General features: G+C 34.9%; 4 protein-coding genes across 4 annotated transcripts in view; 2 read left to right on the top strand and 2 right to left on the bottom strand.

The window, feature by feature from the left end:
- Nucleotides 1-16,773: 16,773 nt before the first annotated feature.
- LOC141613768 (uncharacterized) lies at nt 16,774-17,895 on the bottom strand. The gene is made up of 3 exons (XM_074432509.1): nt 17,567-17,895; nt 17,365-17,388; nt 16,774-17,188 (listed from the first exon to the last, which is right to left on the bottom strand). The coding sequence occupies exons 1-3, from the start codon at nt 17,778-17,780 to the stop codon at nt 16,887-16,889; spliced, it is 540 nt and encodes a 179-aa protein (XP_074288610.1). The 5' UTR covers nt 17,781-17,895; the 3' UTR covers nt 16,774-16,886.
- Nucleotides 17,896-19,374: 1,479 nt separating this feature from the next.
- LOC141613140 (caffeic acid 3-O-methyltransferase-like) lies at nt 19,375-57,503 on the top strand. The gene is made up of 6 exons (XM_074431875.1): nt 19,375-19,383; nt 19,501-19,916; nt 20,438-20,754; nt 21,339-21,403; nt 23,343-23,579; nt 57,105-57,503. The coding sequence occupies exons 1-6, from the start codon at nt 19,375-19,377 to the stop codon at nt 57,501-57,503; spliced, it is 1,443 nt and encodes a 480-aa protein (XP_074287976.1).
- A 6,586-nt stretch (nt 57,504-64,089) lies between these two features.
- On the top strand, nt 64,090-68,346 carry LOC141611438 (large ribosomal subunit protein uL30y-like). The gene is made up of 6 exons (XM_074429970.1): nt 64,090-64,221; nt 64,324-64,516; nt 67,325-67,422; nt 67,515-67,652; nt 67,769-67,871; nt 67,988-68,346. The coding sequence occupies exons 2-6, from the start codon at nt 64,331-64,333 to the stop codon at nt 68,201-68,203; spliced, it is 741 nt and encodes a 246-aa protein (XP_074286071.1). The 5' UTR covers nt 64,090-64,221; nt 64,324-64,330; the 3' UTR covers nt 68,204-68,346.
- A 1,647-nt stretch (nt 68,347-69,993) lies between these two features.
- LOC141611437 (aquaporin NIP6-1-like) overlaps nt 69,994-72,089 on the bottom strand; it is a 3,739-nt gene continuing 1,643 nt past the window's right edge. The window contains exons 3-5 of the mRNA XM_074429969.1: nt 71,994-72,089; nt 71,093-71,154; nt 69,994-70,417 (exon numbers count right to left, since the gene is read on the bottom strand). The exon at nt 71,994-72,089 is cut by the window's right edge and continues 99 nt beyond it. Coding sequence (XP_074286070.1) covers nt 70,213-70,417; nt 71,093-71,154; nt 71,994-72,089 — 363 coding nt within the window. The 3' untranslated portion in view covers nt 69,994-70,212. The remainder of the gene's footprint in view (nt 70,418-71,092; nt 71,155-71,993) is intronic.

Raw genomic sequence — 72,089 nt, 5'->3', positions numbered from 1 at the left:
ATAAATAATCTTAAAAAGAAAAAAAATTAAGAAAACTTGACAACCGGAACCCACCAGATTATGGAAATTTGTTCAAAATTATAAACAGATTTAGAACATGGAATTGGTTCAGATTATATAAAGCATAACGGTCATCTCTTTCACATGTCACAATAACCAAAATTCAAAACATAATGGTCATCTCTTTTACATCATTTTCTTGAATTCCTCTGTTTTCTCTTCTTCTTTCTCTCCTTCTTCTTCATTCACATCAATATGGTGATAATTAAAGAATTAGATGAGGATGATTTTGAGATTTCGGAGATTTCGGAGGTACCACCGCCGTTGCTGTCTTTAGTTTCAATGGGATCAAACACAACTAATGCTATTATTATCATTCCACCAACAATCTCTTTGTGGGACTTTCTACTAAAGGTATTTCCTCCAAACAAAGATCTTGAAACTGATTTGATTGCTTGTGAAATCTTGCCGAAACTGGGGTTTGAGTATGTACATCTTTTCAAATCTGCGTCTAAATCTTGGTGTTTAAGCATGGATTCGGACCATTACAAAATGTTATACGGAGAATATACACGAAATTGTGAATATTCGATGGTTTTACTCGAAAAAACCGTATACACCCCTGATGAAAAGGGTAAAATCACCGTAGATTTGCTTTCTTGGAATCGGTCTGGGGAGTTAAATGTACTGCGTTCTAGGCCTTTAGCGGGTACTGGGATGTTTTATGTGGTGGGTGTTAAGTATTATGAAGAGTTTTAATCAATTTATTATAATGTTTAATTAAAAAAAATGAATTAAATAGGAAAAAGTGTTAATAAAAATGATAGGTGCATGTTAAGTAATATGAAAAGTTTTAATTTATTAACATGTTTTATTACCAAAAATTCAATTAAAATGTCAATTTTAATTGTAAATTATGACGTTTATTAACATGGTTTTATTACAAAAGTTCAATTAAAATGCCAATATTGATTATAAATTATGAAATTTTGATGTAAATTTGTAAGGGTTACATAAATTAAATTAATTTATAGAAAAATAAATTAAATCTATAAAATAAGACAATTACGTGGCAATGAGTTTTGATGCTCACATTTACGTGGCATTTTTGGATCCTTCGTGGCTTTGTCTACGTGGCGTTTATTAGTCATTTTAGGGCACTCTTTTAGTTATATCTTATAGATTATTTAAATTAATGTCATGTAATAATAAATTCATAATCCATGTCACATTAATTCGCCACGTCACATTAAAAATATGCAACATCACATTTAAATATGTCACGTCACATTAAATTTTAAGCTAGGTGACTTTTTGGATCCTACGTGGCTTTGTCTAGGTGGCGTTTATTTGTCATTTTAGGGTAGCCTTTTAATTATATTTTATAGATAAGATATTGAGCAAAATTCTTAGTAAGATGGAGTACATCACGTTTGAGAGCCTTGTGACGAAGGGTGTAACAAGTGTCGGTCGAACGATGTTGTTTTTCACCACCTCGTGTTGAAGCTTAAGTATGAGTTTGTTCGTTGACCTTCATAATAAGGTGAAACGTGAAGTGTTGGATGATATATATATATATATATATATATATATATATATATATATATATATATATATATATATATATATAGTATTAGGATCATATGAGTCCATAAATTCTCCTTAGAGCCCTTGGATGAGGGAAAAGGATGGCTGAGATTTACACAAGAAAAAAGGAGATTAAAGCTAATTAAACCACTCTCTCACTACCCATACTAATTAATTCTAATTAATCACTAATTCAATATATATACATTTTCCTCCCACCTACTTATCTCTCATCCACACAATTTCCCTCATATTTTATCTCAAAAACCTCTCACCTCTCAAAATCCAAAAAAATTCAAAAACAAAAAAATCAAAAAATTTCCCCCCCTTTTCTCTCTAACCCAACCCACCGGCTACCACCACCTCCCACCCCGCTGCCACTGTTTCCCTTCCCGCCGCCAATAACCCACCCACCGGCCACCACCTCCGCACAACCACGCACCCTCTGCTCATAACCACCCGACACCAACACGACCCACAAACCACCTCGCGTCACCCCTCAACCTCCCGCCAACAGCCTCCCCTAATACCGCCTCCACCAATAACAACAAACATCAAACACCACCGTCATTCACCCACGAGCTTCTCATGTCGCCGCCACCACCTCTCACCTCATCTGCTGCCGTCGACTACTCTTCTGCTCATTTCTTTTTTTTTGTTCGGTGGTTTCGTGGTGGTTGTTGCCGCCTTCTGTTCTCATTTGTTTTTTTTGTTGGATGTTGTCGTTGTGTTTGTTAGGCTGTCGTGGTGCTGTGGTGTGTCAGGTAGGCGTGTTGGTGGCGGTTGGTGGTTGCCGCCCCTCTCCCTTCACTTTTTTTTCGTTTTCAGATCTCTGTCGTGGGGGTGACAGTTGTTGTTAGTGGGGCAGTTGGTGTTGCTGGTGGGACGGTGACGGTGTTGCTGTGGGTGATGGGGGTGGTTGTTGGTGGGTCAGATCTAAGGTGTTGGCGGGATGCATGTCACGTTGAAATATGAGTTTTTAAAATGTTTTTTTTTATATTATATTTCCAGATCTCGTTTTTTTTTTGGAATTGTTTTTTTTGTTTTTCAGATTTTGTGTTATTAGTTAAATTATGGGCATTTTTCCACCTCTTCTCCCTTTCTTGTGTTATTTTATGTATATTAAAATTATACTTTTTTCTTTTAATGTTACATTTTTCAATATTATTAAAGTTATACCTTTATCTATTAAAATTACACTTTTTTCTATTAAAATTACACTTTTTTCTGTTAAAATTACACATTTTTCAGTTAAAATTACACTTTTCTCTATTAAAATTACACTTTTTTTCAGTTAAAATTACACTTTTTTTCAGTTAAAATTACACTTTTCTTTATTAAAATTACACTTTTTTCTATTAAAATTACACTTTTTTCTGTTAAAATTACACTTTTTTCTGTTAAAATTACACTTTTCTCCATTAAAATTACACCTTTTTCTGTTAAAATTACACTTTTCTCCATTAAAATTGAACTTTTTTCTGTTAAAATTACACTTTTTGTTGTTGTTAGAATTATACTTTTTTCTGTTAAAATTACACTTTTCTCCATTAAAGTTACAATTTTTTCTGTTAAAATTATACTTTTTTCTGCTAGAATAACTCTTTTTTCGGCTAAAATTACACTTTTTTTTGTTGTTAGAATTACACTTTCTTCTGTTAAAATTACACTTTTCTCCATTAAAATTACACCTTTTTCTGTTAAAATTACACTTTTCTCCATTAAAATTGAACTTTTTTTCTGTTAAAATTACATTTTTTGTTGTTGTTAGAATTACACTTTTTTCTGTTAAAATTACACTTTTCTCCATTAAAATTACCCTTTTTTCTGTTAAAATTATACTTTTTTCTGCTAGAATAACTCTTTTTTCGGCTAAAATTACACTTTTTCAGCTAGAATTACACTTACTTCTATTGGACTAATGTTACACTCTCAATGGACTTGGTCATATTCTCATATTCTCATTGGACTAATGTTACACTCTCAATGGACTAAAATTACATTCTCAGTGGACTAAAATTACACTTTCCTGGACTAAAATAATACTTTCCTGGACTAAAATAATACTCTCATTGGACTGAAATTACACTTTCCTTGACTAAAATAACACTTTTTGTCGTTAAAATAACATTCGTAAAATGCTAAAATTACAATAAGTTGTGATAAAATTACAAAAATTTAAAATATTATTCGTCAAAATCCGTAAAAAAAGACTGAAGTTAAACTCGTAAGACGCAAAATTCTCGTAAACATTCCTTAAAATTACAAATTTCAAAATAATATCCGTCAAAACCGCTTCGTAGATTAAAGTTACACTTTTTGCTGTTAGAATTACACTCGTAAAATCCTAAAATGTCGAAAACTTATCTAAAAAAAAACGAAAAAAAAAACTGAAACTGGAAAAGTGTTAACAAAATTTTCACAAACTTTGAAGTAAAAGATAAATGGTGGTGTTAATTGTGTATGATAATGAATTAGTAAATGTATTATTAAAACTAGAGAGAGAAGTGAATTAATTAGTGTTAAGTGTGTTTCTTACTTTCAATCCCAAGCATCCACCAAACATGATCTAAGGGATATGGGAGGGACTTATGGACTCAAAAGATATGAAGGACTTATAAGAACTTTACACTATATATATATATATATATATATATATATATATATATATATATATATATATATATATATATAGAGAGAGAGAGAGAGAGAGAGAGAGATTGAATCATGTGAGGCACCCTTCTTAGGGTGAGGCGGCTGGACACCTTCTAAACCATTGGATTAAACAACTACAAGTGCATCAGATGTTGACACGTGTCCCCTAATATAACCCCTAACAAACTCCAAATTTCCCTCACTTCATACATTTATTCCGTCACATTTACACCCTTCACTCTCTCTCTTCAAGCCGTCTAAGACAATGAGCTCCTTCATCGCCATTCACTCAGATTTCGACGCCATTACTACTAAGCTTCCGTTCCGCCATTAACACTGAGCTTTATGACCTCCGTTATCATCCATAAGTTAGGTAATTTCGATCACCTCATTTTAATTTTCAATTTGCGTAGATTTTCGACCTCCGTTATCATTCCTTATTTTTCACCCTAATTTTCAATCGACTTATTTAATTCGTTAATTTATCGTTGTTCTTATGCATGTTTTGATCGGTTTCTGAGCATAATCGAATACTGGCAAGACTGAATCAAGAGAACATATATTCTATGTTTTAGATGACTGTTTAATCAGAAATGTTATATGAGTTATTGTTCTTAGACTGAATCAAGAGAACACACATCTGTGATTCGAACTATATGGTTTATGTGTGTTAGTGATGTCTATTGGTGCAGTGGAAGCGAGATGTTGCTTTTGCTGGATTTGAAGTTTCTATACAGATGAATATTTCTGCTGAGAAAATGATATTTGGAGTAGAAGGTGTAGATCCTGCCAGAAGAGCGGAACTAATCAAGGTATGTATGTTACAGCAAGATCTTCTACTACTGATGCATACCAATTTGTTCTTACTAGCAGTAATCATGCCTGAGATTTTGCTGGAATTAGCAGTCAAATATGTTCCTTACAGTTTTGGTCCTGTAAAGACCACATGTATGCTCAAATCATCAATAAAATATGTTAAATATTTGATTTGGTCAATTTTGAATTTCTGTCACGGTGATTCCTATAACACAAATTTGACCTGAACTTACTCAAATTCCTATATCTCTCAATTCATGCCTTGTTCTTGCTTGATTCCAATTGTAAATGGTAGCCAACTCATTTAGCTTCAATTTGGCTACTCGCGGGTCTCCTAATTTCACCTAATCCGAAATTTATGACATTTGCAATATGCCCTTGGTTTCTTTGACCTTTATTAAACAAAGGTCATCAGTGACCTGCTATCTCTAAAATTCTCATATCTCCCAAACCAGGCAAGATTTTGGGGTGATTCTTGTTGGAGGTGAAAGCTAACTCATATAGCTTTCATTTGGTACCTGTGGGGCACCCCAACTCATTCGTAGTTAGGAGCTATCATGCCTGCAAGTCTGGTCTGATTTTGAAGCTGCTGTAAAATGGTCATGTTTTAAATGGCATGTTCATGGATACATAGCATATTGTCAATACTTTTCAGCTTAACTGTGGAATCTTAATAAATGGAGATAGAGGTGTCTTGGGATGTTAACATGGAATTTTAAGGCATTTACATATGTAATTTAACATTGGACTAACCCGAATGCAGTAGAGGTTTTCTACTATACCTGAAAAGGGCTACACATGCACTGACTCACTGAGCCTTGTTAGTGCTAGTTTGGGTTGAAAAATTCTTATCTACGAGTATAAGTTGTTATTTGTCTACTTTCATATCAGATTTGGCCATTGTCGTCTATTAGCTCAAAAGGTAGAGCAATGTGTTATTGCACATGGTGTGGGTTCGAGCCCCACATAGACGAACATATATAAAGCACTAGTTACACTTTGTAGTAACATTAGTTGTTCTATGTGGTAACAATAATTATCGAACAAAGTGATGCTAACTAAGAATAACACTAGTTATTTGATAATGTAACATTGTTTCGTATATATAATAACACTGTTTATTTGATCAAGTAACACTTATGTTACATATATTGATAATAGAAGCTCATGTAGGAATTGAACCTACATCCTTTGTGCAATTACACAAATGCTCTACCAATTGAGCTAATGAGCTAGTTTAGTAGAAACTGAATATTCCACCAACATACTATAGTTGATGTAATGGCCACAATATAAGTTTATAAGTCACCACTTCACCCGAGTATTCGAGTCATATGTTTCTCATGTTATTCCAAAGAGCATGTAGTGTTATTCCAGTAACTTGTCATGTTATCACATAGAGTAACCGTGTTATTCTATTAACTTGTTACGTTATTCCATAGAGCCAAATAACATTCTGTGACACAAAAGCCAGGTATTATAACACAATATCCTATTATGATAACATAGTTATAGTTACGGATTATAAAGCGCGAAAAACCAATTCTATTGATCTGAAGACAAACTAGTTCCGTCGATGACTGTATAAGGCACATTATATGCATTTAAAATCTGAATAAGGTATGAGATTCACAAAATAAGGTCTGAGATTCACCAAATAAGGAAAAAAGCAAGAAAGGTGATTTTAACCACTTATGATGATCAAGTTTCACAAAACAAGCCCTAAGATTCACTGAATAAGGTATGAGATTCACAAAATAAGGTCTGAGATTCACCAAATAAGGAAAAGAGCAAAAAAGGTGATTTTAACCACTTATGATGATCAAGTTTCACAAAACAAGTCCTAAGATTCACTGAATAAGGTACGAGATTCACAAAATAAGGTCTGAGATTCACCAAATAAGGAAAAGAGCAAAAAAGGTGATTTTATGACCAAGTTTCACAAAACAAGCTCTAAGATTCACTGAACAAGGTCTGAGATTCACAAAACAAAGTTTGAGATTCACCTAATAAAGAAAAGAGCAAAATAGGTGATTTTAACCACTTATGATGATCAAGTTTCACAAAACAAGCCTTAAGATTAACTGAATAAGGTATGAGATTCACAAAATAAGGTTTGAGATTCACTAAATAAGGAAAAGAGCAAGAAACGTGATTTTAACCACTTATGATGACCAAGTTTCACAAAACAAGCTCTAAGATTCATCGAACAAGGTCCGAGATTCACAAAACAAAGTCCGAGATTCACCTAATAAAGAAAAGAGCAAAATAGGTTATTTAAACCACTTATGATGATCAAGTTTCACAAAACAAGCCTTAAGATTCATTGAATAAGGTATGAGATTCACAAAATAAGGTTTGAGATTCACCAAATAAGGAAAAGAGCAAAAACGTGATTTTAACCACTTATGATGACCAAGTTTCACAAAACAAGTTCTAAGATTCTTGAACAAGGTCCGAGATTCACAAAACAAAGTCCGAGATTCACCTAATAAACAAGCCCTAAGATTCACTTTGAATAAGGTATGAGATTCACAAAATAAGGTCCGAGATTCACCAAATAAGGAAAAAGGCAAAAAAGGTGATTTTAACCACTTATTATGACCAAGTTTCACAAAACAAGCTATAAGATTCACTGAACAAGGTCTGAGATTCACAAAACAAAGTTTGAGATTCACCGAATAAAGAAAAGAGCAAAATAGGTTGATTTTAACCACTTATGATGATCAAGTTTCACATAACAAGCCCTAAGATTCACTGAATAAGGTATGAGATTCACAAAATAAGGTCTGAGATTCACCAAATAAGGAAAAGAGCAAAAAAGGTGATTTTAACCACTTATGATGACCAAGTTTCACAAACCAAGCTCTCAGATTCACTGAACAAGGTCTGAGATTCACAAAATAAGGTCTGAGATTCACCAAATAAGGAAAAAATATGCCCACAGGACACAATTGTGACTGAATTGAGACATTAATGCTCTCTAGATTGTAGACTAATTACATCACAAAATTTTCGCATCAAAATCAGGGCTTTCTCCCTACTAAAAGCCTCGTGTATTCTACCACAACACAAACGATTATCAACGACTCGACAACTATATAGAGCCCAAGCAGCAGGTTCACAGCAATCGGTTTGGTTGCTCGATATGCTCAATCAGAAACTTTCAACAATCATCCAGTCCATCATTAAACAGCTAAATTTGACTAATATAGACGTCCGTTCACTAGCTACATTTCAAAACGCTTGCCAAACACGTGATTATGACGACAAACATGTCGCCGTTTGTCAACAATACCTCATTCTTACATTAACTGCCTTATCATAGCTATCTGATCAATCCAAAACCTTCAACAATCGTCCAGTCTATCAATAAACAACTAAATTCGACAAAATTCAGTGTCGTTTCCCTCAATTATACAAATAAATATCATGATTAAACTAATAGTAACAATGAACATCAAACTAACAAGTACAGTAACAAATCTCAAACACGAATCACAAACAACGATGATCACATTTCAAATCATCGCTCTTTGAATCACGATTCTAAACTCGCGAATAAAACGATCATCAAACAAGCAAAAATCAACACAGTAACAAAAATCAATGCAAAATTAATCAACAAAATCAACAAAAACTTGGAGAATATTCGAATCAAACCTGTTGTTGAATCTTAGCTAATTCATCGGGAGACATACGACTCATCTGTTCTTGTGCAAGCTTAAATAATTCAGGATCCATCATACCGTTAAACATCTTCGCAAATAAAATCCCTAAATTTCAAAAATTTCGAGATTAAGAAGCTATAATTATAAGTGGTCATCTTCGCAAATAAAATCACGTTTTTTGCAATTTCATGAATGATATAGCTTGTCTATGAAGAATAGCTTATCCATGAAGAATAGTATAATTGATGCCAAATTTTCAGATTTATAAAATATTTGGGCCAAAATTTCAGCCCAATTTGGACTCCGCGCTAACAGTCCATTCTAAGTCTAATGAAGGAATTTGGTGAGTCCGGCCGCCTCGCCATAATGAGGTGCCTCACCGGATCCGTCCTCTATATATATATATATAGGGTCGAGATCCAGTGAGAACCACCCATATAATGAGAACCGTGAGAACCTCTTCCAATCCTTAAATCTAAAACAAATGACGGGCTGATACCATATTTTTTGACTAAACCCAACAGTTCAACAGTATCCTCTGTAATTTAACTAAATTACTTTCTCTCTCCAAGTTCTTTTAATTTCTCCCTTCAATCACCTAGCTTCTTCCTCGAATTGAAGACATGCTTCAATATTCTGCTTCGTTCATCAATGGAGACGCAAATCGAACTATCTTTCATCACCGCTGTAAATTGGATGGGGTTTGTTTAATTTCCCAGAAATTCAACTTTATTTATTGAGAATTTGTTAATTTGTTTAACAAATTATAATTGACGAATTTTGAATCGAGTTTATATACATATAATTGGGGCACATAATTAAAAATGTCGCCTAATGTTTGTGAAATTAGGGTTTATGTTCATAAAATTGGTAAAATTTACATCATAATGTTGGTAAATTAGGATTGGGGGAAATTGAGAAATTACCTCAATTAGTAGAAATCATGAAATTGGGAATGCAATTTCATGAATTAGGTGAATTCAATTTCATGAATTAGGTTGGCTTTATTGGAAATAGAATTCTTTGGTTGGTATATTGTGTTAGTCGTAAGAAAAGTTGACGGGTTGTGTTTCATCACATGAACCTCCCCGGATCGACAGTCCATCCTTGAACCTCCCCGGATTGAATTCTTTGGCATCATGTGATCCAATCTGGGCGACAATGCGGTTGGTTTTGATGAATATGAACAGCAGGCAATATAATCTGCACCCCCGCTGGCAAAACATTGTCGCCCAGTTTTATATCTTTGCAAACTTTCCGCATTGTTTCTTCTATTGGAGGATACAATCTCAAGACTTCGTATAGAATCATGTTTAACTGTCATCACATTCACAAAATAAATAACATCAATTAAGCACTAGACTATATACATATGAATAAACCGTGGAGTATTTACCGTTTTCAAGTTATTGAGTCGGGAAAAATCCGGGATGCTGTTCCCAAATGTTGCGAAAGCTTCTTGTCGAGCTAGTTCCTGCCAGTCTTGGTGCTTGCTGAGTAAGAGTACGGTCCAAACAAGCAGCGTGGAGGTGGTTCCTTGGCCTACTAAGTAGAACATCTTGCATTCGTCTACGACTTCCTCAAGACTTATGCTTATTTTTCCGTTCTGATTGTCGTTTCCAATGTTATACGACTCAAGTAGCAAGCCCAACAAATCATCTTTGAGCACCACTTCACCTGTCCTTACATACTCCTGCCTCTTAGCAATTATATCTTTTAATAAAGATCTTATTTCACTTTGGATCTTCATTAATAACCAGCTCTTCTTTGTTGGGACAAATCTTCACAAAAAGTAAACGGAAATTGTCAATAACTCTAATACAAGCTAGACGGTCTAAGTGTCTAACACACGCAGGATAACTACCTCGATCCAGGGAAATGCACAGAGCGAAAAATAGGAAGAGAAAGTTCAAGTTGTTTAGTCAAGAGTTCGAATATCCTACGTCCCTCCTAATAGCTACTTCCGAAAGCTGCTCGAGATATAGCATCAGCAGATAGCTCACGAAGATACGGCCAAAAGTTGACCTCGCATGAACCCTTCTTTTCACAAATCTGAACCCATTTATCAACCATTTCAATTGAGCTTGCAACAAACGCGGGAACCATTAACTGCAATCAACCATTAGCTTAATTAATACAATTGTGTTTTATCACAAGTCATTATCTAAGAAAAGTTGTCCTTTATTTTTAAGTCAATTAGCTCAAATGGGAGAGCATTGTGCAATGCACAAGATGTGGGTTCGACTCCCATATTGGCTATGAAATACCAAATCTTTCTTTTACTCTAAAGAATGAAAAATAGTGTAGTTGGTAATCCTATTTGCACAATGGCATGTATGGTAGTAATAGTTTTGGTATATATGCTAGTCTTTGAAATGCTTGTATTGCTTGCATCATTACACATTCCTATAATTGGATTTATGATTTAATAGGCTATATGGGACTCGAACCCATATCTTTGTGCAAAATTTGCACATTGCTCTACCATTGAGCTAATAGCCTTTAAAATACGCTAAACAAATACGAGTCTGAAATAAATGACCAAAGTACACTGAAATGTTTCTCATATATTAGTAAGATAAGTAATAGATACACTAAAATGCCTTGTAGTTACACAAAAAGGCCGGTCAATGCATTAAATCTCCTCCACAATCATTTCCCTTATTTAATGTGCATAGAATCGTATTTCATGCACATAGAAACTTATTTCATGCACATTTAAAATTGATGTCCTTAACCAAAAGTAATTAGTATTATAATATAACCAACTGATTCAACTGAAGAATTTTTTTAATGCACATAGAACCTTATTTCATGCACATAGAACCTTATTTCATGCACATATAATCTTATTTCATGCCCATATAAAATTTACGTCTTTAAACAATAGTAATTAGTATCATAATATAACCAACTAATGCAACCGAAGAATCTTATTTCATGCACATAGTACCTTATTTCATGCACATAGAACCTTATTTCATGCGCATATAATTTTATTTCATGCCCATTTAAAACTTATTTCATGAACATAGAACCTTATTTCGTGCACATAGAACCTTATTTCATGCACATATAGAATACATCCGGATACATTCCTCACTGAAGTTAACAACTTATAACATGAACGTTCCTTGTCATTCACCAGCCATTCAGATTATGAGTAATTGACCTGAAACTAAAATTCCACCAACAGTACTAAACGATTTGCAAGTTATTATAGTCCATATACCTCAAAATGTTTTCACTTTTCCTTATTGTGAAGTGTGTACCTAGCAGACTATAAGTATTAGTAACTTGATCAACTCTAACAATAGAAGAAGTTACATAATAGTTAATCGTGTAAAGTAGACACAATTGTGAGAATCCATGATACCAAAATATATGGGTCTAGCACTACACCCAACAAAGAGTAGTAGAAGAGTAAAAGAGACAAAAGCTGTAGAAAATTCATAGAAATGAATGCTCCTGTTTGCTATACTACATTGACATAATATCATAAAATGTTGATGCATAATGATCTAACAAACTCCAATCGTCAATGCCTCAGTTTCCGAGATTTAGTTCATTCTCCAAACACTTAAAACAACTTATGAACATGAAATTATCAGTAGCTCATTGTTAAAGAGTAAGCTCAAATTGCTTCATTTGAAAAATGTTTGAGCTAAGCACAAATGAGGGAGTAGGTCTTGTTTAGGTGGTCTTAGACAATAACTCGTTCATAAAATTTCATATCCATAAAATGTAACTTACTGAAATTCAAAATACTGCAACAAATGAAGGCGAAACAAGAACGATTTATCGGACTGCTACAAATCAAGGAGGTTGTTGTCAACGAGACAAAGACGATTGTTCGCTTCAATTAAATGAGAATTAGTCAAAAAGGATCATACATTGTGAATTAGGGTTATAGAAACGAACTGGTATAAACATTGAGATATATGATTGTGATTGAGATGAAGGTGAAGAAAGAGAGAAAGAATCTAATACCTCTGTTGCTAGCAACTGTTTCTCCTTTATATATCTCTCTTTCGTTTTCTAATGCGATCAACTGATAACATTAAACGAAACTAGAACATCAACCGGCATCCACAACCTGACCACACCAAAATTTTATCAATTGAAATGCATTTCCTCTTAAATAAACTACAAAATAGATCTAATTCAAGCTCTGGTAAGCAGCATAATTATGAAAATTCACACCAGCAAAACTTATAAACAAGAAAATAAAATAAAAGAACAATCATACTGAACCTACACTTTAATAGAACATTAGCAAATAAAATCTATCTGAAGAAAATTAAAGATAATTGAAAGAGAGATTATACGATGTTCCTTTATTGTAGATATCAATGGAAACTAGAAGACGTTCAGCGCCAGATTGATTTGAGATGCTTGAGAGTGAATGTTTTGTGTGCAACGATGAACGAAGTTTCGGAAGAGGCGTCATTCTTCAATAAAAAAGAAGAACAAAATCAGGAATGCAACCCTAATCAACTAATTTGCTCATAAAAATTGAGGAATAAGAAATAAATTGGGGAAATCGAATTACCTAAATTGTAATTTGCTCGAAATCGGAAATCAGCGAGAACGAAGAAGGAAGCAAAGTTGAAGTCTGATGTACAGAGTAAGCTTGAAGATGGCCCAGTAATGTGCTCAAAATCATAGCAATGGCGGTTGATCGTCGTAGGACAGCTTGATAATCGAAAGATGGCGAAGAATGAGTGAGAAAGGAAAGTTGTAGAAATGAATTGAGTTACAGGGGTTGGGGATTGGGAGAGCGTCCGTTTGATGGATTAGAATAGTTTATCAAATCCGTCCAATTCGTCTTAGATCTAAGGTTTATGAGTGGTTCTCACAGTTCTCATTATCTTAGTGGTTCTCATAGGATCCCGAATCTATATATATATATATATATATATATATATATATATATATATATATATATATATATATATATATATATATATATATATATATATATATATAGTGTAAAGATCATCTAAGTCCATGTCTTACAATTGAGTCCATAAGTCTTCCTTAGAGCCTTTGGATGAGGAAGGTGGAGGGTTGAGATTGAAAGCAAAAAGGAGGGGATTAAAGCTCCTTAAACCCACTCTCTCACTACCTATACTAATTAATCACTAACTCTTCCTAATTAACTACTAATTTAATATATATACTTTTCCAAACACCACTTCTCTCTCATATCTCATAATTTCACTCATTTTTTATCTCTCAAAAATCTCTCCTCTCTAAAAAAACCAAACAAATTCAAAAACAAAAAAATCAAAAAATTCCCCCCCTCCCCAACCCACCCGACCACCTTGCCACCACCCATCCTACCACCCACCAACCACACACCCCACGACCCACTTATGTCTCTTCTCACACCGCCACGACCAACCCCGACCAACCTCACCTCCCTTCTCCATCGACTACCAGCCACCCACCACCGGTCTCCACGCCTTCCCCCACTACAACACCACGACCCGCCAGCCTCCACGCCTTCCCCCACCTCCTCTTTTCCGACCACCATCAGCTCCTCCACACGTCACAACCAAACGCCTCACCGCCATTTTTCTTTGTTTTTTTCTCCACATCTGGAAGTGTTGCGGTTTTTTTTTTTTTTTTTTTTTTTTTTTTTTTTTTTTTTTATTTTTTGGTGGTGGTGATGTTAAATGATGGTGGTGTTTTGTTTTAATTTTTTTTATCATTTTTCTTTGTTTTTTTCTCCAGATCTGGAGGTGTTGTGTTTTTTTTTTTTTTTTTTTTTTTTTTTTAGTTTTGGTGGTGGTGATGTTAAATGATGTGGTGTTTTGTTTTGTTTTTCTTTTTTTCTTATGTTTTTTTTTTTTTTTTTCTGTTTTTCGGCTAAAATTGGTTTGTCTGTCGTTTTTTTTTTTTCTGATTTTTTTTTCTTTTGTTTTTACATGTTTTGTTTTTTTTTTATTATGAACTAGATATTTTAAATTTTTAGATCTCAAATATTTCCTTTATATTTTTTTTGATTATTTTTAGATCTCAAATAGATCTAAGATTATTTGTTGATTTTAATCTTAGATATATTTAAAATATAGTCTTATTTTTAAGGTATTACACTTTTTCAATTAAAATTACACTTTTTTTTATTAAAATTACACTTTCTTTTGCTAGAATAACACTTTTTTCGGCTAGAATAACACTTTTTTCGACTAAAATTACACTTTTTCTGCTAAAATTACATTTTTTGTTGTTGTTAGAATTACACCTTTTTCTGTTAAAATCACACTTTTCTCCATTAAAATTACACTTTTTTCTGTTAAAATTATACATTTTTTTGCTAGAATAACACTTTGTTTGGCTAAAATTACACTTTTTTGTTGTTAGAATTACACTTTTTTCTGTTAAAATTACACTTTTTTTTGCTAGAATAACACTTTTTTCGGCTAAAATTACACTTTTTGTTGTTAGAATTACACTTTTTGTTGTTAGAATACACTTTTTTGTTGTTAGAATTACACTTTTTTCTGTTAAAATTACACTTTTTTTTGCTAGAATAACACTTTTTCGGCTAAAATTACACCTTTTGTTGTTAGAATTACACTTTTTGTTGTTAGAATTACACTTTTTTCGGTTAGAATTACACTTACCTCTATTGGACTAATGTTACACTCTCCATGGACTTGGTCATATTCTCATATTCTCATTGGACTAATGTTACACTCTCAATGGACTAAAATTACATTCTCAAGGACTGAAATTATACTTTTATGGACTAAAATTACACTTTTCTGGACTAAAATTACATTCTCCTTGACTAAAAATAACAATCTCATTGGACTGAAATTACACTTACTTGGACTAAAATAACACTTTTTGTCATTAAAATAACACTCGTAAAATGCTAAATTACAATAACTTGTGATAAAATGACAAAAATTCAAAATATTATTCGTTAAAATCACTCGGAAAAGATTGAAGTTCAACTTATAAAACGCTAAATTTTCGAAAATATTTCTTAAAATTACACTTTTTGCCGTTAGAATTACACTCGTAAAATCCTAAAATGTCGAAAACTTGTCTTGAAAAAAAAAAAACGAAAAAAACGAAACAGTCGAAAACTTGTCTCGAAAAAAAAAAAAAAAAAACCGAAACAGGAAAAATGTTAACAAAATTTTCATAAACTTTGAAGTATAAGACAAAATATGGTGTTAATTGTGTATGATAATGAATTAGTGAGTGTATTATTAAAACTAGAGAGAGAAGTGAATTAATTAGTGTTAAGTGTGTTTTTTGCTTTCAATCTCAACCTTCCACCATACATGATCCAAGGGTTGTTGGAGGGACTTATGGACTCAAAAAAAAAAAAGGGACTTAGAAGAACTTTGCTCTATATATATATATATATATATATATATATATATATATATATATATATATATATATATATATATATATATATATATGGTTATATGGTTATTTTGATAAGTGTGGTTCATGGTTTACTGAATGTAGAGGTGAAAATATGGTTAGTAAGCTTAAACTTGGGTTAGATTTTTGTTTGAGTCGTATGGAGTATATATCTTATCGAGTTAATACTATTTATAATAGTATTGCATATGATGTATATTAATTTCCATTATGACCTAAGAATTAGGTTATTCTTTCAATCCTAAACTTTGATCATCTTCTTTACCTCATTCACTTTTCGCATTTTTTGCAAAGTAAACGGGAATTAAAATACGATTATATGATATGAAGGTAAGAGTTTCTGTAATTTTTATTCACACTATAATCTTTATGCTTGTTTATTCACTCAAACTTTTGAGATATAAATATTTTATAATAGCTTAAATTGATGTTTGTATGCGTGAGATATAAATATTTGATAATATCTTAAATTGATGTTTGTATAAGATATCCAAAATAATACGAAGTAGATTGGATATAGTATTTGAATTTAAAATTTTCTAAGATACATACCTCTAAACTCACTTTGAATTAATTATTCCTCTATTTTGGAACAATGTTTAAAGTTAATAGGAGTAATATGGCCCAAAATTGTCATTGTTTATACAAAATTTCAATAATCCAAAAGACTATATAATCTGACAAAATAAAATTGTAGACCAAATCCATGTGTTATATATAAGATCAAAAAGTAATGACTCGTATTTATTCCACCTCCCACCCTAACTTGAGTGCTCGTTCCTCCCATAAGAAGGATAGTTTAATTTCAGTTCGTAGCAAGGCCTCAGCACGCTCTCTAGACTCTTCACATGTTTCAGTTGCAACATTACATTTCTCTGCTTCACGTTGATATTGTGACGCTACCCTTCTTGCTTCTCTATATGTTGCATTCATATGCCGCAGTTGCTCCTCTGAAACCATTTCTTGCAATTTTAACTCCTCTAGTAGTAGTTCTGCATATTGTTTTTCCATCTCATTTTGGAGTTCTGGATCACTTTTCCCACAATCTGATAATGGGTTAACTCAGTTAGATAAAAAAGTCATGGGAATATGTGATTATGAATTTATAAGTCATATAGAGTGAACAACTCTGATACAAAGATCGGGTGCTTGACCAATAAATTTTATGAACATATCACATAGAATGCGAAACCAAAGTATTGACAAATAAATTCATCCTAACCTTCGGTTGAAAGGTTAGCCAAACCTGAAAAACCAAAAGCACTAATTAGTTTCCAAACACTATAGTAAAAGCTTTTACCAACAGCCAAAAGGGATAAACTCCATAATTATTAGTTCTGGCACACAAAATTTTTCAATCAACTCTAGATGACATAATAATAGTTCATAAGAGCAACAATTGAAAGAGAAAGATATAAAATTACCAGGACCAATATTAAGGATAGAAAGAGGAGGTGGACAATCACAAATACACGGGGAACAAGAAATAGCACTATCATGCCCTAACATGGTACCCTTATTCACCTTCCAATGTAAGGTTGGCCCTAAAATGTAAAGTATTAACCCAAATACAACCACCATTATACAACATCTCACGCACATCCCCGATGACTGTCGAGAACTAATGTTTCCGGACATTGATGTAATTTTCTTTAGCAATTACGTTTTGATAAATTGAGATTATTAAGTTTATTAAGTGATTATTATTTCTAGATCTTGTTTAGTAACTAGTAAAAAATTTGTTGATTTGGTGCATAATGCATTGGTTTCACTTAGACAAAGTCATCTAAAATTGAGGGATGAAGTATTATAAAGCGGAGACAGTTACATTTGCAATGTTTTATTTATGTCCTACACCATATGTTTACACTTCAGTTCTTAATTTTCATTATAAATTAATTTATATAATTATCATTTTAGTTTAAATTAAAATATGATAGAGTCATTATGAGAGCTAAACTATTATGTAATGCACACTTATGACTATGACAAAGAGAATATCAAATGGATTAGTTGATAGTAAAGTTTCTTTTTATTAAGTGGATTAGACTTATATTATAGCATCTCCAATGGTTCATGTTTAGGAACTTGCTTGCAATATTTGCAAAATTATAAGCATGTAGCTTATCATTGGAGTGAGAAAATTCAAGAGTAGCTTGCAAGCATGTAGCTTTGTCAAGCTACATGGCTTGGGTTCTTAAAAAAAGCTAATAAATTATTTTATTAGATGAAAATAAGAATGTGGACCCATGCAAGCTACAAGATGTTGTAGTCTGCCATTGGAGCGGTACGTAGCTGAAAAGCAGCGTAACTTGAAAAATTGATGTGGCAAATCAAGCTACATCATATTGTAGTTGTCCACTGGAGTTGCTCTAAATTAAGGTGATCTCGTTTTATACATTCATATTTGACCTTGTTCTTATAATATGCCTCACGTTTTGTGTGCGGTGGTCACATCCATTTATGTTACAAGGGCTCAATCCCGAACTCTATTTCTTTGAAGGTTGCCAAAATTTAAAATGATAATTTAATGTTTTGTGCATAAAAGATAGATACTAATATGTTATATTTATATTCGCCTATGAATCTACTGACATAAGTATTCAAGAATCTTAAATTTAGTTGATATTAAGAATAAATAAATCACTATCGGTGAACCAAAAAAATACTACTCGATATTAAATCTGGTTTGTTTCACTATCATATTCTATTTTATTGTATTTAGTTAATTACTTAGTGTGTATGACATCACTAAGAAATAATTTTATTATGAGAGACAATTAAATTATGCAACTCATAAAAAATAAAATAACATCATGTGTACCTTATAATAAAATTAAAACTGTTATTACCTCGTAACATTTTGGTGAGTGTATGTTACTTCCTCATAAATTCTTATTATTATTATTATTATAACTTGTTAAGATTTTTTCCGGTTTTTGTGTTAAGTTTAAACTAAAGTAATATTAAATAATTAATTAATGTCTTAGTTTCCTAGGAACGTTTTGTGATATGACATAGGTAAATTATATTTATACTTATTCTATTAGGCATGAATTGATTAAAGTATATACTAACGTGAAGTAAAAAGAAATTAATTATCGTGTTACTTATTTATTGAGCTTCTATTGCAAATCAACAAATATCGCATAGTAAGAGGGAGAGGTAAATGCTTACTTTAGTTGCAGTATAAGAGTAGTATGTATAGCTTTATTTTCTTAACTCTTACAAAATGTCAAAGGTAAGAAAAAAAAAACAATGACGTTCCTTTATATATTATTTCATTTGTTTAGCATAGCTTTATCCATTGATTAGTAATCATCTATTTAAATAAGTGAAATATATTTTTCCTATGCAGATCATCACTATGGATTATGGCATTTCTGAAAATGAGAAAGTAAGGGAAGAAGATCAGATGTTGGTATACGCTTTGCATATTGCCAACTCTTTTACGTTATCAATTACCCTTACTGTGGCACTACAGCTTCGCTTCTTTGACATAATCTCAAGGGCCGGTCACAGTGCCCAACTTTCGGCCTCTGAGGTTGTCTCACAAATCCCAACGAAAAATCCGAGGGCGAGTTTAGTTGTTGACCGGATGCTCAACCTTTTAGCCACCCACTCGTTATTGACGTGTGAGTTAAGGAACCTTGAGAGTGGACTTGTTGAAAGGGTTTATGGCATAGCACCTCCTGGCAAATTTTTCGTTACTGATAGTGAAGATGGTGTTGTTATGGGTCCCTATCAAAATAAAGGACCTTCTCAAGAAAAATGGTAAGTACTTTGTCACAATGATAAATTGGACATATGAGTGTGTTAATTGCGCTCGATCTAGATCTTGTATACCTAACTAGGAGTCTAGGATACAAATAAAATTTAATACCCGATATTTTTAAAGCTACTACATTCACAACTGGACCAACAATATAAGATTTAATAATAAAAAAATTTGGCATATCTGGTTTCAAGGAAAAGATTTAAATCCAATTTTTTTAATAATTATTGATTCAAACTCAACCGAATATTATCTAATCCATGATGACAACGTATTGTTATTCAAAACAATTATTCAGATATTTGAATCGTATTATTTAAAATTATTCTTTTCATTTCATTATGTTGTCTCAAATAAAAACTAAACACAAGTTTCATGTATTACGTTGTTATGGTTTGCAAGATATATATATAGGTTATTTGGAAAGTATGAGTAACCCAAACAAACTGAGAAAATATGTTATGTAACTCAAAATTTATTAATAACTTCTAACTGAAAATTATAATGTGTATAAATGTAGGGAATACATGAAGGATGCTGTTTTGGAGGGCATAATCCCATTTGAGAAAGCATGTGGAATGTCCCTATTTGAGTTCACGAGCAAAGAACCCGAATTAAACCATATATTCAACAAGATCATGGCAGAATCTACTAAGACAACAATCAATAATATCTTAGTGACATATCAGGGATTTGAAAATGTTAATATTTTAGTTGATGTTGGTGGTGGTGGTGGTCTTGGTATATGTCTTGGAACAATACTTTCAAAGTATCCTCATATTAAAGGAATTAACTTTGATTTGCCCCATATCATAGAAACAGCCCACAGTATTCCAGGTATATACTAAAGGACATCTAACATATTCAATAATCAACTTACTTCACTTATAACATTTGTACTAAAATATAAGAAACTTGATATTCGAGTTATCTATTTATCTTTCTAAAAATTTCCTTGAAAAGGAAAATATATATAGGTATATACAGAGTAGCCAAATAGGAGAGAAGGAATATATATATATATATATATATATATATATATATATATATATATATATATATATATATATATATATATATATATATATATATATATATATATATATATATATATATATATATATATATATATATCAATTCAGTTCATAGTAATTTATTGAAACCCTTGTCCTATATTATTAAGCTTCGTAAGACCCATTAGCTAGCAAATTTCGGAAATTAAATAAGCGAGCCTTGTACGAGGTGAGTATATTACATGCAATAAAATTATTAACTCATGCTATTACAAGATAAAGAGAACAATATTCGTAAATGAGTCGTATGTATAATAGCTACAAGTTTATGTATTTCTAAATGATGTTAATATTAAAATTATGTGAGTCTCTTACTATGTGAAAACTATTAAATAATCATTTTTGTAGGGGTTGAGCATATTGGTGGTGATATGTTCCAATATGTTCCAGCTGCAGATGTTATTTTAATGAAGGTTAGTACATGCATGCCTTTTTTTATGTTACGGTGCATTTATAAAAATATTGTTTAAGTATTTACTCTTTACCAAACCTTCTTTGTTTATTTTTGAACACTTGTGACCAAAAGTAAATCGGTAAGTAATGGATCTTGTATTCTTATTTTTTTTCTTTTGACGATCAATCCTTAAAATCATTTAATATGATTCATTTCTAGTCTATAATAGTTAATAGGATTGGTTTTCCATATTTCATTTTCATTAATTTGTGTGTGTATTGTATTACACCATATTGAATTGAACATCAATAAATGTCTATTGTGAAAATCATATTTAGCATGTTGTGTAATGACACTTTTAAAATGTTTATTCCTAAAGGATCAATTGTTGAACACTACCTTATAAATACACTGTTTTGCATACTACTACCTTTTATTCAATTTTTTGTGAAACACTCTCTTAAGAATATGATTTGATGTTAAGAACTACCAAAATGCAATTTCAAGCAAAAAAAAGTCAAAATCCGACATTGACCATCGAAGGACGTGATTAAAATTTTTGCCTTAAACCCAACTGATTTTTGTGTACTTTTTTTGTTGCCCTCTTCATGTTTCCTTCCAAATTTTTTATCCATTATAAATCTCTCACTCTTTATCTCCATTTAATTATCCCTCTTCGTTGTCTCTCTTATTTCTCAAATTACACTTTCCCAAATCTTGTACCAATAAAACATGGACAGTTAAAAAGGGAGCTTTTTGGTAGTGTTTAACATAAAAACATATCTTTAAGGAGTGTTACACAAAAATTTGAATAAAAGGTATTAGTATGCAAACTGCAAAGTAGTGTATTTATAAGGTAGTGTTCAACAATTGATCCATTTCTAAAATCTGTTTTTACTGTCGCCTTCTTTTTTTCTAAGAAAAAGATTAAGGTTTTTTTAACGTAGTACCCCTATGTTTGTAAAGAATTCTTTGTGATACCCCTCATCTTTTGAAAACATCGCCGGTACTCCTAAATTTAATGAAAGCTTCTAAAATACACAAAATGCTCTATGCCATCGTTGTAAAAATTTTAGTTTATGCAATTTCTATTGTTTTTTTAGCGATAATTTGTCAAACTATTATCATAAAATCCGTTTACTCATTGTTAAATATATTTTCTTTATTAAATTTAGAGTTTTTTTGTCAGAAGGCACCTAACATTTAGGCTACTTTGTACGCAAGTATCTAACATAATTTTTTTTGTCCAGAAGTACCTAAAGTTTATATTTCATTTGTTCAAAAGTATCAATTATCGTTTTCCGTCATAAAAAGTTAATTTTAGGGTTTGATTTGATAGAAAATGTGATTTATTTTACTCTCTTAATCACATAATTTAAATCTAGTGATAGAAGTTGATATATATGGTATTGTAGGTGAAGATGACAAAAACAGTTAAATTATGTGTATAATTAGTCTTACAGAAAGGGATTAAGGACAGAGAGAAATAAATTACATTTTTCCGTCAAGTCAAATCCTAAAGTCAACTTTTTTCTGATGGAAAACGTTAATTAGTGTGATTAACGTCAGGTCAAAGCCCAAAAATCAACAGTTAAATTACATATAAACTTTAGATACTTTTGGGCATAAAAAATATTGTTAGGTACCTGCGTGCAAAGTGACCTAAATGTTAGGTATCTTTTGAAAAAAAAGCCCTTAAATTTAACTGTTAGAAAACCCGACTTTTATTATTTTTGATATTTTATGAACAATTTATAAAGTTCGGGGGTACCGGTGATGTATTTAAAACCAAGAAGTACAACGTAGAAATCGAAAAAATACGAGTATACCATATAGAAAATCCCAAAGATTAAACTTACAAAATGTCAAAAAAAAAGTCAACATTTTCGGTGTCCCAAAACACTTCATGCTCAATGTGCATCCTTGATAGCTCATTACAGTTGTAATGTTTGTGACAGAGTATAATACATGACTTCGACGATGAAAGTTGTTTGACAATCCTACATAATTGCCACAAGGCATTGTCTGAGAGCGGTAAGGTGATCATCGTGACAACGATATTGCAGGAAGCCGGAGAAAATAGTGTAGAAGCCAAGTGTATAGCAGAACTAGACATTAATATATTGTCTCACCTGCCTGGAAGAGAACGGACAAAAAGGGAGTTCAGGGCCTTAGCCGAGGCATCTGGTTTTCGGGTTGGCTCAATTGTATATGGTGCCCACGCTAATTGGGTCATTGAATTTCTAAAATAAATTCAAAATTAAAATATAGCGGCTATATTTCATTGGATTAAGGAATAAGACACCAATTATAGTTTTGCACACATAAGTTACACAACAAAATAAGACATCATGGCGTGTGATTTTTGTTTTAGGATACTCTTGTAGTTTTTCATTTTTACAACTTATTTGTTAGTAGTTTAAAGATAAACTAGGTTCGTGACCCGTGAAATTCACGGATTTATCTGTTTTAGTTTTAATACTTTTATCGTATTGTTAATATTTGTTCAAGCAATTAGTTGTTGATCCATTTAAAAACATAGAGTCTTTTTTTTTTTTTTGACAACGGCAGGAGAATAACTTACAATGTCTTACAGGTAACAACGTAAGCTACTCGACTAAGTAGCACCAGACAGCCTACATGTAAGTCTGACACAACAAAGCCATACCTAAGACGATCATAATTAAAATTAAAAGCTGAAATTACAATATAAAGATAGTGAAACTCCTCGATGATAGAATGGATAGCGGTAGAGGATAGGCCACGAATATCCAAGGCAGCTTCATCCGCACACATGACAACCAGAAGACATCGAAGCCAACGAGCCGCAGAGAGGCAATAACAAGGTGTACTTCCGCTCTTGCGAAAAGAACGAAGAAAGAAAAGGAGATGAGCAAGACGACGAAGTCTGCCATCAGTGGAGATAAAACTCCTACACCTTAGAAATCGACTCCTTTGACCAAAGGACCAACACTTCATAGTGTCCACCATGCGAAGAACAACGGACATAGAACGATAGCATATCATAACCCCCATCCGAACAGAAATTACGACCCTACGATTCACCTCAGAGATTACGGGACAGGACACCCATAACCAAAGGGAATTTATTATACAGAAAAAAGAAAGCATCATCAATAAGAGACAGAAACCACCGCATCCGGACCAATCAACATCACTACCCAAAAAACCCGACTCCACCCTACCCATAACACCTCAGCCCAACCAAGAAAACCCAATCAGCCGTGACCACACTCCGACAACAAAGAACCGACAACACCAAACAACCGTACAGATACGACCAGCCCAACAGAAACCAGAACCAAAAGAGAAGCGAAGACGGCCGAAAACAACCGAACCCCCCCCAGGACCGTCGGCGTACATACGCCATCCCAGCCGAGAGGAAGACACTTACCAAACAAACAAACCCGACCGACCAAAAACGAAGCCCGATTCACCAGACAACTCCTCCCAGGACCACCGCCACAAAAGCAACGAGACCAAAACAGAACAAAATAGACAGACAAAGGTGGTAAAGACTTGGAAACGAAAGGTGGGGGGAATGGGGGGATCACCAAAACAGACCCAAGACTCGACCACAAACAACCGACAGATGAGCTAAACTCATCGACACAGACAGACAAACAAAGAAAAGCAAACCATCCCAGAAATGGGGGAAATGGGGGGATCACCTCTGGGATGGAAGCGGGAACGGCGGTGACAGGACAAGGAGACAAAGGGACGGGACAAACAGAGGGAGACCCAACCCAGCCAGCCGAGAACCGACTGACCCAAATCAAGACCGACCCAAACAGATCAAACCAGGGAAAGGAGCGGAGAGGATGCATGCACAACTTCAACGACAGGACAGGGGAACGGACGAGAGGCCATCATCAGAACACCGGGAAGGAAACCGTCACAGCCAGCGGTCGGACCTCCGAGACAAAAAAAACAAAAACCGTCGAAAAAGGAGAGATCACAGTGAACGGGTTAAAAGAGAGGATAGGCATGAGCATCGCCGGAGTTAGGCCATGGAAAGAGTCTAACTCCGGCGAAGGGTAGGGGGAGAAGAAGGGTAGAGCGTGATTAGGGGAGGCGGCGGCTCAAGATTAAATTAGGGTTTTGTGTTTTCTGGAAAGAGGGGAAAGTAGAGAGATAAACTAGAGAGATTTTTTAACGTATGTAAAAAAAAAAAAAAAAAAAAAAGAGTCTTGAAATACATAGAAATTAGTTAGTTAATAACTTATTTTTTTGACAACTTTGGTTTATTTTTGTAAATATAATCCCGCAAGTGACAATGTGGTAGCTACTAATTTTGAGAAACTTGACAACGAAGTAATGACAAAGACAACTCATTATATATACGTGTGTTTTAGCAATATAATAAAGTGAGTTTTTTTATATATTAAAAGTTGAAGTCATACGTATATAATAAATTCCGTATGGAAAAATCTTCAATGACTCCTTATAAGGTTGTAAACTCAATATCTGAATATAATCATCTCCAAATTATTTCCAGACCTCTCCATCAACCCTCCCATAGAAATATCTTTGAAATCTTATCACCACGTCCATGCTTCAAATATTATTTATATCCGAAAAATATTTATTATATCGATATAAAAATAGTAGATACGATTCAATGGTACGGTCGGTATCTACTCCATGTATTGCGAATTAAATTTTCATTTCAAAAGCTCAATAATCTAAAAAACTATATTCCCTAAAACCAAATTCCAAAAGGTTCATAAATTTTTTTAAGTTCCTTATTACTATTTCAAGAATTTGATCCATCTCTTGTTATACTTATGTCCACGATCCTACATAAAAATAAAAATAATATTAAAGACTATAAAATTATTTATTCCGGTTTTGAAAAAAAAAACACATAAACTTAAAAATATACGGATTACAATTTAGAAACCATACTATTTAATATTTATCAGAAGGTTAACTTTCGCTTCCTTTTAGTACGCTTCCTTTTATTATATGGCTTGATAATAGTTCATATAAAATGAAAAAGAAATATATATGTTAGAGGCGATTATACTCGTCAATACAAAAACGCAAATTCAAATAGGTTGATCGGGAAATTATAATTGTAAAATTACACCACAATATACGTTTAATAATAAATTAAAAGAAATATTATAAGACTTTTATTTTGAGGTCAACAATCATCAATTACTTATCAGTTTCTACCTTACGTTTTTTTACCTTTAATTTTACCTCAGTTTCGTGCCTTTTAAATTTCTTTCCTCTTCAGATTCCCCACGTGATGGTTTGCCTTATCTGCATTCACATACGTTTCGCGGTGCTTTAAAGTTATATAAAAAAACATTGATCAAAAGATAAAACATCAACCTGACAAAAACTTGACAAACGAATCAAACCAGTATCACATGTAAGTCACTTAAATTAAACCAACTGGAAAACATAAATTCAAATATAAAGCAAACGATTCATAAAACTAACAACATAACAAATTAATATATACTTGATTGGACAACAACAACAACAACAACAACAACAACAACAACAACAACAACAACAACAACAACAACAACAACAACAACAACAACAACAACAACAACAACAACAACAACAACAACAACAACAACAACAAAAAATAACAACAACAACAACAATACTCGACAATAATACTCTACAATAATACTCAATATAATCAATATAATCAAATAAATAAATAAATTAAACCATAAAATACAATCCACAATTTAGAAACTCATGACAAATAAGCATATTTTAAATAAATAAAGTGAACAGAAACTATTATAGGTTTTATAGTCATTACACAATCACAAACTCCATAATTTAAATTAATTTTTAATTTATTTTGTTGTATTATTAAATTAGATAATTGATTGCCGAGAACCTCAAGAGATGAATTAAATAGTGTGGACAGCGGGCCGCCCACGGGGGCGCTTGGTGAAGGTCGGAAAAAAACAAGCGTTTGCATTTTGTATGGAGTCGCCACCAATTTTTATGGGAAATTGGAACCGTTCGAATACCTCATGTCATGTCAAGACACAAAGTAGTGACATGAACACTAAGCAATCGTTACCCTTAGCATTCTATGTCTAGAATGACTCTCGTGGATGCCAATGAACACGGGTGCTCACGGAGATCTGGAGTAAGGGGTGAGGGTACGTATTACGAAGCTCTTTTGATCGAACACCTAATCCCGCCCGCCTCGATAGCGGCCTCTACTAATGATTAGGGAAGTTATTCGTACTCGATATATCGTCGGTTATATGCATGCAATGCAACATCCAAGTTTTAATCCTAGCATGTGAGAATTTAACTAAATCGGTTGACAATTAGTTAGGCATACAATTGGGTCGAAGTTGGATTTAATGTTGATTTACATATGAAAACATACAAGCAAAGAGAAGAAATACAATAAACTATAAATTACAATAATGGAAATTACATTAATTACAATGAGATAGGCGATTTATGTCGAAAATACCTTTAAAACGGATAATTTGAGAAAACGAATAAAAGAATGAAGGATAAAATTAATGAAATAAACGAACAGAAATTAGCGTGATATTACGGATATTAGTCAGTTAATACGTAGACTAAACAAACTAGGTCAAGGCAGAAACGGAGTTCAGGGACAGAACTCATCCTGGAACAGCGCAAGAGAGATCGCGCCCTCTGGAAGAGGCGCGGCGATTCTTTGCGTCTGTTCCAAGGGTGAGTTCTGGCTGTGAAGCCGGAACTGCAAATCGTTAATGTTAATTGTTAATTTTAAGGATTGATTAGATTATTTGACTCGGATGGAAGTGATTAACAGGTTATTTAACATATGAATGGGTCGTAAAAACAGTAAGACATGGATGAGACGGATGCAAACGAATTAATTACATGAAATTATGATGAAAATATTAATGAGTCCTCTATTGAAATCAATTAACTAGTCTAAACATGATGATATATGACGAATATGCGATGAACATGCGAGTAAACAGATGAAAGCTATATCAAAGACGAATTCCAGAAACCCAATATGAACAAATTGAATCTCTACAACCCGGAATTGAATTTAATGACGAAAACCCGCAAATATTGGATTATTTGGGATTTAAGTCGGGTTTGATGAATTAAACATGTGAATGAATGATTATATTATTATGACATCAAGACGAAGAATTAATCAAGCGAACAAATAACAAATAAAAAGAAACGAATTACAGAGGACGAGGAAGAAGAAAAGAAGCAGGAACTGCGGCAGCCTCACGAAGAGGCGCAGCAGAATCGCGCTCCTTCAAGAGGCGCAGCGATTCTTTGCGTCTTTTCGACGACGTCATCTCGGAAATCCGCAAAATCAGAGTTTTAAAGCACGGTTTTAGAAATCGGTTTTAATGGTGTTTTCGACATAAATCTTACAATGGTGATACAATAAATAAAAGTACGATAAATAAAAGAGGAATTATACACCCTCAGACTTACATGTTGACGAAACGAGAAGGAACTAAGATATCGACTAGTGAATGCTCGACGCGAATGCAAAGAGAGTGCCCTCGTAAGAGGAAAACGATTGAAACAAATTGATTAATTAGATTGGTTATTGTGTAGTTGGTCAAATTGGTCGGTCATGCAACGGAGAGGCTGGTACCCGGAAGGATCCGAGCTTACGTGGTCGGAAGTCCAAGCACGTAGGCGCCAATTAGTAAGAACGAAGTCTAGAATGCAAAGGGAGAAGAGAAGGGCGGACACTCGCGTGAGAAATATGAGGAGCGAAGGCTCCTATTTATACTAATCACACGACGGAATTATGGTAAGACTAGGATACGGAAGGAAAGATCCGGAAATAACCGACTTAGGTTAAAACACGGAAACTTTGACAAAAAGAAAGCCCTGGGAAAAGGCGCAGCAGGTGCTGCGTCCCTTGGAAGAGGCGCAGCATCTGCTGCGTCCTTTCCCGGGTAGGTTCCTCTGCGCGTAGAAAACGCGTTTGACAGCCTGTCGTATTTTAGGCATAACTTTCTCTACAAGACTCGGATTAAGGTGATTTCGGTGGCGTTGGAAAGCTAAAAGAAAGATCTAGAACTTTCTGTGAAATAGGCCTGACCCAAAAAAAGTAGTTATCACCTCGTAAAACGGGCCTAAAGTTCGGGTTGTCATTTTAACTAAATGAAATGCACATTTTGTAATGTAAACTTTTAGTTTAGCCTAATGAAGCGACATGAGACTCAAAATGAGATATAATCTCAACATTTTATGACATATTAACCTTAGGTAGACAAGCACATTGCTTTGACTCGGGATTTGACGGTTATAGGAAACGAAGACGGTTTTTGACCCGGACTCCAAATGTACTCTAATTACTGCCAAAACGACCGTATCGGCGCGTAGACGACAACTAAGAGGTAGACATTAATGTTTGAGCAATCACTTGACGATAATCTTACGAACTGTCACAAATCGTTCCGCGTACCGAACATGCGGCCCAATCATCACCGGGTGGTTTGCGGGAGGTGCAGAAACGAGGTATCTACAGAGCCTCCACTTTGACTGAGGCTTGGACAAGGCGAAAGTCAAAGTATAGCCATCAGGTCAATCGAAGATTACAACCTGACGACTATGGCGACGCGAGGCGGCTCAAGGGGTCTGAGCCAAGGACCTGTCGTCGGGAACATTTTAGAGTATGTCGACTATCGGGGAGGGTCGTTTAAAGTCCATTAGACTACGTAAGGAAGCTCGCCAGCCATAAGAAGAGACCATACCTGAGACTTATTTCTCGAGATGCTTCTGGAGGTGCATATGAGCTAAGGTTAAGCATAGAAGCTAAGGGTAAGACCTAAAAGTTAAGTAAGGATTGGTGCTAGGGTATGGGGCCCTAAAGGAAAGCATCGACGGGAAAGAGGCCAAATATAAGTTCAACCTAAAGGGGTAACCAAGTTTTGGGTGTAGGAACTCTAAGGAAAGGTGATCCTAAAGGAATATGATCCTAAAAAGGAAAAGGTGATCCTAAAGGAGCTAGGCGAGTGAACTTGGGTATATGAACCTAAAAGGACGGCTGGTATGGGAACTTAAAGGCTTGTGAACCTAAGAGGAATTGGGATCCTAAGGTTAAGTTTAGGAACTACTGGGTTACTAATTCTTGTTTTAAACGCGTGCGCTTAAGCTTTCTATGGTATGGGAACTCCAAAAGAATTTAATGGGTTTATGAACCTAAGGATGTTGGTGTGGGAGCTTAAAGGTTTATGAACCTAAAGGAAGTCATTATGGGATCTAAGAATCTAGGGGTAAGAATCCTAACTTTGGGTTTACGAACCTAAGGAAGGAGGCACTGGTTTGGGAACTTCTGGAGAACAACACCATTGCCGAACTCCGTGAGGAAACAATAATATTGAGGGCAGCAGGACGTCGGTAGAAACTGCTGGGGAATCTGCTTGCGTCGGTCTCAAGCGAACTCTGGCAAAAACTTGAGGTTGAATCTGCTTGCGTCGGTCTCAAGCGAACTCTTGTTGAGGAATATATTGACGATTAGGAACATCTTAATCGCCATGGAAGAAATCTTGAGTGAGCAATCTGCAAAAATCTTTGCTGCGGCTGGGACAAATATTTTGACGACTAGGAACATCTTGATCGTCATGGAAGAAATCTTGAGTGAGCAATCTTGCAAAATCTTTCTGCTACTGGGAGAATGAAGACTTGGGTGAAGCCCCCAGTCAGAGCGAGCACTGCTTCTGACACTTACCTACATGGATATTAGCCACACAAGAATGCAATCTAATATGCAAATAGAACATAAACACATATGCACGTAAGCAATCATCACATGGACCTCGAATGAGGAAACACATAGGTTTTGCAAAAGTTGTCTCTTTATAAAAGTCGTTTAAAACTTGTTCAAAGAAGTTTGTCGTTTGTAATGCGATATGCATATTCAATGGGCTTTAGACATAGGACTTGACATGACACAAACCTTATGCAGACGTGACGCGAAATGTAGACTTAGGTTTGACTGACGCGACACTAACTTAGATTTGACGCGACACAAGGATGACCTTGACAGACTTTGCTTAAGTATGCGCAACCCCTAGCCAAGTAGGGGTGACAATGCGTATCAGTTCCAAAGGTATAAGAATTGCAAGAATGGTGATGGCATATAAAAGCAAGGCATGAGCCATGGATCATCTGTCTACTAGGACTTCTTTCACCACCGTTTGCTGTAAAAGAGACCCCTCTTGAGGCACGATGACTTGGAGAATCGATCTAAGATTTTTGTCATTGTCCGGACCGAGCACTAGCTAGACTCAGAGGAATAAAGGAAGGGTGGCATCTTGGAAGAGAAGCCCCCAGGATGAGAAGATGACTCTGGACTTTGGTAAAAAAGAGGCTGGGCGACAATAAGGAGCCCCCAGTATAGAGGTAAATTTGGTTGTGGAAGGTATGTTAATTGAGGTGGGAAGGTTGGAAATTGAGGTTGAAAGTTGATGGTTGAGGTGGTTGATAATTGAGATTGAAAGTTGGGATGGTTGTGTCCTTGAGGACTGCCTACGTATTCACGTGAAGTGAAATCAAACCAGATCGTAGTTCTGAGGTTTGGTTAATTTTGTTTGGGTGTTGTGGTTGTACCCTTCTTGTGTAAGAAAAGACTGCCTACGTATTCACCTGAAGATGTGAAATCAAACCAGATCGTAGTTCAAGTGTGTGACTAAGCTATGTTGTTAGGACCTTAAAGTGCATGGGTCAGGAGAGTATTTTCCTTTGGTGACTCGAAGAATCGATTTGAGATAACTCCCTCTGATCATAGACCAAAGAGGTATGATTAAGTTTGTAAAAATCTCCTTGTTATGTGAGCACACTTAGTGGACCCTAAGGATGAATTGGGTATGTCCCATTCTACGTAGCAAAGTATTGAAAACTCCGTGTCTGGGTCAAGGTGAAACTGGATTGGATGTTTGGAATGTGGAGCTCGGTTATAAGAGGTTTTGATGAAACAAATCTCTGGAGCTTTGATTTTGTGGTGTTAAGGCTTGATGGGGTTATGGCTTGTAATGTGGCTTGGAAATGGAGTCTCTTGGCTTAATGTAGCCTGAGCACATAAAGGTAGGTTAAAATGACGTGGGTTCAAGTTTCCATGTCTTGGCCCTAAAGGATGGATATACTTGACGAGCTTGAGAGGATTCTCAAAATTCCTAACTATCTCCCCATAACGGTCTCGAGAAGGACTTAGGGTGTGATGTATGAAAGGCTAAGTGAGGGTGCTAGCTGACCATCTTCATTGATGTCTTGATTCTATATAGACTTCAGCAGTATTCTGTATAGCATTTGATTTCAGGATTGTTCTTGATTCAGACTCAGATTCTTGGTCTAGAATATATCTCGGCTTTTGCTCAGATTTGATTCGGGTTTTTGAAGGATAACGTTGAGTTTAGATATTGACATTGGCTTGCTTGATTGAACCTTGTTCTTTTGACTCTTTTGTCTTGGATATTGATCTTTGGGTCATTCTCTTGATTGAGCCTTTGTCTTTGATCATGACTCGTATCGTCTTGGATGGACTTACATAACATGGATTTGGGTCAGACTAGCACCTTTGGTGTGAAATGGGTTGGTTTTTCGTAACACGGGTTGTTTATTGTGGGGAATGAGCTTGCCTTCCGTCATGGATTGTTAACAAGGGAGACGGTCTGGGTTCGTCCTAGAATCTCTTGAGATAGGCTCGTCTTAGACTAGGGTTATATTGTGGTTTCTATTGCCAGACATGGAATAGGTAAAGAAAAGAACACGGAGTTTCAGGTCCCCTACATCATCTAAGTGCACTCACATCGACTTGGAATGTGTTGTTGTTGTCATTTTAAAAAAATGTCTCAAACCAATTCTTGTTGTCACGGGAAAAGGGTAGAGGGAGAGATAGGATAGAATATGTGGATTGAAAAGTGTGCTTTTATTGAAATGAATAATAAATGTATTTAACATAGACTCGATAAGACATGTGACTCGTGGGACAGCCCCCAGGTTGTCATTAGAAATGGAAATGGACACAAAGAAAGATAATAGAACAAATATGGGATAGAAAGCCTAGGACTCGGACTCGGACTCGGACTTTGACTCGATCTCAGGTCTAGACTCGTAATCATCGGCCCACGCTTGAACATTTTCTCTTCCAGCAGCTGGCTTTGGCATCCGACTTTGAGCATTCACCCATTTGAGCACCTCGTCCTCATCATTGGGAACGTTGGAAGGATAACAGTCAAGAAGAGTTTCTTGATAAGTGGTATATCCATGAGGATTACCGAGGTTACCTTGTGGGCTAAAGGTTGAGAGGGACAACCTCCCACTTTCAAACATATCCTGAATGACATGTTTTAATTTGTAACATTTCTCTGTATCATGCCCTTTGCCTCTATGGTATTTGCAGTAGGCATTCTCATCCCAGAACTTGGACTTCCTTTCGGGTTCGGGAGTAGGTCCTATAGGCTTTAACATTCGTCGCTCCATGAGTCTCTGAAGGGCATCGGTGTATGTAATACCAATGTTGGTAAATTTCCTAGGAGGTGTGCCCTTGTTTTCGGAAGCCTTTGTAAATGACCTTGGAGAGTTGTTAGGAATAGATCGTTCACTAGTTACTTTCTCCTTAAGACTGTCAAATTGAGGGTTTGTCTGGACACTTTTCATCTTGAGAGGTTGGGCATCAAGCTTCTTACCCATTTCAGCAAACTGGTTCTCTATGTTGGAAAGCCGAGAGTTTAGACTATCAATAGCTCCCTCTATTTTGGAAAATTTATTGTCAAAGGCCCTGGAAAGCATGAGCATTCCATCTTGGATATCTTCGTCTTCGAGGACATTGATTTCTTTATCATCATGATGATTGAGGAGATGAGAACAATCTAGAGATGATTCTTCGTCGTGTTTAATGATATTGGACCCAAGAGGGTCGATTTTCCTGGATTTCTTGACAGAAGGTGGCTCTGGAAGCATCCCCCCTTCGATCATATCTTGGATGGTGTGTTTCAAGAGAAAACACTCTTCAATGTCATGGCCTCTACCTTGGTGATATAAGCAGTATTTGTTGCCCTTCCAGAGGTTCACCTGTTTCTCTAATGGTGGATCCGGAGTCGGTCCTATTGGATGTAGCTTACCTTGGGCAGAAAGTCTCTTCAAAGCATCGGCATAACACATGCCTAAATCGGTAAGCACCCTTTGATGCCTCCCAGGTTTCGTTTCAGCTGTTTTTGGCTTTCTAGGACGATGATTATTGCAAGAGGCAAGCTTTGGACGACCTAGACTAGAGGTTTCCCTAGGTGGTATGTTCTTTTCCACCATTCCATTTTCAAGGGTGAGGACGCGAATGCTCAAATTTTCCACTGTAGCTTGAACTCGTAGGACCATGGCGTAAACGTCCCGGAGAGACATGGTGATTGTGGCTTGAACCGCTTCGTGACCTTGCTGATTGACGGAACTTGTTGGATTCCTACTTGACAGAAATGACGCGCATTACAACTCGATTCGACATGGGATCACGCATACCAAGGCAACAAACAAAGGAAGGGACAAGATGACACGTCTAGACTTGACTTGTGAATTCGTGAAATGTCGTGAGCGACTTCTCGTGTTTGAATTCACGGTGTTTGACCTTGACCTTTAGACTCGAGTGTTGACTTTGACAGAGTGATGTTTATGTGGTTGACTTTATTGACGGGATTGATGACACATGTTGATTCTAGTTTGTGTGTTTAAGACAGACTTGACTCGAGGTTTGCTTATAGGTGTTTAAGAAGACTGATGTAGTTTAGACTCAAATATGAGGCCCATTGAGACTCGTGTGTTGAGCCTCGGAACGTGTGACTCGAGTGTTTAGATCCTGACTGAATTGGGGTAGGGGTCCAAAATGACGGCGTGACGCCTCAGGACTTGACTTGAATGTGAAAAGACCCAAAATGTAATGGAAGACGGGTTCATGACTCGACGGAGTTCGGACTAGGACACAGTCCGTTTGAACTTTGACTCTAACTTAGCCCAATTGAATTTACATATTTACATTTACATGTTTTGAAAATATTTTTTTTTATTTTTCGGACTTTTTATTTTTCGTTTTTTTGTTGGACTTTTTTTCGCTTTCGTTTTTTTGTTTTTGTATTTAGTTTTGAAATGGGTTTGAGGCCCGAAGTTTGACTCGATATATGGACAGAGTTTTGACTCATTTTGCGCTATTTTGAAAATGTTTACATTTTGAAAAGGATTTTATTTTACAAAAAGGTTTTGTTTAGAAAATGGTGATCACGTAAGGTACAAACATTCATACAAGCATTATAACGGGATGCTGAGTGCATTTAAAAGGGTTTTGGTTTAAAGGGTGGGTTGCCATACCGAACCATCAAACCCGAAGTCTGTGGAGAGGCTCGTACCAAACAAGAGTAAGGCCGATTCCTAGTCCATTTCCTCAAGTAGTGAAGGCCCTTGATACAAACAAGAGTAAGCATCATGGTATGGATGACGTCAATCGCTATCCATCCTTAGGCCCAAATAAGAATTAGGACCGTTTAGACGGGACGATTGGTCGAATGGGTTGGGTTGGGCCTAGGAAGGCCGAATAAAACGGTCTAGGAAGACCGAGTTATGAAAACCGACAATTGTCTTGTACAAACTATTCCCTAACCTTGTTCAAGTTTCACCCTTTTGGCTACACGTAAGTGTATTATCCCCAGCACAGTCGCCAAACTGTGGACAGCGGGCCGCCCACGGGGGCGCTTGGTGAAGGTCGGAAAAAAACAAGCGTTTGCATTTTGTATGGAGTCGCCACCAATTTTTATGGGAAATTGGAACCGTTCGAATACCTCATGTCATGTCAAGACACAAAGTAGTGACATGAACACTAAGCAATCGTTACCCTTAGCATTCTATGTCTAGAATGACTCTCGTGGATGCCAATGAACACGGGTGCTCACGGAGATCTGGAGTAAGGGGTGAGGGTACGTATTACGAAGCTCTTTTGATCGAACACCTAATCCCGCCCGCCTCGATAGCGGCCTCTACTAATGATTAGGGAAGTTATTCGTACTCGATATATCGTCGGTTATATGCATGCAATGCAACATCCAAGTTTTAATCCTAGCATGTGAGAATTTAACTAAATCGGTTGACAATTAGTTAGGCATACAATTGGGTCGAAGTTGGATTTAATGTTGATTTACATATGAAAACATACAAGCAGTAGAAGAAATACAATAAACTATAAATTACAATAATGGAAATTACATTAATTACAATGAGATAGGCGATTTATGTCGAAAATACCTTTAAAACGGATAATTTGAGAAAACGAATAAAAGAATGAAGGATAAAATTAATGAAATAAACGAACAGAAATTAGCGTGATATTACGGATATTAGTCAGTTAATACGTAGACTAAACAAACTAGGTCAAGGCAGAAACGGAGTTCAAGGACAGAACTCATCCTGGAACAGCAGAAGAGAGATGCGCCCTCGGAAGAGGCGCAGCGATTCTTGCGTCTGTTTCAAGGGTGAGTTCCAGGCCTGTGAAGCCGAATCGCAAATCGTTAATGTTAATTGTTAATTTTAAGGATTGATTAGATTATTTGACTCGGATGGAAGTGATTAACAGGTTATTTAACATATGAATGGGTCGTAAAAACAGTAAGACATGGATGAGACGGATGCAAACGAATTAATTACATGAAATTATGATGAAAATATTAATGAGTCCTCTATTGAAATCAATTAACTAGTCTAAACATGATGATATATGACGAATATGCGATGAACATGCGAGTAAACAGATGAAAGCTATATCAAAGACGAATTCCAGAAACCCAATATGAACAAATTGAATCTCTACAACCCGGAATTGAATTTAATGACGAAAACCCGCAAATATTGGATTATTTGGGATTTAAGTCGGGTTTGATGAATTAAACATGTGAATGAATGATTATATTATTATGACATCAAGACGAAGAATTAATCAAGCGAACAAATAACAAATAAAAAGAAACGAATTACAGAGGACGGGGAAGAAGAAAAGAAGCAGGAACTGCGGCAGCCTCACGAAGAGGCGCAGCAGGAACTGCGCTCCTTCGAAGAGCGCGCAGCGATTCTTTGCGTCTTTTCTCGACGTCTGTCTACTGGAAATCCGCAAAAGCAGAGTTTTAAAGCACGGTTTTAGAAATCGGTTTTAATGGTGTTTTCGACATAAATCTTACAATGGTGATACAATAAATAAAAGTACGATAAATAAAAGAGGAATTATACACCCTCAGACTTACATGTTGACGAAACGAGAAGGAACTAAGATATCGACTAGTGAATGCTCGACGCGAATGCAAAGAGAGTGCCCTCGTAAGAGGAAAACGATTGAAACAAATTGATTAATTAGATTGGTTATTGTGTAGTTGGTCAAATTGGTCGGTCATGCAACGGAGAGACTGGTACCCGGAAGGATCCGAGCTTACGTGGTCGGAAGTCCAAGCACGTAGGCGCCAATTAGTAAAAACGAAGTCTAGAATGCAAAGGGAAAAGAGAAGGGCGGACACTCGCGTGAGAAATATGAGGAGCGAAGGCTCCTATTTATACTAATCACACGACGGAATTATGGTAAGACTAGGATACGGAAGGAAAGATCCGGAAATAACCGACTTAGGTTAAAACACGGAAACTTGGACAAAAAGAAAGCCCTGGGAAAAGGCGCAGCAGGTGCTGCGTCCCTTGAAGGGCGCAAAGATCATCGCTGCGTCCTTTCCCGGTAGGTTCCTCTGCGCGTAGAAAACGCGTTTGACAGCCTGTCGTATTTTAGGCATAACTTTCTCTACAAGACTCGGATTAAGGTGATTTCGGTGGTGTTGGAAAGCTAAAAGAAAGAGATCTAGAACTTTCTGTGAAATAGGCCTGACCCAAAAAAAGTAGTTATCACCTCGTAAAACGGGCCTAAAGTTCGGGTTGTCATTTTAACTAAATGAAATGCACATTTTGTAATGTAAACTTTTAGTTTAGCCTAATGAAGCGACATGAGACTCAAAATGAGATATAATCTCAACATTTTATGACATATTAACCTTAGGTAGACAAGCACATTGCTTTGACTCGGGATTTGACGGTTATAGGAAACGAAGACGGTTTTTGACTCGGACTCCAAATGTACTCTAATTACTGCCAAAACGACCGTATCGGCGCGTAGACGACAACTAAGAGGTAGACATTAATGTTTGAGAAATCACTTGACGATAATCTTACGAACTGTCACAAATCGTTCCGCGTACCAAACATGCGGCCCAATCATCACCGGGTGGTTTGCGGGAGGTGCAGAAACGAGGTATCTACAAATAGAACAAAATGTTAATGAAAATTATGGGTGCTGGGTAATATAAGGAGTTTTAATAAAAATATTAACATATTATATTACAAAAATTAATTAAATATGAAAAACTTTTAATTAACTTGGTGTGTGTTAAGTATTATAAAGAGTTTTAATCAATTTATTACCATGTTTAATTAAAACAAAACTTAAATAGGAAAATGTTAATAATGGTGGGTGTTCAGTAATATGAAAAGGTTTAATTAATTTATTAACAGGTTTTATTAGAAAAAAATTTAAAACAATGAATTAAATAGAAAAATGTTAATAATGGTGAGTGTTTAGTAATATGAAGAGGTTTAATTAATTACATAACATGTTTTACTACAAAAATTTCAATTAAATTTCAATTTTAATTATAAATTATGAAATTTATTAACATGTTTTATTACAAAAATTTCAATTAAAATGTCAATACTAATTATAAATTATGAAATTTGATGTAAATTTGTAATAAATTTGGTGTGTGTTAAGTATTATGAAGAGTTTTAATCAATTTATTACCATGTTTAATTAAAAAAAATTAATAGGAAAATGTTAATAATGGTGGGTGTTCAGTAATAAGAAGAGGTTTAATTAATTTATTAACATGTTTTATGAAAAAAAAATAAAAACAATGAATTAAATATGAAAATGTTAGTAATGGTGAGTCTTTAGTAATATGAAGAAGTTTAATTAATCCTTTAACATGTTTTAATACAAAAATTTCAATTTCAATTTTAATTATAAATTATGAAATTTATTAACATGTTTTATTACAAAAATTTCAATTAAAATGTCAATATTAATTATAAATTATGAAATTTGCTGTAGATTTGTAAGGGTTATATAAATTTTGGAAAACAATATATTTAATATACAAAATTAATTTAAGAATAATGATAAAATCCTTAATATTATAGATATAAGTGAATTAAATTAATTTATAGATAAATGATTTAAATTAATGTCATGTAATAATAAATTGATAATCATGTTACATTAAAAATATGCAAAATCACATTTAAATATGTCACGTCACACTAAATTTTAATCTAGGTGGCTTTTTGGATCCTACGTGGCTTTGTCTAGGTGGCGTTTATTTGTCATTTTAGGGTAGCCTTTTAATTATATTTATAGATATACATGTAAAATAGAGAATTTCGCCGATGATGACTGTTGATGCTTTGTAAGCCAACTAAAAGAGTAAAAAATGTTTTCGTTTTTCACATTTAGATCCAAACATGTAATTTCCACTTTTTAATAGCCTCCTCACAATCAATAATCTGCAAATTGAGATAGTTAAAATTAAAATTAAAATTAAAATTAAATAAGCATCATCTTAATTACAAAACTAACTATACAACTTATTAAACGTTTACAATTTTAAAATCATAAAAGATAGAAATATGGAGTACTTTTAAGAAGATTATGAACGTTTGAATCACATGCACATATACACCTTATTTTTCACTTTTTCGCAAGTGTGCTAATTACAATATTTAATATGGTTTTGAAATAAATCAAAAGTAATAATATGAGAAATTGTGAAGCTTTATAATCCAAGTTATTGGTTTTTTCATTTACCACATATAAGACCTTTTAGCTACTATCTTTATTACTAATGAAGAATTATATGGATAAATTTTACGAATTAAAATTTTAAATAATGAGAGTAAATTCTTAATTTTTTTTATTTAGTACATGATCTTATGGTTTCTACTAAAAAATATTATTAGTAGCTTTATAATCCAAATTATTAGACTTTTTATTTACTACATATAAGACCTTTTAACTACTATCTCTATGGTTAATGAAGAGTTAGATGGACAAATTGTACGATTTAAATGATGAGAGTAGATTGTTAATTAATTTTTATAATTTAAATCATGATCGGTATTATGATTTCCATCAAAAAATATTAGTAAATCTTATGAAGAATTTTAATAAATAAGTCTGATTTAGCCTTAATATTAACCAATATAAAAATGACATGTGAATTAAAATTAGATGTTTTAAGTAGCCTTTTAACTATATTGTATTTTTTTTTTTTTTACAAAAACAGTTATAAAAAAACAATTTACTAAGATCCTCTAAATTCGAATTAAAAACTAAAAATGTTTTTTTTTATATCAAGTGAGACAATTACGTACCAAATAAGTTTTAATATCATTAGAACATGGTTCAAGGACGGATATCAAGTTTTTGTTCAACTAAATCCTTCTGTTGCCTACACATTTCCCATGTAGTTTTTTTAACACACTATGTTAATATTATGAGAAGACAAAGGAAGCATCACCTACAAAATAGAATAAGAAACAAACATACATTTAACGATAATTCAATTAATCTTGTAAGAGGGTTTACATAAAGATAGTATAAAATAAATCTACCACAAAGCGATATTAGTGGATAAATTACAAAAAAACTGTGCATTTTACAATAAGCTTATATAAATTACACAAACAAAACTCGTAGAACATACCTTATGTATAACGTAATTAACTGCACAATCCAACTTTGCAATAATAAGAAAATTGTACCATTCCATCTGCAAAAATAAATCAAGGTGAGAAATACAAATTGACATCAATAAAAGTTATTTAAACAATACCAAATAAAACACAAATCTTATGTATGATATAACTTTATTTTTTTCACAAATGCAAATGATTAATAAAAATTATATGCAATGGAAAGTTTCAATAACATATGAATATGCCAAAAGGTTAGAAAAAGAGGGTAAAAAATAAAAGTGCTTATTTTAAAGACTTTACTTATATTAACTTAGCATCAAATAAGGAGTTAAATTTTAGGGGGAGAAAGGAATCATCAAAAAGGAAAAGGAAGAGCTAAAGAGAAAATGAAGAGTTAGAGATGAATAAGGGGTCATAAACGTGATAATAAGTATTCTATCTTAATTCTATGAATGTATATTATTAATTAGTCACATATTATCAAATGAAAGTTTCTTAGTGATTCTACGCTGTCGCATGTCTTATACATATGCTCAAGGTAGCCTTTTTTATATTATTGTATAGATATAACATGTAGATTATGATAGATAATTTAGCATGCCTTTAAGTTAGATATATAGATTTTGTATTTAGATTATAGAGTTATTGATTTTACATACATAAATATGGAGCAAGGAGAAATGTAACGTAAAAGGTTTGCATGAGAGTGGTTTATAAATTATCTTATGAAATTAAAATAAGACATAGAGAAAATTGTTGATTACAGCCTTTTAAAAATCACTTTTTGAAAATTACAGCCTTATAATTTTTTTTTTTGAAAATTACATCCAAAATATTACTTTTCTTCTAAAATTGCACCAACTTGAGGTTTTTGGTGAATTTTGATGATGTTTTTATGATGTACCCTTTATTATTTGAGAGCCTACTTACGCAGATTTCTTACCTCTCCTTAACACAAACTAATTAATCTCCCCAAACATCATAAAAACATCATAAAAATTCACCGGAAACCTCAAGTTGGTGCAATTTTAGAAGAAAAGTAATATTTTGGATGTAATTTTCAAAAAAAAATTTATAAGGCTGTAATTTTCAAAAAGTGATTTTTAAAAGGCTGTAATCAACAATTTTCTCTAAGACATATAGTTGATGGTTGATAGTTTGACTTACTTTTTAATTATATTTATAGATTATTATTATTATTAAATCCACTTTGCATGAGAGTAATTTAAAAATTATCCTATGAAATTAAAATTATCTAAATTTAGTTTTTTACCATTAATTATGAGAGTAACTTTTAAATGTGGAATTGATAATTTTTTTTTCATGTGTACTACTATGCTAGTATTTTCACGTGGACTATATTTTTCCACGTCACAATTAATTGTTGCCATGTCACATTTGTCTATGTGGCGTTTAATGTCTAGCCTTTTAATAATATTTATAGATTTAGCACGCCTTTAAGTTAGATATATAGATTTTGTATTTAGATTATAGAGTTATTGATTTTACATACATAAATATGGAGCAAGGAGAAATGTAATGTAAAAGGTTTGCATGAAAGTGGTTTATAAATTATCTTATGAAATTAAAATAAGACATATAGTTGATGGTTGATAGTTTGGCTTACTTTTTAATTATATTTATAGATTATTATTATTATTATTAAATCCACTTTGCATGAGAGTGATTTAAAAATTATCCTATGAAATTAAAATTATCTAAATTTAGTTTTTGCCCATTAATTATGAGAGTAACTTTTAAATGTGGAATTGATAATTTTTTTTCATGTGTACTACTATGCAAGTATTTCCTCGTGAACTATATTTTGCCACGTCACAATTAATTGTTGTCATGTCACATTTGTCTACGTGGTGTTTAATGTCTAGCCTTTTAATAATATTTATAGATTTGTTAATATCAACCACATCATTCATGTACTCCGACAATATTTATGTAACACTATGTCACTATGTGTTAAATAATAATAAATTAAAGGGTTATTTGATGAGGAATAATCCAAACTATGACTGTCATGTTCAAAATAATTTCAACTATTTATTAGCCCAGATAATCTAAACTATTCAATCATTTAACTTATATTGCTATCTACCTCTTATTAATTTACTTGTTGTCGCTGATAAGTTTAATTTTCTCTAGGTTACATTCCTTTGTCTTTATAATCTCCTTCCTCTTCCTTTGGTTTACTGATCTTACTCTATTTCAATTCCAATAATCTCCACAATTCTCCCTCTATTTCATTTCCTCCAGATCAATTCTTTCTTTTCTTACTTTGAATTCCCTTTTATGTTAATTTTCATCTAATTTCTCCCTTAATTACCCGTTATACCCATTAAAGCAAGGAAGCATAATCTCAAGTGTTTGTTCAAGCACTCGTGTTCTGCTTGATTTAAATGTTTCCACTAGCAGTGCTCTAAATGGTAATGGCGTGTCAATGCTCATCTGAAAAGTTATAGACCTCATATGAAAACCTGTAATACCTCGTAATTTGATAAGTAATTATAAGAATAATTTATGTAATTCGAATAATTAATTAATGACATTTACATTTATAAAAATAAGTGCAACTAAGACGGTAGATAAATAATAAAACAATTAAGTGATTCGGGACTGAATAGTAGTCGTGGCTTGGGCCGTGTGCCATGAGAGTATTGGGCCGGCTATGCATACTCGATTTGAGTAATGATCGGGAATTAATGATCGGGAATTAATGACGGGATTGGATGTAATACTCCATATTTAGTAATTATATAATAATAATATTTTATTGTATTTAATGAGTTGAGTTTGAGAAGGAATAATAATAATAATAGTAATAATAATGATGATAATAATAATAATACGATATATGTATAAACATACATACACTCGCCCCATACATATACTCACCCTATACTCCCTTATCCCTTATCCATTCATAAACACAATCCAATACAAAATCTAAAGAGAGGAAAGAGAGAGGAGAGGGAGATAAGAAGAAGGATATTTTGTCTCTCCGCCTGAGTTCGTAAGGTAAGACCGTCTTATACTAACCTTTATGTTATTATTTTTATACCATTGACCCGTCCCGACCTTGACCCACCTCTGACCCGTCTTTGACCACTATAGGGGATGCCGTTAACCACCATAATGGGGTTTGACCAAGAGGTTTGTTGGGTTTTATAGGTTTTGGTGACTCGGATTAGGGTTGCGGTTTAAGGGTGTTACGGGTAGGTTTGGATCCGGTTCTGGGTAGGTCTCGGTTGAGGGAAGAGAGAGAAGTTGAGTGGTGGTCTTGGGTGGTGGAATGGGTGGCCGTGATGGTCGGGATCTGGGGTAGAAAAAAGGGTGTACGAGCGCGGGTTAGGAGTTGTGGTGGGGTGTTGTGGTCGTTGCTGGTGGTTGTTGTCGTCGTCATTGCTGCTGTTGGACTCGCCGTGGTCGGGGGACACGGTAGGGGGTGGTCGACGTCGGCCGGCGTGGCCTGTGGTAGCCATGGTAGGGTTGGTTATGGTCATGGGTGGTGTAGTTTTTGATGTTGTCGTGTTGTTGTCATTGTTGTTGGTTGGGGTTACTGCCGGTCGTGGTCAACCGTGGTTGGTGGTGGTGGCCACGTTGGCGGCAATAGATGGCATGTGGCGGAGGTTTGACCGTGTGTCGAAATGGGTTTTGGGTAGTTTATTAAGAAGGGTGTTAAATAGTTTAAGACGAGTATTATTTAATTAAGTAATTCATATTTAATTAGTTGGATTAGTTAGTAATTAATTATATTTAAGTGACGGTTTTTGTGTAAGATTATTTTATTCGGATTGCTTATGGAGATTTGTTAAAAGGTAGGTTTATCCTACTGAGTTTCATTGTTGCATTTATTTATAAAATGAGTCTTTTACCATTTGTTTACGTTGAGTGAGTCGTATTGCTTGTTATTAGTTTTGACGGCTCGACGAGTCGGAAAATTTGAGGAACTGGTATCCATGGCATGTTTGGCATGTCATGGTGTATATTGTCTGTCATGCATTTCATGTTGTGATTGTATATGTTTGAGGATTTGTTGTTGTTATTTTGGAGACGTAAGACGGTTGGGAGACCGTCTTACGCTTGAGTCGCCTATTGGAGCTTCCCACTCCAAGAGGGATGTGCACATTAATAGCTTGAGTTACGGAGGACTTGTGTGGTTGAAACACGACGTCTGGCAGAGGATCCGGTTGGCTTCCGGACCCAGTACGTCTGGGCGTGTCCCGATACCTGTTTGTGGTTGTCGGTTTGTCTGGGCATGTCCCGGTACCGTGGTTGTGGTTGTTTGATAGCATGTCATCCATGTTATAGTCTTGTTGCATACTCACACACTTTGAGTTGTGTCATACTTTATTTATTGAAACTGACGTTTGTGTGTCTGTGTAATTGTCACCTATTTCCGGGGTGGCCTATGTCGATCCATATGATATTTCCAATCATATGGGGAGCAGGTTAAGTACTTATATTCATTTGTTTACGTTTTATGTAATTCATTAAACATTGCATTAATAAAATATTCTTTGACCGAAGTTTTGAAACACTACCTCGGGAAACCGAGATGGTAATGCTTCAATTATCTTGGCCAGATAATTGGGGTGTTACATTGGATTATAGTAAACTTACCTTAAAGACGGATTTTCCTAATCCAAATCAGAGTGACGATTTTGGAACCTAAAACCAATGAACCAATAATGAACTTAGGAGAGTCTAAGTAAAATGAACCCGACGTGAGTAGAATAGGAGATTAGTTTTGGATGAGTAGGCGCCCTCATGCCAAAGCTAGTGTCTATCGTCTGAGTTGGTCACTACGTGGGTGGCTAGGAGTATGGGAAACGTTATGTGAATCGTGATATGAATGCATATGTGTTATGGTTTTAATGTGTGTTTGAATATGGCATATGATATGATCATTAGTGAAAGTGGTATGAATGCATGTGTTTTGTGACTCTTAATAGGTTTATAGTATGATAGAATCGTTCATGTGAAATATGATAGCATGTGATGAATGGATAAATGGACTCATGTGAGTAGTATATCATAGATATGATTAGTGTGTGTTGATATGACGGACGGTAGTCCCGAATCTTGACACGTAGGTATCATTTGCGTGTTTGAGCTTGCTAGTGTCGTTGTTAAGGCATGATTGATGATGGTTAGTGGTCGAATAGTTACGATTCTAGGAGTAACGTACCAAAGATAGTTAGTGTGAGACCAAACCCAATCGAGTAGAGTAGTACTTGAGCGAGTTGACTAGTCACTCGACCGAGTGGATGAGTCACTCGACCGAGTGAACAGATCACTCAACCAAGTGGACCTGTCACTCGACCGAGTGGGCAAATTCAAGAAACTGGAAAACTTCTGAAAGGTTTCCACTCGATCGAGTAACCTGTTACTAGACCGAGTGGAGTTGCACTCGATCGAGTGCCCTAAGTACTCGGCCAAGTGGGCCTGGTGAGCTGAGAAATTCGTGTAAAATTTGTTTTTTTACCTTATCTTTCATTTCTACCTCGTAACTTCGACATCGATTTATCTTAAAATAATTCAAAGTTTTTTTTATAGTTTGATTTGTTGTTTGAATTACACTTTGCTACTCCACTTTTCTTTATCCGTCTTCTCGAATTTCGACCATGTAGTTGAGTTCATCTTCTTCATTTTGCAATTTGAAATGGTTTTATATACTTATACACATGTTTATTCAAGTTTTATCAAACTATTGCATGACTTGTTCAATTCCATAGTAATGGTTGATTTTCTATATCATTAGAGTGGTCAGAAAATCATTTTTTTCATGGTGAATTTTCTTTCCACCATGGATGAGCTTAGAAACTTGTGCTTTTGAGTCGATAATCGGATTTTCATGTTTGTTGGGTCAAATTGAACAAGAAAGGCTGAACGCTTGTTGTTAATGTCGTATTTTACCTTGTATGCTAAAATTTCAGCTTAAAAGTTTAACTTACTTCTGATTTCCAAATTGAAACTTGTTTAGTCGTCTTATAAAGACTACCGTAATCCCTAATGGTGTGGTACATTGTCTTAAAAATGAAGATTTCATTGCAAATTTTAGCCAAAAATTTTGAACCAAGTGAGGAATATGAGCATTTTTTATTTTACGCAAATATGGTTTAATAGTATTGTAAAACTATAATACTATTTTTGGAATTTTGTAATAAAAATGTGTGAATCAAAAATTTCCGTCTAAAAGGTTGACAAATTTCCCCGAAAATGTTGTGAAAGTATAAATAAGCTTTGATTTTACGCTCGTGGCGTACTTCATTAATTCCTTATTATTCTAATCTTTGATTACTACGTTTTGTGGAGGTCGTGCATAAGAGGTTTTTCCTTCTTAAAATATTATTTTCGAAAAAGAATGGTATACCTACCCGGATTTTTGACTTTTCTAAGTTATGTTTGGTATCAATCGAATAGTAATACTTTGAACTTGGCCTATAATGACATGTACCAGCCTATGACGGATTACATTGTATTAAAGTTTTCGAGAAATTTGAGACAAATGACTTTTATGTTAAAGTTTTAATATAGCATTTTGCATTTGAGTCAAGTTTGAGTAAAATTACATGAGTTTGAAGTTGCATCATTTTCCAAAATTCATCATATTTCAATTGTGCTATTAGGGCAATCTTAAGGTGTCGATCATTGACTTCCTATCCATTCCATGTTATTTAATTTGCTACCTTTTCATATCCGTTCTGGATTGTTTTGATTTTCATCACCCTATTCATGAGTTAACCCGAGATTTCCGGGTATAGAGTTGTGTGTGAGCCCAAAATAGTGTTTTCTCACCCTAGCCTTAAGCATATGTCTCCGACAAGATGTGTGGAATTGGACGTAGTTATCAGGTTTTATAATTTGGGAACAATAGGACGGTAGTAGGCCCATGTAATGTTTTGAGTATGGCGAATTGATCATGAGAGAAAACTTATAAATAATGTGTGGAGTGCAATCAAAATTGGATACTTAGCGGTTGTGTGGACTCATAAATAGTGAACGCAGTTTGAGAACATGTGAGAGTAATATTTTGAGCACGACTCAAGTATTTTGGCTAGCATATGGTTGAGTTGGATTCGTAGAATGATGAAGGAATAATTAAGGAACTCAGGGTAAGAGAGAGCGATGACATGAGCTGATAAAAGTTGTGGAGAACGTGAGACGTGACTTGACAAATGGTGTAAATTTGGATAAATAGTGGTAAGATTTTGTAAACCGGAACACGGGAGAGAGAGCACTAGAGCGAGAGATGAGTTGGAGATTTTGCAAGTGGTAGACCGTCATTTAGTGGGGAATTTGTTGTAAGTTTCAAGTGAACCCGTGTGAGGAGGTATAATGGTGGATGAGTTGAGTTCTAGTAATTGGGATCTATGCAATTGTGGATTTAGTACTACCAAGTTTGGTTTTGTGGACGTGAGAGTAGAAGTGTAGCATGGGATGCTTGAGGGTTCAATCTTATAATGAGGCATTTGATCATTTATGATACATAATGTAACCGTTAACCTAGATACATAAGCATGATGTGCGAAAGTGGTTGTGTCGGACTCCGACCCTGAGAGTGATAGTATAGATTTGGTTTGTAAAATTGCCTCCCAAGCGTTGTTGTGAAACGCCCACGGTGTGCATCGTGATTTTGCTGTAGTGCTTAAGTGAGTGATGATATTGTTACTATTCCTTGAGAGTGATGAGTGATTAGGACGTGTCCATAATATAGTATAATGCGTTGTGTTTACCGATGTGACTAGAGTGTCGCACCACGGTGCAGCTGTTGATGATGAAATAGTATGTTTGTGTTGGTAGTATGCCTTGGATGCTTTATCTAAGTTGTGTTGTAGTGATGGCCGTAAGGCCAAGAGTTTGTTTTAGACATGGTCATCTGATGGTGCACCAGTCACCCTTGAAATTGATTTACATTTGTATGTTAGAAAGAGTGACCTTGGAAGTGATTTTGGACCGAACCTCAATTCTGTTGTGTGACACTCGACCGAGTGCCCCATTCACTCGACCGATGCCATCTACTCGGCCGAGTGACCCATTTCACTCGACCGAGTGGTTTTTTTGGACCTCTGTTTTGTCTATACTCGACCGAGTATCGAGTGGTTGACTTATATCTAGATGAGCGTGTTGACCCTACATGGGTGATATTTTGTGAATTGCTTACGTTGACCATGTTGTGTGGCATTTTGGTAATTTGATAAAAGTCGTTAATGCGATATGAGTATATTGATGACAAAATGATGTAATAATCTTGTGTGATGCATGTTAATTGATGTGGTTACAATGTGTAAGTGACATAGTGGTTGTTTGCATGTTTGCGTATATGGTCTTCCGTATGAGCGGAAGTGTTGGTGATAGATGAGAATGGATGTTGAAAATACATGTGTGATCATGTGATAGATTTGACGCGGTATATGCGTGGTATAGTATCCGGAAAATGGGAATGTCGAGCATAGTTGAGTCATATGACGAGTGACGTTGCATCATTCGGTTGTTTCATAAAGTCCGCATGTTCGTGATTGATTTGCATACATGTGCATGTATGAGATTAGACGTGATATATATATATATATATATATATATATATATATATATATATATATATATATATATATATATATATATATATATATATATATATATATATAGAGAGAGAGAGAGAGAGAGAGAGAGAGAAAGAGAGAGATTGGATTTGGTGATTTTGGTTCTTATGGTGAGTTGTGAGTTGGGGGAATCTCAACCATTAGATTATATTAGAGATGAGTGGCCAAGATTAAATCTTACATGTCATATAAAACCATTGTCATTTACTTATTTTCTCTTTTTTCTAATGTTACTTTTTTTTTACTTTAATTTTTTTTTCTCTTTTTTTTACCTCGTGTTATTATGCTTTTTTTTTTACCACTTTGATTTTTGTTTTCTCTTATGTTTTTCTTTAATTTACTCATTATGTTACCTTTTTTTTTTTTTCTTTTTGTACCGAATTTTTTTTTTACTTGAAATTTTTTTTACTCTTATTTTTTTTACCTCGTGTTATTATGCTATTATTGTGCTTTTTTTTACCTGGATTTTTTTTACGACTTTGATTTTTTTTTCTCTTTTTTTTTTTACCACATGTTATTGTGCTGTTATTGTTATTCCGCTGTTATTGTGATGTTATTCTGCTGTTACTTTGATTTTTTTACGACTTTGATTTTTTTTCTCTCTTTTTTTTTTTACCACGTGTTATTGTGCTGTTATTGTTATTCCGCTGTTATTGTGATGTTATTTTGCTGTTACTTTGATTTTTTTTACGACTTTGATTTTTTTTCTTTTTTTTTACCACGTATTATTGTGCTGTTATTCTACTGTTATTCTGCTATTATTGTGATGTTATTCCGGTGTCACTTTGATTTTTTTTACTACTTTGATTTTTTTACTCTTTTTTTTACCGCATGTTATTGTGTTGTTATTCTGCTATTATTGTGATGTTACTCCGGTGCCACTTTGATTTTTTTTACGACTTTGATTTTTTTTCTTTTTTTTACCGCGTGTTATTGTGCTGTTATTCTACTGTTATTCTGCTGTTATTGTGATGTTTTTCCGGTCACTTTGATTTTTTTTTACTACTTTGATTTTTTACTCTTCTTTAACACGTGTTATTGTGCTGTTATTGTGATGTTATTTCGGTTTTATTTTAATCTTGTGTTATTGTGGTGTTATAATAAGGGTGTTATTGTAGTGTTATTGTGGTGTTACTGAGGTTTTGATTGTATATACGGTTTTGATTTTGCATGGCTTATATCTTATAATGTCACAATTTCCTAACAGTCTATCACAACAATAAAGTCAAATAGACACAATTAAACGAGCCCATTGCGATTTAATGTACAACTTTATTTCTATTCAATCCACAAGTTACAGTCAAGTCATTTCTCAACAAATGAGCAAATTGATCCATAAGACCATAACTATACCATTTGACCAACACTTAGGCCCTGTTCTTTCTGGCTTTTTAGAGCCGAATCAATCGAATCGAATCGAATGGATGAATCGAATCGAATCGAATGAATCGAATCGAATGGAGTGAATCGAATCGAATCAATCAATGGAGTGAGCTGATCAATCGAATCAATAGAGTGAAATGAATCGAATCAATAAAGTGAATTGAAATTTGAATCGAACTAAAATAATCATATTAATATTATTAATAATAATAATAATATTTAATATTATTGTTATTATCAACTATAATAATAATAATATTCATAGTATAATACTATTTATACTAAAATTATTATTTTTAAGAAAAAAATTATAATATTATACTCCCTCTGTCCCGGTAATTTGTTGTCCTATTCCATTTTGGAGTGTCTCATTCAATTATTGTCCTTTCTATTTTAAGAATGAACTTGATGAACAATTTGATCATTCACACTCAATTTGGTCCGCTTGTCATTTTATAATTGGCCACTCCTCTTTCCTTGGTCTTTGTGCCAAAATCAAAAGACAACAATTGACCGGGATAGAGGGAGGAGTATATGAATAATCATAAATTATAATAATGAAAAAATAGTAATTTTTTACTAATAATATTCTTAATAACAATAATAAATAATAATGTCAATATTAATAATGATATTAGTAAAAATAATTGTTTCGAATAAAAACACTCAAGTAAGCGTTGCTCGAATCCGGGTCGGGTCAACGCGCTCTTCTCAGACGATGACACCTCGAACCTATGCTTGCTCTCTCCGGATGGATCTTTCACGCGTAACAAATAGGGCCTCAGAGGGTTCGCAATAGGTCCTTCTCTGATGCCTTACGGTAATGTTGGATAGTTGGGACCTTGCTTGAAGCTAAGGTTTTCGTGCCCTCTCATAGTAGCTCGAGTAGTCTTACTTTTAGAGAGAGGAAGTTGTTGGTGAGAAGTATTTTACCATTGATGGGTGAATAATAAGGTATTTATAGATTTCTATGTGTACCTTAAATGATGGCTGGCAAGCATAGTTACCATATTCGCTATGAATACGCCTTATCGATTCGCGATTCGCTTATAGAAAATGTGTTATATGTATTTTCAGTAATCAGTTGATAGAATTCGCTTTTAACAATTCGTGATTCGTAGAGTATCAAGCGAATCCGTAACCATGTTGGCAAGCGTGTTGACTTGTATGACCCCGTATTGGTTACTGGGTCAAGTCGGTTGGGCGTGCCCCATCAATAATATTAATAATAAATGTTATTAATTTTAATAATAATAATACCAATAATTATAACAACAACAACAACAATACTACTACTACTAATAATAATAACAATAATAATAATAAATAATATTATTATTAACATTAATAACATTATTATTCATTTTAACAACAACAACAACAATATTATTCATTTTAATAATAATATTCATAATAATAATAATAATAATAAATTATTAATAACATTATTATTAACACTATTATTAAATATAATAATAATAATAATAATAATAATAATAATAATAATAATAATAAAGAATAATATTAAAAAAAAATAGTATTATTGATAACAAAATTAATAATAACTATTAAATTTAAGATGAGTAAATTTGAAATGTTGAACTTAATGGAGTGAATCGAATCGAATCGAATGAATGGAGCGAGAAATGAATCGAATCGAATGGAGTGAATCGAATCGAATCGAATCGAATGGAGCGAGAAATTGAATCGAATCGAATGAATCGAATCGAATCGAATGAATCGAATCAAGTAGGTGAAAATAAGCCAGAAAGAACAGGGCCTTAATCTGAATAACACTGCCAAATGAGAATTGGAGCTGTGATAAACTAGGAGTATTAGAGGAACAAAAACAGGGGCATACAAAAAATCATATCGTTATATGTTCTACAACATTTTTTTGGAATATCATGTAATGATTTCCACCTATCATTTCAAATTTTTGTTTCATTGATTCACCAATTCCAGTTGGAGCCACCTCAACTGATGCTCTTCTAGATGATTAGGCTAAGCCTTGTTCTTCTTCTTTTTGATTTGCAGAAATTGAATGATTGATTAAGCATGGCATTGACACTCCTATCATTTCAAATTTCCCATCTTCCATTTTCTAAGCTTGGATTAACAAAAGCTTCAAATTGGAAAGGGCTATTTTTCCCTTGAAGTAGCAACATCTTTACCAGAATCAACCATATAGCACAGAAATCTGGGCTTTTCGAACCATGTTTTTTCTCACTAATCCCCGATCCCATTGCTCTAGCCGATGTCAAGGCAATGTTCATACCTTCATTCCCAGTTTCACTGGGTTTGTGTGTTTTTGCACCGTCCACTGAAGGATGACTATGAAATTTATCAACCTTTTGTTCCTTGTATGACTACCTGGAGGACACCAAGCAGACTATCACCTCCTATGACCCCGATCAACAGTCCATGGCCCACGAATCGCCCCGAATAATAACAAAGCGTTCCCGGATCTTGGTCTGCGCCACATTTATCTCCACTACACACCGATATCGACATTCTGAAACCATTGTTCCACTACGCACCACCGTCGCTCTCCTTCGTCCACCTACACCACGCATGCGATGAAATTAACCATTGATCTTCAACTTTATTAGCTAATCTCTCCTTCTTCTTCTTAATTGTAACAACTGCAATTATTGAATAAATGAATGAATGAATTGATTAATTCATTGCCCTAACTACACAATCATTCGAAACTCTAACTACACGATCAAATCACAAATCAAAACCTCAAGCACAAATCAAAATACACAAATTCATATGAGAAAGATTGAGATGTTAAATTACGCCAAAGGTGTCATTCGCCATACAAAGGAAGACAAGACCATCAACTTTAAAAATATATCGATCTTGCGAAAAACAAAGCCGTGAATCGCCATCACTAGAAAGCTTCTCGAGAATTTGATGCGAGACAGCGCCCATATTGTCGATTACGGCGCAAAATACGGAGAGAATAATAGTTCCTCGAGCTACTAAGGCGTATAGAATCGCCATTAAAACAATGAGTTGATTGATTGCGGTGTGATTGTTTACGGCGACGATTATCTCTCTCCTCGCCGCTTTGTGGTGGTGAGAGAGCCGTGTGATTGTTTGGGAAATTTGGTGATTGTTTGTTTAATGTCAACTGCAATTTCAATTGATAATAAATTGCACGCCATTGTTGAAGAGAAAAATGACCGTTGAAGAAACTGAGATGATATGCACAAGTATCCGTGTTTGTTTTTGGAGGAACATACTCTTTTTATTTATTTTTTAGTTTTGATCCCAGCCGTAGGTTTACCTTAATCTAATGGTCTAGATTTTCCAAACTCACAACTCACCGTAAGAACCAAACTCACGAGATCCCGCCTCTCTCTCTCTCTCTCTCTCTCTCTCTCTCTCTCTCTATATATATATATATATATATATATATATATATATATATATATAGGGTCGAGGTCCGATGAGAACCACTAGTATAATGAGAACTGTGAGAACCACTCACAGCCCTTGGATCTAATAATATTATGGAAGGCTGAAATTAAGTATTAATTCAACCAAACTCCATCTAAATCATTCGACGCACACCCAAACACTCAGAAGTCAAAACTCATTCATTTTAATTTCCAATTTTCCTTTATCTCTCATCTTTCTTTCTCTATCTTCGACTATAATAGCCTTCGACATCACGAACTCACCTTATACGTCCAAAGTCGAGATTAACACAGCCGTACTTGACGATCAATGGATCTTCGACGAGGTAAAATTTCAATATTGATGAATATTTTTTGTGAAATTAGGGTTTATGTCTGTTTAATTTTTTGATTCATCGATTAAATTAGTTGAATTTAGGGTTCAATTATTTGTTTAATGTCTTAAAAATTAATTATGTTTGTTAAATTAGGATTTCGTGATTTAGATTGTGTAAACTGGAAAATTAGGGATGAGGAAATTGATACATTACCTAAATTGGTTGAAATCATGAAATTAGCGACTCAATTTCGTGAATTACATAGTCTTTGTTATCGTCAAGCATTATTTATGTGCATCTAATTTTTGTTTAGGTGTATCAAAATTATGGTTTTGTGCATTGAGGTTGGGGCAATTGAGAAATTAGGGTATGGGGAGTTCAAAAATTACCCAAATTAGGAGAAATGATGAAATTGGGGACTTATGAGTTAAATGAAGCAGAATGAATAATACACATCTACATGTGAACCTTTTTTCTATAATTTAAGCAATAGCATATTATTGGAATCTGTACATCATTGCAATGATAAAACACAATGAGGTATCTTACTCTTACAGCTTACCAAGTAATTTGGACTCCCACATATCCTAAAGTGTCACCATGGGACACTTTTAAAGACAAATCAAACGTTTGCTTTTGTTCGGAAATAAAATCCTGGAGTGAGTAACAACTAAGAAGTGCTTGGTAATAGAATTACCAAAGAGACGCCACCAAAACCTAGCTCGCACATCGTGTTAAGATTAACTTCAGCAATATACAAGCCAGTAACTACCTGCATTGTTCATAGCATGTGTTGGTTTCTATACATGATCAACCACACAAAATAATGGAACACAATTGCTGAGATAGAGATAAGAACAGTGGAGTAAAGGTGTTACTCCATAATGTGAGGGGAAACATATAATATGGTCCTTACCATGTATGCCCAACATCTAATGCAGGCAATTGTAGAGGCAAGAAACCCGGATACTTGGGTCACGGCAGGAATAGCCAAAATCCTTGCACCAACCTGAATACAATTTTTTAGCACGTATTTGTCATCCTAAATGAATGCTAAAGTGAAAAACAATCAAAGGATTCAAGATCTTTTCTATAAGAAATGGAATATAATCTCTAACACCATTTGTTTGAGGCATAAACTTCCGTAAGGTTTCATCTCCACCAATTGGTAGAGATGTTAAGGCGGCTAGAAATGGACTGCTGATAAATATGTTGATGGGTCTAATGAGATCAATTTCAAAACAAGTATTCTTGATAAGTATCTCTGAAACTTTGTTTTAGTTCTAATAATTACATTGACTCACAAAAGCTCTCTTAAATAGGTTCTGTAAGGGACTGCTATTTGTTGTAGAACTGGCTGAAATGGACGACATATACCAAGGGTGTTAGTACCATGTCAGTATCGTCTGTTCTCTACATTATAAATGTTTACGTTTTACTTGTTTTGAAAGTCAATTAGCTCAAATGGAAGAGCATTGTGCAATGCACAAGATGTGGTTCAACTCCCATATTGGCTATGAAATACCAAATCTTTCTTTTATTCTAAGAATGAAATAATGTAATTGGTAATCCTATTTCCACTTCTTATCAAGGATCTAAAGACAAAAAAAGATGAGGAAATTGGACACTTTTTTCATGCATGTACAGGGTTGTTTAATGCACATAGGTTGCTTTTTCATGCATCTAATAGGCTATATGGGACTCGAACCCATACCTTTGTGCAAAATTTGCACATTGCTCTACCATTGAGCTAATAGCCTTTAAAATACGCTAAACAAATACGAGTATCAAATAACGAGCGTATCATATGTTTATTGAACAAAGCAAATTCCCTTATTATCGGAACAGGTTTAATGCACATAGAACCTTATTTCATGCATATAAAACCCTATTTCATGCACATAGAACCTTATTTTATGCACATAGAATTAAAATTAATGTCTTTACCCAACAAGAATTAGTATCATAAGATAACAAACTGATGTTATTAAAGAACTTTTTAATGCACATAGAACCTTATTTCATGCACATAAAACCTTATTTCATGCCCATTTAATACTTATTCCATGCACATAGAACCTTATTTCATGCACATAAAACCTTATTTCATGCACATATAAGGTTAAAATGCAAATGCTTGCTATTGAAATTAGAACTCCTAGTACAATGTTGTTAGCCCAAACGACAACAGCTTCACGGGTGAAATACTGATAGAACTGGGTAATTGCAGAACCTTAGTTTGGCTTGATTTGAAGACTAATAATCTCACTGGTGAAGTCCAGCCTCGGCTACAGGGACAAATTTCAGATTCATTTTCAAATCTCTCATTTTTGGTGGAGATTGGTTTGTCTAATAATCTGTTAACTGGCCAAATACCTCAAAGGGGGCAACTCAGTACTCTTCCGGCTACCCAATATGAAAATAATCCCGAACTTTGTGGTGTGCCCTTGCCGGAGTGCAAGGATGCAGATGGTGGAGCGAGGGGAGTAACTCATTGGGTGACAATACAGGTAGAGAAAGAGGAAGATCAAGATCGCCATGGACTGACAACATTGTGCTAGGAGTTCTAATCTCAATAACAACCATTTGCATTTGTATTTGACAGTAAACACTAATTCAATAATAGACAATCTAATAACATAAATGACGCAAACAGAAGTTTGGAAATGAATCTCCAAGGGAATGAACTATAAATAATCGTAAAACTGATTCCTAATCACCAATAAATCTGGTTTGCTAATATATATTGCTAGAAATTTTAAATTTATTGTGTGGAACTCGAAAACACAGCTTAAGGCAGATTGATTTCATCTCAATTGAGAAATAGAAATAGAAAAGCTTAAATCAGTTGCGGATGAAATGGCTGAACCTATAATTGTTTTACAGTCAGAGGCCACCGACATAGACGGACTCTCGTGCTATATGCCTTTCTGTTACATTTTACTTTAAAGACGAAAGATTAGAGGCTGAAATAAAAGACGCACAAAGCAAGATAATCAGTGTACAGAATGCAACTACAAAGAAACAGAGATAAAATTAGGAAAATGCGAACGAATTGACTTGAATCAATACTCACGGTTGAGAAAGTGAAAATGCTATCTGAGAATCATTGACGAACATAATCATTCATTAATAACACTCCCTCCCATTGGAGTATTAGTTGTTTAAGTTTTACATCCCATTGAAAGTCAAAATGCTTAAAACCTTAAAACTTTATGAAACCACATACTTCAAATAAAGTTTAGTTTGTAAATATGTGACAATACACAAGATGAAACATGTTATTGATGTCAATAATGGTACTAAGAATTTTAAATTACTACAATAAAATCCTAGTGTCCAATTTTACCATCGCTCAGTATTGCAAACAACATATCCAAGTATTCAACAAGAATCCATGCATAATAATTACGCAACACAAAATTAGAACTAGGATTCTAACTAAAGAAATCGAACTCATCAGCAAGTAATACAAGTGATTATGGCGATCGTGAAATACTTCAATGATTAACTACGTAAATTGAAGTAATTAATAGGTAATCACAGTGGAATGCAAGTAAGAATCTGAACGACATTTGAAAGCAACGAAAACAACATAAAGTAGAACAAATCAGAGATGCAACCCTAATCAAACTAATTTGTATCATTAAAATCGTAAAATTGGGGAATAAAAGAGAGATATGGGAAATTAAGAAATTACCTAAATTGTAATCTACTCAAAATCAGAGAATCATAGTTGAACTCAACGAGAACAAATTAGGGGAAGTATAGAGTATAATAGCCATTACCTGAATCAGTAGAAAATGGTGGTGATCGATGAATTCAACCGTAATTTGTGAAGCGGTTTGAGAAGATTCGAAAACATGGTGATCGGAGAGTGATAGGATCGAGAGGATGATTGGAGAGGACGGTCGAAGAGAGAGAAAAAGGTATTGGAAAAGTGACTGAGTTTGGAGGATTTGAGGGGTCTGACGGCTCTGAATTTTCGGGGACTTAGAACTAATTGAGTTATACCCCGAGATTGATGCGTAGACTTAGAACTAATTGAGTTGGGAGTTGTTATGGGATTAAGGTTTTGAACCGTGGGCTGAACCTTGTACCTTGACGTTAGGGAGGCTCGTAGAGTAGGGTTATATCAATGGCATTAGGACAATATCTAATTTATTATGTATTTACAATAAGCAAGAGAGAGTGTTGAACCTGGAACATGGTCATTTGGGGAATTTAGTTTTGAGTGTACGAGACCGTATTTTGAGGTTGATAGTTGAACTTCGGGACGAAATTCTCTTTTAGGGGGAGTGAATGTAACAATTCGGAAGTTTAAGAAAAAGGAAGTACGGAATGTGAGGATATAGTGAAAGTTGTGAGGAAGTAGTGGGAGTTGAACACCGAACTTTGGGAAGAGAGTACACATGAGATTTGAGGGAATAGTCGGAAAGGGAAGAGTGAGGTGAAATTTCGGGGACGAAGTTTATTTTAAGGGGGGAGAGATTGTTATGCTCCATATTTAATAATTATATAATAATAATATTTTATTGTATTTAACGAGTTGGGTTTGAGACGGAATAATAATAATAATAATAGTAATAATAATAATGATGATAATAATAATAATAGTACGATATATGTATAAACATACATATACTCACTTCATACATATACTCACCCCATATATATACTCCTTTATCCCATATCCATTCATAAACATAATTCACCACAAAATCTAAAGAGAGGAAAGAGAGAGGAGAGGGAGATAAGAAGAAGGAGATTTTGTCCCTCTGCCTCGAGTTCGTAAGGTAAGACCGTCTTATACTAGCCTTTATGTTATTATTTTTATACCATTGACCCGTCCCGACCTTGACCCACCTCTGACCGGTCTTTGACCACCATAGGGGATGCCGTTGACCACCATAATGGGGTTTGACCGAGAGGTTGTTGGGTTTTATGGGTTTTGGTGACTTGGGTTAGGGCTGCGGTTTTAAGGGTGTTACTGGTCGGTTTGGGTCCGATTCTGGGTAGGTCTAGGTTAAGGGAAGAGTGGGGAGTTAAGTGGTGGTCTTGGGTGGTGGAATGGGTGGCCGTGGTGGTCGGGATCTAGGGTAGAAAAATGGGGTGTACGGGCGCGGGTTAGGAGTTGTGGTGGGGTGTTGTGGTCGTTGCTGGTGGTTGTTGCCGCCGTCATTGCTGCTGCTGGACTCGCCGTGGTTGGGGGACACGGTGGGGGTGGTCGACGTCGGCCGACGTGGCCTGTCGTGGTCGTGGTGGGGTTGGTTATGGTCATGGGTGGTGTAGTTGTTGATGTTGTCGTGTTGTTGTCATTGGTTTTGGTTGGGGTTGCTGCCGGCCGTGGTCCACCATGCTGGTGGTGGTGGCCACGGTGGCGGCAATAGGTGGTATGTGGTGGAGGTTTGACCGTGTGTCGGATCGGGTTTTTGGTAGTGTATTAAAATGGGTTTTAAATAGCTTAAGACGAGTATTATTTAATTAAGTAATTCGTATTTAGTTAGTTAGATTAGTTAATAATTAATTATATTTAATTAATTATATTTAGGTGACGGTTTTTGTGGAAGATTATTTTATTCGGATTGCTTATGGAGATTTGCTAAAAGATAGGTTTATCCTACTTAGTTTCATTGTTGCATTTATTTATAGAATGAGTCTTTTACCATTCATTTACGTTGAGTGAGTCGTATTGCATGTTATTGGTTTTGACGACTTGGCGTGTCGGGAAATTTGAGGAACTGGTATCCATGGCATGTTTGGAATCTCATGGTGTATATTGTTTGTCATGCATTTCATATTGTGACGGTTATTGTATGTTGTGATTGTATATATGTTGGAGGATTTGTTGTTGTTGTTGTTGTTGTTGTTGTTGTTGTTATTTTGGAGACGTAAGACGGTTGGGAGACCGTCTTACGCTTGGATCACCACTTTGAGCTTCCCACACCAAGAGGGATGTGCATATTAATGGCTTGAGTTATGGAATGACTCGTGTGGTTGAGACACGACGTCTGGCAGGGGATCCGGTTGGCTTCCGGACCTGGTACGTCTGGGCGTATCCCAGTACCTGTTTGTGGTTGTTGGTATGTTTGGGCGTCAGGGCGTGTCCCGGTACCATTGTGGTAGTTGTTTGATTGCATGTCATCCATATTATAGTCTTATTGCATACTCATTTACTTTGAGTTGTGTTTTATTGAAACTAACGTTTGTGTGTCTGTGTAATTGTCACCTATTTCCGGGGTGGCTTGTGTGGATCCATATGATATTTCCGATCATATGGGGAGCGGGTTAAGTACAGGTTTATTGGATAGCACGCGGGATACAGGACGAGCTTGATGAATCACGAGACGAGTATAGTGGCTAGAAGAGTATAATGGTCATGAGTTGTACTTTTATTCATTTGTTTACGTTTTATGTAATTCATTAAATATTACATTAATAAAATGTTCTTTGATTGAAGTTTTGAAACACTATAACGGGAAACCGAGGTGGTAATGCTTCAATTATCTTGTCCGGATAATTGGGGTGTTAGTTCTAGAGCTGATCATGGGCCGGGCCTATGCGGGCCTGGGCCGGGATGATAAAAATGGCCCATATGTGCGGGTTGGGCCGGACCGGGCCAAATGAGAGGGCCTATTTAGCGAGCCCAAGCCCGACCCTTATGGGCTAAATCGGGCTTTTGGGCCTATATGGGCTTTTCGGGCCCTAAAATTTACGACTTATCGAACGAGATAAGTAGTATAATACCTTCAGCTTTTACTTTAAATGTGTACTTAGTATAAAAAATCGTACAAAGTATGATGAAATAAATATGAATTAATCTCCAAAAATAGAATAAAAGACAATCATCGACACATTATAATGCTTAATCATATCTAGTAGATATATATGATTTATGTTATGTGAACATCGCTTTTAAATCTCAATAAATATATACATGAGTTTATAAGGAATTATATATAAAATTTACGCTACTTAAACAAATTTTATAAGAAAAATATTCCTTAATTAATAAATATGGGCCGGGTCGGGCCAAAATTTGGGCCAAACGCTTGGCCCAAAAGTACATTGGGCTTTTTTGGGCCGGCCCATGGGCTTTTTTGGGCCAAAATAAAAGGCCCAAGCCCTTCAAAAAAAGCGGGCTGGGCCGGGTCGGGCCAATGGGCTTGTGCCATTTGATCACCTCTAGGTGTTACATTGGATTATAATAAACTTACCTTAAAGACGGATTTTCCTAATCCGAGTAAGCTTTGACTTGACTTACCTTCTAAAAGGAAAATAATACATCAATCTTATGGGAATAAAATCTTAAAACTCCCTACATCCCTAAGTCCCTAACCACCCCCTGTTGCCACCAGCCCACAACCTAGCCACCGCCCATATCCCCACAGCCCCCCGCTGCCCAGAGCCACCCCTACCTACCCGCCTAGACCCGCCCCATCCCCACCCATCACTGCCACGCCCTTCCTTCACCCGATCCTTGCGCGACCACCATGATTTACCTACCACCGTCAACCATCACGCAAGACGTCGTCTGTTTCCTTCAACTATCATCCCCCCACCACGACCTATCCCTCCAGTCTCAACCACCAATGTTGAAAAAATTCCGAATTAGGGGAAAAATCCTAATTGAAAAACAATTTAATTGAGTCAATAGAAACAATAATTCATGTAATTTGTTCAACAAAATCGAATATTAACTTATTTGATGAGTGGATTAAGATTCTTCGTTGAGAATTTGGGATCAATTTGATTATTAATGAAAGGAGAAAAGAAAAAAGAGAGAATTTTAGTTGTTGTTTTTTTTTATGAAAAGGGTAATGAATGGAAAAAATAGAGAAAAATGTCCAAAATTGAGTAAAACTCGTCCATGAAAGAGCAACTACGAATTTACAGAAGGGCCTTGTGGACCAATACGAATTTACAGAAGGGCCTTGAAAGAGCAACTACGTCGCACATTTTTTGACTTTTTTTTGCTATATCATCGAAGAACCCGTGCTATTGTATTAAATAAACCGTGTTATTTCAAGGAGTCTGCAATCCGCAATATTTACACCAGATCCCAACTCGACAAAAGAAAGTGTTTAGAAAAAAAAATTATGGGATATTCGACATGGTACCCCTTAATTTTTCGACTTTCTATATGGTACCCCTACACTTTTTAAAACATACATGGTACCCCTAATTGTTGTCATTAACACTATGTGTACCCCTAAACTTTATTTTCCATCAATTAAACTCAGTTTTAGGCATTAAGTGATTACTTGGACGCGTAACCAAGCTTGCCATTTATCATCCCATGACATAAGGACTCTATTAGGCTCAATATCCATCTTTGGACGTGATAATTTGGCAAGGAATCAATACATTTTCCGTCAAAATTTTATTAGCCCATATATATCAATAAATATTAGGATCAAGATGGATATTGTGCCTAATACAGTCCTTATGTCATGAGATAATAAATGACAAGTTTGGTTACGTGTCCAAGTCATTACCTAACGACTAAAATCGAGTTTAATTGAAGGAAAATAAAGTTTAGGGGTACACTTAATGATAATGACAACAATTAGGGGTACCGTGTATGTTTTAAAAAGTGTAGGGTTACCATGTAGAAAGTCGAAAAATTGAGGGGTACCATGTAGAATATTTAGGGGGTGTTTGGTTCACCCAATATAGGTATGAGGTATGGGTTTGGAATGAACCAAACCCATACCATGTGTTTGTTTGACGGAAATGAAGGTTTCATATCCATACCTCAAACCCATAAGGTATGGGTTTCTCATACCCATGGAGGGGGGTGGGTATGAGATTGATACCTATGGTATCAAATTAGAGATATTAAAAAGTGATAAAAAAAATTGTAAAAAAAATATTTTTATATTTTTATTTGATTAAATTTTATCTACATGATTTAATAGTATAAAAATTATTATTAAAAAAAATTGTATTTTGAAGATTTTTTTAGCTTTGATTGATTTCTAACCTCATACCCCCAAAATTGAACCAAACACAAGGTATGAGGTATCAAGTTCCAAGCCGATAACACCCAGGTATGATTCCTGATTCCAAACCCATACCCACGCGTGAACCAAACACCCCCTTAGTGGGTTTTTGATTAATATAAGAAGTATTTTAATTAAACGTAAATAATTGGATGAGACGGAAAGACTAAAATTAATCTCCGAACCACCTAAACCCCCTTTCACAAAGCCCTACCTCGTTCTCATCTTCCCCTTCCTCCTCAATCGACAATCTTCTGCACCACCATTGTTTCCGGTTAGTTTATCTGCGAACTTAATTACACGTATAAATCTATATTTCATTCACTAATCACGCAATTAATTGAAATACTTTGCTTACATTAAACAATTTTTGCAGGCAAAAAATGGCGGCAAAGGAGGAAAATCAGCTGAATTACATTGAAGAAACGGTGTTAAAGAAGAGGAAACACAGTGAAGAGTGGGCAATTAGAAGGAGGCAACAATTACTTGATAGACAATTTAAAATTCAGGAGAATAAGAAACTTGCTTTTAAACGCGCCGAAGATTTTATCAAGGATTTCCGGATTAAAGTAATCGTCTTTGTTTACTTGCTTGTTTGTTTAATGATTTGATTCACAATTTGATTTTTTCATTTATTTTGATTTTGGTTGTTGATTTGGATTAGTTTATTGGAAATGAGTACTTTTGAGTGTGGAGTTTTAGTATTGGGTTAGGTTTTCGTTACGCAGTATTTGATTGAATATGATGATGTTTAAAGACTCAATTTTTAGATGTTTAGGATTGATTTCGAAGGTGAATAAGGCTGATTCATGTCAGCGGACCCCAAATCGTTTTGGAATAAGGCTCTGATGTTGTTGTTGTTGTTGTTACATATACCCTTAGGTTTTAAAATCTTTTTACGGCAGTATGTGTTTGGCCTGACTTTTAAAAGTGTTTCTGGACTTAAAACACTTTTTGGCCAAACACATCTTTATTTAAAAGCTAAAAATAAATTTCTCAAAAGCTGAAAAATCATTTTTTGCCCATAAAAATAGAAGCAGCAATTTTATACTTCTGCTTTTGAAAAACACTTAGAAAATTAAGCTTGAAAAACAAAAACTCGTTTTCAACAAGTTAGGTCAAACATGCTCGTAATTAGGTTCGAAAAACTGAAGGGTATATTTAGAATTTGAAAAGGCATAGGGCTGCATTGTAGAAATATTTTCTTTTGATTTCTTGCTGAGTTACAACTGACTTGGTGACAACTCACAAGTAGTTTAATAATGGAACTGGATTAATGGGTTCGGTTTTATTGCCTAAGAAAAAAAATAGATGGATGGTACTTGGTAGTGATCTTTAGCTACGGATTTGCCTTGCTTATTGATTAGAGGAGCTATTATAATCAAGTAATTTGTTTTCCTTATTGATTATGGAAATGGTTGGAAATAAATGTTTTGAGAGTTGATTTGGTTTTGAGTTAGGATTTTGTTGCTTGATTAGTCATATGTGACAACTAAGGGGAAAAAAGAAGCTTTTGGGTACTGTTTAAAAGATGTGTCGCTTTGAAGAGTTTATTCTATATTTATGTGGGTAAAGCTAGCATTTTTGCACGCATTGGAATATTGGATATTGCCACTAATGCAAATCTATACTCTCGTGAACTGTGATGGTTTCGTTTTACTGTTGGTGGCTTAAAGTAATCTGTATGGTGAATAGTTGAATACATTTTCTCATGATGAGTAGTCACTGAAATTTGCGATTTGGTGGGTGTTGGTGGAGTCATAGAGCAATGTGAAGAAAAACTTCGTTCTGTCCCTAGTTTATGAGGGACTTTGGAATTTTGGGTTTGCATGGAGAGACGTGCTCCATGTTCTCATATTGGCAATTATTTTGATGGGAGAAAAGAATGACTAGTGAGGTGAGGTATTCAAGACATTGATACATGCTTTGTGGTTAATCGAATAATCATGCTGTTTCAGATTTCAACTTGATCTTGTACTTCAAAATGTCTTAAATGTTATGGAACATAATGGTGATGAGAAATCCTTGGTGATAATATCTTTTGATATTGTGTATAAATATAGCGAGGACTAAAAGATAACCGATTTAAACAAATTAGGCTGATAAATAATTAAGCTTGATAGCCTAATGACTCCAGCTAAATTGCAGCAGTGGCAGTTTTAGTTCATCAAGTTTCTGTAAGTTTCATTGAGGGTGTGCTGATGTGCGCACTTAGGTCTCACTATTATGAACGTTTAGAATTTTACCCAGATATTCTTTTAAAAAAGCACACCTCGGGAGCACCTAGGTGCAAGGCTACATCAGCCTAAATGTTACGGACTGCCTTAGGGTCGCAATATACGTAAGGCGCAGCTAGTGAGTCTCAGTACTAAGCAATTTTCCCTTTCATTTTTTTCCTCCTATATCAGATCTTTATTTTTGCTCTTCCCTTTGCCACACTGCCCCTACTGTGTTCTTCTTGACATATTGGCTCGCTATAAGACCCAAAAGGGTATTGTTGAACAAAGTTTAATTTTGAATGTACAAATTTATTTTCGAATGCGTGTCTCGTGTGCATGAGGCTCGTCCCCATGGATGTTTGTAGCTTGGAGAGCCTGTCACCTTTTAAAACGTCGACTGAAATAAAAGGTTTATCTGGATGTCTTATCCTACATGTTGGCTTTTTAAGTTTAGGCTATTGATGCTTGCGATACGTATTAGGAAACCACTTTAGGGATGTTTATTAAGATTTGAGAATGTTTTCATGGGTAGTGGAAAGAATAATCTGGTATTACTAAACTCTGTGCGTTTCTTTTGATTGTGAAGTAGCACTCATTCGAAGTAATCCTTGACGCTATTTTGAATTCCGGGTCATTTTAAAAAAAAAAAACTATTTGTGTTGCAAATACAATGGTCAGCCTGCCTACATCCAAAACCCTGACCCCACAAAATTTGCGGAGCCTTCGAACTATTTGGGTAATGGTGAGGAACCTGATGAGATAGTGGAAGCAAGGTGGTGCACCACTCTTTAGTCCATTGTCTTACATTTTAGTAATAGGGTCCATTGCTTCAGGTTGGTGTTAGTGTGATCTAAGTATCTAACTTGCTATATCACAGCTGTGAGGGTTTACGGGTCACCCTTCCAAAAATTCATATTCTTGGGTTACTCGACAGAAGGACCGAGATTTGCATCAAGTGTTTATGCAATAGTAAAATTTGCAATCTAAGAACAATTACACATTCTATGTTCATGTCATACATAGCTTTTATGTTGCTTGTAATTTTGGCGTTTCTTTTTCGTAGACCTCATTTTTCATGTTCATGCTTGACAGAGTGAGTCTCACTTGTAACTTTCATATCATTCTTACTGTGTTCTTTCCCGTTGGAACTTGAATTAGGAAATGGATATTGTTAAGATGAAGCACAGAGTAAAGAGACGGAAAACTTCTGACACAGCTCCATCTTCAAATCTGCTTTTTGTTATTCGAATTCAAGGGTTAGTTCATTATTTCTTATGCACGAGTATCTTTTATACAGATCTACCTTTAGTATTCCCGTCTTGTTTGCTGATTCTTTTGCTCTTTACAGTAAAAAAGCCATCCATCCAAAACTAGAAAAAATTCTGAAGTCCTTGGGTTTAAAGAGAATATTCAATGGTGTCTTTTTGAAAGCTACTGAAGGGACTCTATCTCTGCTGGAGAAGGTGGAGCCATTTGTAACCTATGGGTAAGGATACTGCCTTATCATGCATCGATATAATATAGATTCATTTATATTAAATTGTCTTGGTGTTCTTTTGATGTCTCCTGCTGCCATTTATATTGGGATTTTGCTCCATTTAGTTATCCAAATTTAAAGAATGTGAGGGACCTCATCTTCAAGAAGGGTCGTGGGAGACTGGGAAAAGAAACGGTTCCTCTTACAGACAATAACATCATTGAGAAGGTATTAGAATTCGTGGTTACTGCAAATATATACATTTATTTTCCACTGGCTTTTGGCCTGCAAATTCTCATGTAACACGAGTGTTCTATTTCTTTCCTTCTTTTTTCATAATTCAGGCATTGGGGAAACATGGTATTTTATGTCTTGAGGATTTGGTCCATGAGATTGCCAATGTTGGTCCACATTTTAAGGAAGTAGCTCGTTTTCTTTGGCCCTTCGTTCTTGCCAGGCCAGAAGATGCTCTTGGCGGGAAGAAAAATCCATACAAGATAGGAGGAGACTCAGGGAATCGCGAAGAGCATATTAATGAGCTGATTGATAAGATGAATTAGGGTTGTCATGTTTTCCAGCTGCTTTTGTTGCCAGTATGAGCAGATAGCTCTTAACTGCACTAGTTGGAGATTATTTTTTGTTGTAATAGAAAACTTCTTGCACCCAAAATATGATATATTGCAAATTTCAAACTTTCAAATCAGTTTACTGTTTGTCGAGTTTTCTGTTAATTCTCTGGCATCTGATACTGAGAAAGGTGATATGTACTTGTTGGTGTCGAACATGATGGGTTGATGACTCCAATCTTGCAAACCCTTTGAGAGATTTTGCATGATGTATCGTAATCTGGACTTCAGAATGTCTGCAATGGTCTGCATCTTTGACGTATTTATAGCATTCATGTCGCGTGTAGTACCTGCCATTTAGTTACTCCTTAGCCTGCCTTTTTTACGTTGGCTAATTTAAACATTTTCTTGGGCGATGGCCTTATCTTAAGCAAGATTGCTCTATATTAATATAGGTATGCTATGCTAAACATTATTCAAATGGCGTTCACTTGCAATGTGATTGGAGAGGAATGCACATAACTCGAGTTGGGAAGGAAACAGTTTCTGTACTCGATTCTCTATACATTTTAGTTGGTTGCAACTCAGCAGTTGCAAGATGTTGATTATATGAACATATTATGCTGCTGACTCCAGTTATCGTGATTGAGTTGTGATTTGTTGTGTGTTAATGAAGAAGATGCTGTGTTCAGGTAAGAGTTGGGGTTTCTATTACAAAGAATTGTCGTCTCCGAGGGCTTCATTTCGAACCTTATATCTGAATTTGGCCGGCTGGTTTCTGACTGATTGAAGGTGCCTCATTTGTGACATTCAAATCAAGCAGGTTAGCCCTTACTTTTTATTGGTGGTATCTGTATCTATTTCAGTGTTTTGTATTCAAGGCGTTAGTTCCCTGATTATCCCATTTCAATGGAAGCAAAATTCAACTTTTTTTTTTGAGTGTGGAATATGATGAAATAAAAAAACGGCGAAACAAACTTGTTGCGTTCCTGATATTACGAATTATTATTCTTTACTCTTCTAGTCTAGTCTAGTCTTTCTGATGCTATTTTTACTATGGGTGATCCCCCTGTGTTTTTTCAACACGGGTAGAGATGTGTACATTTTATTGGCTTACTCGCCACAGGCTCTTTTAAGGAAACTGCGTAGTGTACTTTCATTTTCGTATTCTTCCCTTTCAGTAGGTTGTATAGGCATATGAACAGCTCCGCCAACTACTGTCTGGTGTTTAAATGTGTGGGTGCATTAATGGTTTTTGCATGATAGGAGTATAGGACAACATTTTAAAAAATAAAGTTGCATGCAAATATACCACGCATAGAGGTCACTCAGGTCGGGTCATTTTGGGTGTGTAAGACGACACTTCGGGTCGGGCCCTTTCTGGATTATGTTTGTTTTGGGTGTGCTCCTCAAACCATTTCAGGTATGGCTGTATGGGTCATTCCAGATAAGTAGCTAGTCTTATGAGCCGGGTCAATAATTTTTTTCCAAGTTATTTCGTGTCTTGACTTTTATGGTCTTTGTTATTTGGAAAATAATTAATCTCAAACGTGATATCAAATTAATCATTTTGAGTCATTTCGGGTTGTGTAGTTTTGGATCCTGGATTTCTGGTAGGGTCGTTTCAGATCAATTTAATATCAACTTCAGAAAATATGCAGTCGGGGCAATTTGGGTTTGGGTCATATTCAGGTTATTTTTTGGTCTAACTCAAGGCTTAGATCCTGCTATGTGAGACTGGTCAGTTTTATCACCTCTAATGATAAGTACCTTTCACGCTCAGGTAAAACAGCATAGGAGTCTTGACTATTGAGATGGATCTTAATTTCTCACATTGACAAAACGCAAAACAAAGAGTTCACTCTTGTTCCACAAACCACTCGATTCTATTTTTAGTTGTTGATTGGTCTTTAAACATATTTACCATCTACTACACAGCTCAAGAGGCATGTAAAACCTGTGATTTTTAAATCACGAGGAAACATCTTCGATGATCAATGCTTTCACCTCCTGAAACTCATAACTGCTGAAGGCTGTTTGAGGGCATCTTCGTCTTCCTCTGGCAGCTTGACGGCTGTGTAAACGCCTGCTCCACAGAGTGCGCCAAGGATTGGGGCAATCAGGTATATCCATATGCCTTTGAAATTATTTACAGCTATGGCTGGTCCCAATGTTCTTACTGGGTTCATAGAAGCTCCTGTCATCGGTCTACAAAAAATGGAAATAAGCTTTAATAATGTCCAGCTACATGCTCATAATCGATGTGAATGCATGTTCCTGTTTTGTTTTTTCATAATGGTAAGCTTGAAATGTTGAAATTATTCCTCTCTTGGATTGATCCATGATTCAGACTTCCAGAGTTAGCACTATTTGTTTTGGCGAGTCAAATATACCAGCTGGAAAAACTCAGCATTAAGACAGTTTGATCATGAAATGCTGGTGGTTATTTGTAGTCTCATAGTTAATTATGATTTGGATGCTTCTTTTTGCGGTGGAACTTGAGTTTAACATTCTTGGTGCTGTGGTTGTTATTTGTACTTTTAAAAGATCCCAACTCTCCTTTAAAAAAAAGGGCTTTGAGAATATTTACTGGTAGTAGTTGGAAGTGTAGATTGCATGTTATTGAAAACATTTTGTATATTTTCTAAAACGTCTTTTAGAAATTCCACTAAACAAAAAACACAGTTATTTTTCTTGAATATTTTATTATTTTGGTTGATGTTAACCTTGAATATTTGGAACCTTTCTTGACCTGATTTAATTTAAGACCTCGTTAGGATATTACTTTCTCTTTTAAAGATGTTTAGAAACAGTGTTTAATCTGTAGAACTGCTTAAAGATAGTTTAGATTTGAAATCAAAGGTTGTAGACTTGTAGGCATACCCAGCTATGAGAATATTGAGCATGACAGTTGCCCCTACTGCAATTCCTGCAAGTTCTCCTACCTGCAGAACATCATAAACACTTCAGTTTTATAATGCTGTTAAATTCCGTCAATACTTGGCACTTTCTTTTTTCCGAAAATAATAACTCCCCACAAGAACAAAGCACAGACCTTTTTACAGAATATCATTCGGCATTGTTTGTCAGTGTTTCTAGAACTGATATTTGACAGTATATTCAATAAGGCAAGAAGCATCATTTTGCATTGTTCTGTGAAGTTCATTCAATATTTCACTAGTTCACTATACTACCTTCCTAAATTTCAGTATTTATTGCCATATCCAATATCTTTTGTAGTTTGTTTGTTTCTACTTGCTTCTGGATTCTTGCAAGCTGTAATGTTTACTTGTCTTCTAATCACTCTCCTCCTTGCCATCGAATTTCTTCAGTTAACCTGTTCTTGCTCTGTTTCTTTTGTTAGCCATGATATTTAGAGGCTCTTATTACTTTTGGATTTCTTTAATTAACTTGGGTTTGAGTCCTTAGAATATTAGATAGACATGCAGATCTAGCAGATATGCACGTTTGGCACCGGGGGAAAAGTACAAAATTCCGAGACAGCAGACAGTCAAAGCTCACTATTTATGGAGTTTTGTTCTTTATTGAACCTATCTATAGTATCTCTCGGAACATGGATTTTAGCTTTGGGGAGATGCATGCATACATAATACATTTACTTTTGTCCGGGTCTTGAAGTAGGATCAAATGAAGGAAGGATAAGGTAAACAACTTCCAATTCCTTTCGTTATTTTGATTTTCCTGATTTTACTTCAGAAGGGTAATCTATATTTATTGACATAAACAAAGTACAGTAACTGTTAAAGAAAAGGATGATGCTTACAGCTCTTGTGTCAGTGGCTACCGCAGTGACAACGAACATGAGGTTGAATGAGATGATGAACTCTAACGCGAACGCTTGACCATAATTTACTGAAGG

This window comes from Silene latifolia, chromosome 11 (genome assembly GCF_048544455.1).
Source record: "Silene latifolia isolate original U9 population chromosome 11, ASM4854445v1, whole genome shotgun sequence".
Lineage (NCBI taxonomy): Eukaryota > Viridiplantae > Streptophyta > Magnoliopsida > Caryophyllales > Caryophyllaceae > Silene > Silene latifolia.
The sequence above is the reverse complement of the archived record's forward strand: the minus strand, read 5'-3'. Positions and strand labels throughout refer to the sequence as shown.

Excerpts from the sequence above, each read along its gene's own strand:
- LOC141613768 (XM_074432509.1), bottom strand. The coding sequence starts at position 17,780 with ATGTCCGGAAACATTAGTTCTCGACAGTCATCGGGGATGTGCGTGAGA. Across the intron at positions 17,389-17,566 it reads TATCCTTAATATTGGTCCTG|GTTTGGCTAACCTTTCAACC; the intron begins GTAATTTTATAT and ends TTGGTTTTTCAG. Across the intron at positions 17,189-17,364 it reads GGCTAACCTTTCAACCGAAG|ATTGTGGGAAAAGTGATCCA; the intron begins GTTAGGATGAAT and ends ACCCATTATCAG.
- LOC141613140 (XM_074431875.1), top strand. Across the intron at positions 20,755-21,338 it reads AACAGCCCACAGTATTCCAG|GGGTTGAGCATATTGGTGGT; the intron begins GTATATACTAAA and ends TCATTTTTGTAG. Across the intron at positions 23,580-57,104 it reads CCGAGGCATCTGGTTTTCGG|TACAATGTTGTTAGCCCAAA; the intron begins GTTGGCTCAATT and ends TAGAACTCCTAG.
- LOC141611438 (XM_074429970.1), top strand. The coding sequence starts at position 64,331 with ATGGCGGCAAAGGAGGAAAATCAGCTGAATTACATTGAAGAAACGGTG. Across the intron at positions 64,517-67,324 it reads TCAAGGATTTCCGGATTAAA|GAAATGGATATTGTTAAGAT; the intron begins GTAATCGTCTTT and ends AACTTGAATTAG. Across the intron at positions 67,423-67,514 it reads TTTGTTATTCGAATTCAAGG|TAAAAAAGCCATCCATCCAA; the intron begins GTTAGTTCATTA and ends TGCTCTTTACAG.